This window comes from Vicia villosa, unplaced genomic scaffold (assembly GCF_029867415.1).
Source record: "Vicia villosa cultivar HV-30 ecotype Madison, WI unplaced genomic scaffold, Vvil1.0 ctg.000756F_1_1, whole genome shotgun sequence".
NCBI classification, from domain to species: Eukaryota; Viridiplantae; Streptophyta; class Magnoliopsida; order Fabales; family Fabaceae; genus Vicia; species Vicia villosa.
Genome location: NW_026705338.1, coordinates 123,022 through 195,110, shown reverse-complemented (window position 1 = coordinate 195,110; position 72,089 = coordinate 123,022). Strand labels below are relative to the sequence as shown.

General features: G+C 34.3%; 1 protein-coding gene across 1 annotated transcript; it reads right to left on the bottom strand.

Annotated features, from left to right (window-relative positions):
• Window positions 1-39,890: 39,890 nt before the first annotated feature.
• On the bottom strand, window positions 39,891-41,902 carry LOC131630966 (uncharacterized). Its single transcript, XM_058901708.1, has one exon. The coding sequence runs from the start codon at window positions 41,589-41,591 to the stop codon at window positions 40,233-40,235; it is 1,359 nt and encodes a 452-aa protein (XP_058757691.1). The 5' UTR covers window positions 41,592-41,902; the 3' UTR covers window positions 39,891-40,232.
• Window positions 41,903-72,089: the final 30,187 nt, after the last annotated feature.

The window sequence follows — 72,089 nt, the reverse complement described above, 5'->3', positions numbered from 1 at the left end:
CAGTTATCATTCCTAATCAAGATCTATGGTGTCCATGTCTGCAACAACACAAATCCAGAGCATTTAAGCAAAAAGATCAAGAACAACAACAATGATGATTTGTAAAGCGAATATATAAACGATCCCAAGATCCACAAATATACATACAATAAGAGTAGAAACATACATACAACACCCACCATTGGAATGAAACAAAGGGAAGAGAGAAGATGAACCGGAAAGATCTCACCGGTACAATGAAATCGAGTCAGATCCATGATCAATCCACATGACGTCGCACCCAATGGTGTTTCCTAAGCCTCTAAACTACCAAAAAAGGATCAGAGCTCAACTTGTCAAGAAGAGGTGATAAAAAACCCAAAAAATCTGTTATTAACTATTTATACAAAACTGAGTTTCGCAGTGGGCGCGACGCGCCCTGTTTCAGTGCGACGCGCCCTGTATAAATTTACCAAACCGCCCTAGAGCGCGAAGCGCCCTAATCCGGCGCGACGCGCCCTAACTTCTGCCAGACTATGTTCTTCAAACTCAAAGAGGGCGCGACGCGCCCTACAGCGCGCGAAGCGCCCTGCACCAGAACAGCAGAATTATTTTCTCTTTGCTCTCGCAGCCGTGTCTTCGACACTTTATTCCTCAAGGCTCCAAAAACGCAAGAATACCTACAAAAATACAACAAAACTATCAAACGGTATAAAAGTATATGAAAATACAAGTATTCGTAAAGTAAACGTAATTACACAAAAACGGGGAATTATTCAAACGATATTAACAAAAAGTATTGATAAGTGCCACTATTTACATACACAAAATAACTACAATTTGGCACTTAACAACTCTCCCCAACTAGAATTTGTTTGTCCTCAAACAAGGCCAAACACTCAAATTGCAAAAGTAAAAATCCAAAGAATCAAGAATCAACAAGATTTGGAAAAACGAAACAATTGTACGGTTCAAACAAAAACGCACAAACAAAGTAAACACTTACCACAATCCTACAACGAACATGAAAATGAAACGAATCCTAAGTACAAAAATCATATAAAACATTCTAAAACAAAACAAGCTCAATCACGAATCACGCCTAGCAAAACCTCATCGGTAGATGAAAAACACAGAAAGGTGAGGACTTTGAACACTCATCCAACAATCTTGCAAACAATAGACAAAATTATGCGTTCATCTAAAAATAGTATTGAAAATGCAACGACACGAATCACAAGGGCTTTCAAGGTTGTAATGTGGCTCGGTTAACAAACAAGTGATAAGTCCTAAAGCTAATCGAAACAAAAACTTGCCTAAACCTAAGGGAGTAATTACTTCCACAAAGTTTCAAACAATACAATTTCAATCCAACTTTTCTCTTCATCACAAATTTCACACCAAACACAAAACTTATTAGCACACTCTTATTCAAAACTCTTTTTGTTCTTTTCTTTTTCAAGCTTTTCTCTTTTTTTTCTTTCTTTTTCTTTTCTTTCTTTCTCACTTTTTTTTTCTTTTTCTTTTTCTTTTCTTAACCTCACATCAATCACAACATAAAGAGGCAAACACCTTCTCCCCAACTTGAATTCAACCATAACATACAGTGAATACTCCCTACTTTCTAAGGCAAGGTAAAAATTCAAACCAAAAATCATGGTTGAGGGTTCAAGAAAACAAAGAATCAACATCCATACAAAAATGAGAACCAAACACTCATAGACAAGCATTTAGCAAAAACAACATGGACATTGACAAAAAGGCTCAAAAGGGATACTAATGATCACACACTCACAAGGTGAATTGAATATTTGGCTATGGTAGTTGTGCTCAAAATCAAACAAGTGCCTTGATCACTTTCGTGCATTCACAAAATCAATACAAATGAAAGATTAAACATAATAATATCCAGTTAAAACAAGAAATGTCGGTCACTCACATATATACACAATGAAAAGCCACCTCACATTTATGGTAAAAAGGGGAAAATAATTGTGATTCAAGTCATGAGCAAGTTATGCAAAAAGAATGAGTAATATGAAATTTGTACAACTGAAAAGTCTCAAAAACATGCTATGCTATAGAAAGCGATAAACGAGTACCTTGCAACGTACAAATTCGATCAATCATTACCGCACAACCGGCTTGTTGAATCAATCAAAATCGAAGAATTACCAAATGCGACTCCAAGTAATCGGGCCAAAATTTGAGTCTAAACACAAACAAAAGAATTAAAAATAAATCGATAAAATACTATACTATAAAGCCTTGGTGTAAGTGGGAAAAAGGCGAGCCGAGTGACCCGTTAAAAAGAGGTCACTGGCCAAAAGCAACCCAGCGCGCGACGCGCGCTACACCAGAAAAACCAGACCAGTCTAAAAAGACAGATTTTCCAGTGAGCCACCACTTAACACCTACACAACTCAATTACAGAAAAACAGAAAAATAAAACCGTTGGGGTGCCTCCCAACAAGCGCTCGTTTAACGTCGTTAGCTCGACGCCTTTATTGTTTCGCGAATGGTAAGAAACTTCCTCGCGGTACGCCAATGCTTTCGCCTCAAACGCAACCTAAAGAAAATGACCTGCCCAAACACTTAATCAAAACTATACGAAACTTAAAACATAAAACCATCGCAATGCGATTAATCTCAACCAATCCCCGGCAACGGCGCCATTTTGTTGGAGCGGTAGAGCGGCAAGCAACAAAAGATTTGGAAGTATTCATCCGGGAATTATCGTGTCCACAGAGATTGGTGAGAAGAACTTCCGTTCGACTATCTCGCGTTCTAAGTTTCATGATTTGGGTGCGGAAAGGTAAATGCGGGAAAAGTAAATAAAAGCAGATAAACAATCTCAATAGCCTAAGAGAAATAGTTATGGAATTGCATTTCGTTCTACCCGTCGAATACTTAAATATGAAGATCTATCGCTCGACACTCACAATACGCATCAACATCACCGGGCATCACTCGAGGTGCCACATCGGTGTCCATGTCTGCAACACCGACGAAAGCTCAACCGTACTATTCACATCAGCGATTTCTCCACCGACACGAACAACACGGAGGCATTAGACTCGATACCCACTAAGATTGTTAGTCCTGAATCCATGTCTGCAACCCAGAAACTAACAGTTATCATTCCTAATCAAGATCTATGGTGTCCATGTCTGCAACAACACAAATCCAGAGCATTTAAGCAAAAAGATCAAGAACAACAACAATGATGATTTGTAAAGCGAATATATAAACGATCCCAAGATCCACAAATATACATACAATAAGAGTAGAAACATACATACAACACCCACCATTGGAATGAAACAAAGGGAAGAGAGAAGATGAACCGGAAAGATCTCACTGGTACAATGAAATCGAGTCAGATCCATGATCAATCCACATGACGTCGCACCCAATGGTGTTTCCTAAGCCTCTAAACTACCAAAAAAGGATCAGAGCTCAACTTGTCAAGAAGAGGTGATAAAAAACCCAAAAAATCTGTTATTAACTATTTATACAAAACTGAGTTTCGCAGTGGGCGCGACGCGCCCTGTTTCAGTGCGACGCGCCCTGTATAAATTTACCAAACCGCCCTAGAGCGCGAAGCGCCCTAATCCGGCGCGACGCGCCCTAACTTCTGCCAGACTATGTTCTTCAAACTCAAAGAGGGCGCGACGCGCCCTACAGCGCGCGAAGCGCCCTGCACCAGAACAGCAGAATTATTTTCTCTTTGCTCTCGCAGCCGTGTCTTCGACACTTTATTCCTCAAGGCTCCAAAAACGCAAGAATACCTACAAAAATACAACAAAACTATCAAACGGTATAAAAGTATATGAAAATACAAGTATTCGTAAAGTAAACGTAATTACACAAAAACGGGGAATTATTCAAACGATATTAACAAAAAGTATTGATAAGTGCCACTATTTACATACACAAAATAACTACAATTTGGCACTTAACAGCCCGCTAAGCGGAGCTGCGAAAACGGAAAGTTACTGCCTAGTCCCGCTGGTGGTCCGCTAAGCGGACCCTGTTTTACAAAACTTTTTCCAAACTTTGAAATGTCATTACTTTTGATCCGTAACTCCTTTTTAGGTGTCGTTTGAAGCATATTGAAGCTTAAATAATTGTCTATATGATAGAGTAGAGTTAGTTGACAATTGTTTAATTTAATTATGATGTTAATTGGGAATAACATGTAATTATATGTGTATGTTATGGATGAATTGTGCATGATCAATATTCATGGATGTATTATGTGATATGATAACAGTGAATTATGCGATTGGTTGCTAAAGGCTAGTTGATGTGGAATAGTTTAAATTTGATGTTAATATATGGATAACATGTGATTACTTATGTGTGCATTATGAATTAATGACTTGTGGTTAATATTCATAGATGTGTTAAGTGATGTGATATCCATGATATGTTGGAATGAATATATATATATATATATATATATATATATATATATATATATATATGTATTATTTGAATGTATCTTATTGGTAATGATCATTTAAATGTGTATGTATGGAGATGTGGATTGAATAAAGGATAATGCTAGACTTGAATACATGTGATTGGTTGATGTATGTTAGGTGATGCATTGTTTGGAAGTGAAGTCATGTTGTGTAGTGTTGTGCGAAGTTGTAAAGATGTGATTGTGTAGTTTAAGAGATAGAGAGATCGTCTTAAATGCATGAGTCTTGTTTTATTGCACACGTACACAAGCATGAGTCTTTGAAAGTGGCAATGTGGGTAATCTCGCGAAGGTTATTTACTTGTCCCAAACCTAACGAGTATGGGGTTTGAAAGCTTAACGAGTATGGGGCTTTGAGGTGGTTATCTAGTCTAGAGAGAATGACAATCGACATGACCGGAAATAATAATGGAGGGATCCACATGCATATCACATTGAGTCGCACGTGTCAGTGTGAAATGTTATTGTTGGTGTGATTTATGTGATATGAATTGTGTGGATTGATGTTGATGGATATGCATATATGTGGATTTGGTGATTCATTTGATATGAATGGTTGCTGTGTTATGAATGTGATATATGTGATTTGGAACATATGTGATGTAGATGTGAATTTATATGTACTAATGATATATGTATATATGTGGATATGTGAATCATGTTTGATCGCTTAGAATTGAATGAGCTATGTTATATGACATGAATATGCGAATTGTGATTAATTGCATATGATGCATGTTTATGGGAAGAGTGATGAATTCTTGAAATGTATTCTTATTGTATTTTACATTTCATATTATTATGTTTTCTATAAGAAGTTGAATTCTCACTCTTCTGTTTGAATGTTATCCTTTGTTGGTAACATGCAGGTTTCGTGGATAGAGATGCTTCGAAGGAGGCTTAGCTTAGAGATTTAGATCTCTTGTAAGGTGTTGTGACTAAGTAGTCACTTGTGCTCTGGTCATATGTAACACATGGGATTAGGATTTATATTTTTATAACTCGTTGTTATGAGATATTTGTTTACTCATATTGTATTTCGTATTTGAATACGTTATTTTGTTGATGAATAGCCTTGAGTCGAAATATTGAGACATGGCGGATGATGTATGGGAATCATCCTATTTTACCATTTATTTGATGAGATGATTATTTCGCTGTGTTTTCGCATGTTGCTTTAAATCTCATGTTATTCGGAAATGACCATTGCATGTTGTTTATTTTGAAACATGTGTAACGCCCTCGTGAAATGCATGCTTCTTTATTCTGATCTATGCAAATGTATGCCTTATTTGTTTAGTATAGAATTGAGGGTGTTACAGAGAGGATCTCAACCCTATTACACCTCACATCACCATAACCACACTGTCCCATCTTCAGAAAACAGTAAGAATAAGTACATTTAGACAAGACAAGTTATGATTATTAGTTTTATTCACGTGACATAGGGTTTTTGTAGAGTCTTTTTTTTTTGTTGTTTCTTGTACACGACACTAATGCTTCATTCATATCATAAGGCATAGTAGTTGAGTAGTAGGTTTCTTTATTTGAGTTGTAATTCAACATTCATCATTGTGTTTAATAATGTTGATTAATTGATGTTAGTGATTGAGAGAAAGTAAGAGGGGGAGTCCTAAACAGAAAGATACTAGGATAAAATTAAGAAGAGGGGCATTACTCACGGGGCTTGTTCATCTAAGAAACTTTGTATTAATTTTATAAAAAGGTGTATTTCCTTTATTGGGTTGTGTGCTCCCAGATGTAAGTGTGATTTGCACTGGATTGGGTTACCAATTCTCTTGTGTTATTTATTGGTTTGTCTTTAATTTGGTGTTGATGTCATACTGTGTGAAACATGGTTTAACAAATTGGATAAGTTGTCACAGACATCTGGTCCAACATTTGTCCCTTGAGAAACAAAATTTTAATTGGCATCAAGTAGACACCCTGTTCTATTTGGGTGAGCTCTAGGGAATTTTTTTTATTCAAATGGACAATACTAAGGATAGAGGAGGGTCTGTGAATAGACCGCCTATTTTTGGATGATACCAATTATGATCTTGATGATGTGAGTCTCAACTTTTGCTTGGTGTCATACCCCAAAATTTGCCCATACTATTTCTCTTGTTCAAATTCAAGTCAAGGCACAAAGCTCAAAGACATCCCTCCTAAACAAAGGCTCAAGAAACTAGGGTTTTGTTGTTCTGAGAAAAGTCAATGGATCAAAAGACTCCAAGGCACCTCATATGGTTTATGATATTCCAAACTACCTCCATTACAAAATACATGTCTCAATACAAAAGATTGGTCACTCAATTGCTCAGAAAGTCAACAGTCGACTAGTTTGACCTAAAAGTCAACTTTGGTCAAAATACAGTCAAAACTCCTGATTTTTTGTCAACATCCTCATATTGAAGTATCATTCACCATTTGATCAAGAATTGATCATGGTTCATCAAGGAAAGATCAAAAATCAACAATTCAAAAAGTTTCTAAATTAGGGTTTTTATAGGAGAAAGTCAACCAAACTTTGACCAGCCATAACTCCCACATGGAACATCAGAAATTTCCCATCCAAATCTCATTTTGAAAGAAATTGAATTCTCTACAAATTTGTCTCTCATATGCCAAGTCTAAAAATGCTTCATTTGAGAGATATGGACCAAAACATTATAGGTTCTTTTCAAAAGTCAACCAAAAAGTCATTTTCTTCAAAAGGACACACAAGGAGCATGGAAAATTATTTTGACATGAGACCAAAAACACTGGTTAGAGGACTCTTCAAGGTTTCCAAAAAATATTAGAACACCTCCATATGATAAAAATTGAGCGAGTTATGAGTAGCACAAGTTGATTGATTTCGTGAAAATTCATGAGGACCAAATTAAGCAAACTTGGAAATTTGGGCTATTGGGCTTAAAGTTTAATGTCCAAACATGTATGGGCCTTCTAAGTTGACTCACACTTCATCATAATTTTATTCTCCTATCTATTAATCTATTTTTGATTTTTATGCATAAAATTCAAAAATAAATTAGATAAAATATGAAGTAAATCAATTAAAATGCATGGGCTTGATTCAAGTTGCATTGGAGGCCCAAAGCAAGCAGCAAGTCGTGAGAAGCTTTGTCTCTAAGTGAATCTTGGTCAAAAGAATCAACAAGTTTCAAATCTCTTCCAAATCAAATCTTTGATTGATTTCAATCACAAGGATTCAAACAAATTTGGTTCATCTTGGTAACCTAAAACCATCTCTATAAATAACTAATCCTAATCAGAAAATTGGGGGGGGGGGAGCTTAAAAAAAATGTGGAACAAGCTGCATAGCTAACCATATTCCAGGCTAATTCAAGCCCTTTCAAATATCAAATCAACTTAATCGATCCTCTCTGAAGCGAAACTGATCATGACCAACGTCCAACGCTTCTATTAACCAGGGTTAACTTGCGCCCTAATTAGGGTTTGCGAAGATCATACCTACACTGAAATTTTCTCTTTGTTGTGCAGTTTTTTCAGGTTTATCATCAGGGTTCGTCCGCCTACGCGTCATATCAGATCAAAAGCTAAGTCCTGATTCTATACTTATTTAAATATTTGTTATTTTGCCTCTTTTATTTAAAAATTAGGGTTTACCTTCAAATGATAATGAACTCCGCCTACACTCACCCTTCTGTCTCTTTTTCCTTTTCCAATTTTCAGGGTTAGCCAGCCGGTCAAAGCTCGATTAGTCGGTAACCCTAAAACTTAATTCATTTTTATTTCTTTTTAAATTATTACTTATGTCAGACCAATTGCTTTATTGGGGGTTTAAATTTATTGTTTCTTTTTCCCCATCCCCATGGTTTATCATGTAACTGCTCCTGGTTTGTATTGCTTGGCCTTGAAGGCACTTAAACTGTTATATTGTTCATATTATTGTGTGGTTAGTAATTTAGGGAGTGGTAACCCTGAATTGAATTAGAATCACTTAAATACAAGATAAATTATTTTGAATTAATCACGTGATTGTTGCACCCACGCACCTTTTATGGTACCCCTTTTGTTGCCTGTTGCCTTGTGTTTTAATGCAGAATAGCCAAGTCCCTCGAATACGAGGATACCTCAGCCATGTTGCCTCGACTAATGCAAAGATCATAAGTCCCTAATGATGCTACCTTCGATACACTAAATATAATCTCGTCCCTCGGAAGTTGCCTACGAAGGGCTGAGGTATCCTCTGGTTGCCTAAACGAAAAATGGCTATTCTGATCCTTCTCTTAGACTACTTGCCCCTCTATGGCTAGGGACAGTCTTTGGCGAACGATGATTCGACGACCCTTCAACATCCAAACGAAAGACTTCCTGCCCTCTTATGGCGTGGATAGATCCTTTCACCCTGAAAGGCTAAAGAACATTTTTCATCTAACCAGGTAATTGCTCCTAATTGCCTTGCTCTAAAAAAATCTTTTTCTACACTTTTTTCATAAACCTTCAATATGGCTACGCTCATTTACGAGCTAAAGTCTGTATTCTCTTCTTCTACATTTCTTTCAAAAAGAGCAAAGCAATTAAGAGCCCATGGAAAACCATGGATGCAAAGGGTGCCTTACACCTTCCCTTTGCATAATTACCCACCGAACTCAGTTTTTATTTAAAAGGTTTCTCCTGTTCTTTTAGCCTTTCTGATTATTTGGATAAAATAAAAGTCGGTGGCGACTCTTGCTTAACCGCGACATTTCGGATAAAAGTCAGTTCACCGTATTACAGAACTGGCGACTCTGCTGGGGATTCTTTCGATTAAAAAAGAGGGGTTACCTTAAAGCTTAGGATCACTTAATGTTTGTTTTGCTTGCTTTATTTTTCAAGGTTGTTTTGGGAATTAAATGAAGGACGAATCCTACACCCGGATTCAAGAATACCACAAGTAAGCTTCAACATACCAAACTCAAATCTCGAAATTATTCCAACAATTCCAATTCTTGAATCATCAACATAAACATATGCAATTATTTCCTACTCAATGCATTGGCTACAACGTTCGCTTTTCCCGGATGGTAATTCAAACCAAAATCATAGTCCTTCAAGAATTACAACCATATTATTTTCCTCATTATCAACTCGTTCTGATCAAACAACTACTTCAAACTCTTGTGTTCACTATATACCTCAAATCTCGATCCAAACAAGTAGTGCCTTCAAAGTTTCAAAACAAAAATCTCGACTCTAAATCTTGCGTCAGATAATTCCTGTCATGAATCTTAAGTTGCCTTGAAGCATAAGCTACCACTTGCCCTTTTTGCTTCAACACAAAGCCTCACAGAACCTTCCTTCTTCTTTAACCAACAGAACATGTGCACCCCACGACGACACACTCGGACGAATAAACCTTTTCTCAAGCAAACCCTTAAGTTGACTCTTTAACTCTTTCAACTCTGAAGCTGACATCTGATATGGATCCATCGACACAGGACTGGTTCCAGGAACTAAATCAATCCAAATTTGAACTTTTCTTTCCGGCGGTAAATCACTTACATCTTTAAGAAACACTTATGCAAATGCGCAAGCTATCGGTAATTCACCAATCGCTCTTTTCTCATGAACATCCAAAGTTGCCAACAACATAAACAACATCGCACCATCTTCCGCAGACTCATTCACTTCCAATATTATCAAGCTGGCAAGATAAGTCTATCAAATCCAATACGATCCCGTCTACTATCAACAAGAGATTAAGGGTGATCAGTTCCTCAATTTGTCAATAGATAGCCGACAACCATAATGGTAGAGTAAACCATTGTTACTCAACTGCAATAGAATCCTTTACGTCACCAAAAGCACCATACTTCAATAACTCCCAAAATCATCTAAACATGCTAACACACACCTTGTGATAACATTAGAACAGAATTCCTTTACACCATTATCAACACTTTTTATTATTGGAATCATACTCGTCCCTTCGCATTTCTAACTCCGACTTGAACGTTCCAACAACCTCGACAACTTTTCCAATCTCTTGCCAAGAATCCCTTGACAAGGTCTACCGCAATCTGTCGCTTAATCATTATTCTTATGTCAACATCCTACGCAACGGTTACTTAAACTGATAACTTCACAGTCCACCAATAATGCTGAATATGGCAACTTCCTAAATTCCACCTTATAACAATTATCCTTATTCCAAGACGTTCCGACTTGTTAAACAACCAAAATCTTAAATCCATGTTACCTTCGAATTCGGAAACCAACAAACTTCTACATTGCTTGCTCTGTCTTCTTAAGCAATATATTGCATCAATAACTTACAACTGAAACATATCCGAGAAGCACAACTTCTCCCCTACTTCGCTCAAACTAACCCTGCAACAAAACGAACAAGTACCAACAGTGTTTCACACACATGTCGCGTACTAAGGAATAAAACACTAACAACATTCAACTGTCACACAACTCAACTGACTCGACAACTTGGACGGACGAACTGACCTGCTCTGATACCACTAATGTAACACCCCAAATTCTACCCGAAAATATCATGCGAGAAATAAGAGTATTTTAAAAACTATCAACAAGCATTTGGGATATCACATTTACTTCATATAACAACTCATAAATAGATACATAGCACTTTAATCTCAGAGAAGCACAAAACAACTTATAACAACTCTTAGACAAACCAACTTCATTTTAATATGCAGCGGAATCATAACATTCGACTTTATAAACAAATCATCTTATTTAATCGGAAACAACTTCAAATATCATAGTAATTATCATTATCCAATTTGGAACTCAACAACTAAAACATGAACAACATAGAAACAACAATATAGACAATCCCCGAGTGCTACGCATCAGAGAGACACACCAACCGGACACGATGAAGCTACAAACTTCCACAGCTATACTTGAGTACCTGCCCATTTCCCATGGTAGGGGAAACATCAGCAGAAGGGGTGAGATATCAAACAATATAAAGGAAAGTATGATAATAGATATAGCAAGATATCATACACAATTCACCACTTCTCAATATAAGCAATTTGCATCACGACAACAACATGGATCATATATTCCAACTTATACACATATATTGTAACGCCCGTATAATTTTAATATTAATTTAATCAAGAATATTGAATTAATAATTAGAATTATTAAGAATTTTGTGAAAATAATAAATAAATAATGGTTTGTGGCATTTGGGCCATGTGAGAAATGGTAAAAGGGGGGGTGTGAGATAAGAAGGCCCTTTACTAATATTATTATTATTTTTCATAAAATAATTGGAATTGGGAAGAAAGAAAGAACGTGAAAGAACAGAAATCTGAGGAACGAGGAACGTGAAGGAGAACGGTAGAGGGAGAGACCAAGAATCAAGAATTTGTCTAAGGTAAGGGGGGACTTATCTGATTATCATCTATTATCGGGTTAGGGGTTGATAATACTGAATAGATGTGGAATTCGGGTCGATTGAGTCATATGATAGGTTTAGGGGTTGAGTCAATTATTTGATCTCTATGTTTGAATCCGTGATGTCTGCGTTGTTATGGTCTCAATTGATGTGTAATTGGTGTATTATGAGACGTATTTTGTGTTGTTTGTGCATCCTATTTCTCTAGGTTCGTACTGGTATGAATTGGGTGTGTTTGGAATGCATAGAATGTTGTTTTCTGCAGGTTAGGGTTTCTCAAATTACCGGTTCGCGCCGCGTGCACAGGGTGGCGCCGCGAACAGGTGTGCAGAATGTTAGGAAGTTGTGATTACGCTCAGGTCGCGCCGCGTACGTGTGTTCGCGCCGCGAAGGCGTAAGTTTTTCTCGCTTCGCGCCGCGTGTGGATGTTTGCGCCGCGAACAGCTTGGCAGAGAGCCAATGAATTTTGGGGCGCTCAGTTCGCGCCGCGAACTGGTGATGGCGCCGCGTGCTGTTGGTGTTTTTTTTTGGGATATTTTTAAAAGTTCAAAGAGGCATAACTTTTTAACCGTTGGTCCATTTGATGCGCCGTTTCGGGCTAAATGAACCTTATAGAATAATCTATATGATGATGAATGATTGGTTTTAGAATGATGAGAATACATGTGTGCTATTCCTTATTGACTGTGATGATTGGTGCAAAATACATGTATATTTTCTATGTGATGATGATAGAATAGTGATTGAATGATGTTAATATATATGAACATACTTGATGATGATGATGATATTGGTGATGATGATGATGATGGTATAAGTATGTTATATATGTTGCATTCATTCATATTCATTGATGATACTGTATCCATAAGGGGTGTTGGATCAGTGAAGGGCATGATTCCCATTGTGTGGAATCTGTGCTGGCAGGGCCATATCTGGATGATGTTGGATCGGTCATGGGTTAGTCCCATTGGACGATGTTGGTACCACGTGCATAGAGTCAGTTCATTCATATGCATAATTTATAACATGATTGGATGTATTCCAGTGTTGTAAATGTTGAATGATGTGTTGATTGTTGGTTAACTTGTTTTGAATATCTGATTATGAAACAATAGGGTGAATGATGCAACTGTGACGTGTTATTGCGTTATAACCTTATAACATTTGTTAATTATGATGAGACTCACCCTTACATGTTGTCATTTTCAGATTGAGGATAGCGGCTGTTTGACTCGGTGAGGATTAGCTCATGAGTCAGTGTTTTAGTTAGTGTCAGGTGTCATGCTCTGGTAGTTGTAACACTGGGAACGTTTGTTTTGGAGTTTTGATTGTAACTCTATATTTAAATTGTTTTGGTTGAAGTCTGATACATTAGCGACATAATGTTGACTTGATGACGTATTTCCGCTGTGTAAAACATGGATTTGATTAATGAGTTATGATTTCAGGTGTTTTCAGTAAATGCATGACTTATTCTGACGTGTGTTTTTCATTATTTATGAATTGTGATGCCTCTCTACATGTTACTCTGATTTTATAATTGTTTATTTGCCGCGGGTTATTAGAGGGGTGTTACAATAGTGGTATCAGAGCATAGTCGGTCGTTATGACCAGAGTCTTAGTGTCAGTTTTGCTTTCCTGTGTATGCGACTAGTAAGAGTTAACTGTCGATACTTCTGTTCTGATTAAATTGGTTGTGATTTAAGCAGAACAATGGCTGGAAGAGGAGGAAGAAACAATGATGCTATCGCTGAGGCTCTGGGCATGATTGCTGGTGTGCTGGGAGGAAATGCCAATGGAGCTGCGATTGGTGCTGACAGGCAGCTGAACAGTTTTCAGAGGAACAATCCTCCATTATTCAAGGGCACGCATGATCCTGAAGGTGCTCAGAAGTGGCTTAAGGAGATCGAGAGAATCTTCAGAGTCATCGATTGTGCTGAGGATCTGAAGGTGAGATATGGTACTCACATGTTGTCTGAAGAGACGGATGACTGGCGGTTGACAACCAAAGCTGAACTGGATGCCGGTGGTATAACGGTTACTTGGGCTATATTCAAAAGGGAATTTCTGAGGAGGTATTTTCCTGAGGATGTCAGGGGCAGAAAGGAAGTGGAATTTCTGGAGTTGGTTCAAGGTAACATGACTGTACCAGAGTATGCTGCCAAGTTTGTGGAATTGGCAAAGTACTATGTGCACTACAACAACGACGAAGCCAGTGAATTCTCAAAATGTGTCAAGTTTGAGAATGGTCTTCGTGATGAGATCAAGCAGGGTATTAGGTACCAGAGGATTCGGAGGTTCGTTGACTTAGTGGATTGTAGCAGGATTTTTGAGGAAGATAGCATCAAGCTGAAGTCATCTCACTCTCGCGAGTTAGTTGACAGAAAGGGTAAGAAGCCTATGGACAAAGGTAAACCATATGGTAGAGGTAAACCTGTTGATTGGAAGAAACCCAGTGGGGGAGATTCCAGTGCTCGCATCAGATGCTATAACTGTGGAGAGATTGGGCATCATAGGAACGAGTGCAAGCTTGATCAGAAGAAGTGTTACAAGTGTGACCAAGTGGGCCATATTGCTGCTGACTGCAAGAAGAGGGATGTAACTTGCTACAACTGTGGTGAAGAGGGTCACATCAGTCCTAATTTTCCCAAGCCAAAGAAGAACCAATCGGGAGGAAAGGTTTTTGCTTTGACCGGGTCAGAGACTACTCCAGAGGACAGATTGATCAAAGGTACGTGTTTCATTCATGGCACACCTTTAGTTGCGATTATTGATACTGGAGCAACTCATTCTTTTATTTCTTTGGACTGTGCTACGAGGTTAAATCTTGAGATATCTGACATAAATGGAAGTATGGTTATTGACACTCCTGCGTCGGGTTCAGTAACTACTTCGTCTGCATGCTTGAATTGTCCGGTTGACATTTTTGGCAGAGAATTCGGGATGGACTTAGTGTGCCTTCCATTGAAATAACTTGATGTAATCCTGGGAATGAACTGGTTGGAATTCAACCGTGTTCATATCAACTGTTTTGCGAAGACGGTAATTTTTCCTGAAGAGGTTAGTACTGATAATCTGGAGATGACAGCTAGACAGGTGAATGAGGCTATCGGAGATGGTGCAACAGTATTTATGTTGTTCGCATTGATGAATGTGAAAGAAAAAGTGGGGAGTAGCGAATTACCAGTGGTGTGTGAATTTCCAGAAGTTTTTCCAGAAGATGTGAATGAATTACCGCCGGAAAGAGAAGTGGAGTTTTCTATTGATTTAATTCCGGGAACTAGTCCAGTGTCGATGGCACCGTATCGTATGTCGCCGTCTGAGTTGGCTGAGCTGAAGAAGCAGTTAGAAGAATTGCTGGAGAAGAAATTCATTCGTCCTAGTGTTTCTCCTTGGGGTGCGCCTGTGTTACTAGTAAAGAAGAAAGAGGGTTCGATGAGGCTGTGTGTAGATTACAGACAATTGAACAAGGTTACTATCAAGAATTGGTATTCATTACTGAGGATTGATGATTTGATGGATCAGTTGGTTGGAGCGCGGGTACTTAGTAAAATTGATCTGAGGTCTGGGTATCATCAGATACATGTGAAAGATGATGACATTCAGAAGACTGCTTTTAGAACAAGGTATGGACATTATGAGTATTCTGTAATGCCATTTGGAGTTACTTATGCACCTGGTGTTTTTATGGAGTATATGAACAGGATATTTCATCCTTATCTCGACAAGTTTGTGGTGGTATTTATAGACGATATCCTGATATATTCTAAGAATGAGGAAGAACATGCTGAACACCTCAGAACTGTGTTAGAGCTGTTGAAAGAGAATCAACTTTTTGCCAAACTGTCGAAGTGTGAATTCTGGTTAGAGGAAGTTAGTTTTCCGGGACATGTGATTTCTAAGAATGGTATTGCTGTTGATCCTACAAAGATAGAAGCTGTGTCTCAGTGGGAAGCTCCGAAGTCAGTGTCAGAGATTCGTAGTTTTCTTGGTCTTGCAGGTTACTACAGAAAGTTTATTGAAGGATTTGCAAAGTTAGCATTGCCGTTAACTAAACTAACCAGGAAGGGACAAGCTTTTATTTGGGATGCAAAATGTGAAGAGGGATTCCAAGAGCTGAAGAGGAGGTTGACTAGTGCTCCTATCTTGATTTTTCCGAATCCGACAGAATCATTTGTGGTTTATTGTGATGCATCGCTAATGGGCTTAGGTGGTGTATTGATGCAAAATCAACAAGTAGTCGCTTATGCGTCGAGACAACTTAAAGTGCATGAGAGGAATTATCCGACTCATGATTTGGAGCTGGCAGCTGTAGTCTTTGTTTTAAAGTTGTGGCGACACTATTTGTATGGTTCGAGATTTAAGGTATTCAGTGATCATAAGAGTCTGAAGTATCTCTTTGACCAGAAAGAGTTGAATATGAGGCAGAGAAGATGGTTAGAATTTCTGAAAGATTATGATTTTGGTTTGAATTACCATCCGGGTAAAGCAAACGTTGTGGCTGATGCATTGAGTAGGAAAACCTTGCACATGTATATGCTAATGGTGAAGGAATTGGATTTGATTGAACAATTCAGAGACTTGAGTTTGGTATGCAAAGGTACTCCTACTAGTGTTAAATTGGGTATGTTGAAGCTGACTAGTGGCATTCTTGAAGAGATCAGAGAGGGTCAGAAAGATGATGTTGAGTTGATAGATAAGTTGACTCTGATTAACCAAGGCAAGAGTGGTGAATTCAGAATTGATGAGAATGGTATACTGAGGTTTGGTGACCGAGTTTGTGTCCCTGATATTGCTGAACTCCGAAAACGTATTTTAGAAGAAGGACACCGTAGTGGATTAAGTATTCATCCTGGTGCTACCAAAATGTATCATGACTTGAAAAAGTTGTTTTGGTGGCCGGGAATGAAGAGGGAAATTGCTGAGTTTGTGTACTCTCGTTTGATTTGTCAGAAGTCAAAGTTTGAGCATCAGAAACTATCTGGGTTAATGCAACTGATGTTTATTCCTGAGTGGAAGTGGGATAGCATATCAATGGATTTTGTGTCGGGTTTGCCGAGAACTGTCAAGAATTGTGAAGCTATCTGGGTCGTAGTAGATAGGTTGACGAAGTCTGCACATTTTATACCGGTGAGAATGGATTATTCGATGGAGAAGCTGGCTCAATTATATATTGAGAAGATAGTTAGCCTTCATGGTATTCCTTCAAGTATCGTGTCAGACAGAGATCCGAGATTTACGTCTAAGTTCTGGGAAGGTTTGCAAAAGGGTTTGGGTACTAAGCTGAGATTGAGTTCTGCTTATCATCCGCAGACTGATGGACAGACGGAGAGGACAATTCAGTCGTTAGAAGATTTGTTACGTGCTTGCGTGTTGGAAAAAGGAGGTACTTGGGATAGTTATCTGCCTTTGATTGAATTTACCTACAATAACAGTTATCATTCGAGTATCTGTATGGCTCCGTTTGAGGCTTTGTATGGTAGGAGGTGTAGAACTCCATTGTGTTGGTACGAAGCTGGTGAGAGTGCTGTGATTGGACCAGAAATTGTACAACAGACTACGGAGAAGATTAAGATGATTCAAGAGAAGATGAAAGCTTCTCAGAGTCGTCAGAAAAGTTATCATGACAAGAGGAGGAAAACACTTGAGTTTCAAGAGGGAGACCATGTGTTTATGAGAGTTACTCCTATGACAGGTATTGGGCGGGCATTGAAGTCAAAGAAGCTGACTCCGTGTTTTATTGGACCATTCCAAATTTCTGAAAGAGTGGGAGAAGTGGCATATCGTGTTGCTTTACCGCCGATGCTTGCAAACTTGCATGATGTATTTCATGTGTCTCAATTGAGGAAATACATTTCGGATCCGTCCCACGTGATCCAAGTGGATGATGTACAGGTGAAAGACAACTTAACGGTTGAAACGTTACCTGTGAGGATTGAAGATAGAAGACTGAAGCAATTGCGGGGCAAGGAAATAGCTTTAGTAAAAGTAGCCTGGGGAGGACCAGCTGATGGAAATGTTACCTGGGAGCTAGAGAGCCAGATGAAGGATTCGTATCCAGAGCTCTTTGCCTGAGGTATGTTTTCGAGGACGAAAACTCTTTTAGTGGGGGAGAGTTGTAACGCCCGTATAATTTTAATATTAATTTAATCAAGAATATTGAATTAATAATTAGAATTATTAAGAATTTTGTGAAAATAATAAATAAATAATGGTTTGTGGCATTTGGGCCATGTGAGAAATAGTAAAAGGGGGGGTTTGAGATAAGAAGGCCCTTTACTAATATTATTATTATTTTTCATAAAATAATTGGAATTGGGAAGAAAGAAAGAACGTGAAAGAACAGAAATCTGAGGAACGAGGAACGTGAAGGAGAACGGTAGAGGGAGAGACCAAGAATCAAGAATTTGTCTAAGGTAAGGGGGGACTTATCTGATTATCATCTATTATCGGGTTAGGGGTTGATAATACTGAATAGATGTGGAATTCGGGTCGATTGAGTCATATGATAGGTTTAGGGGTTGAGTCAATTATATGATGTTTGATCTCTATGTTTGAATCCGTGATGTCTGCGTTGTTATGGTCTCAATTGATGTGTAATTGGTGTATTATGAGACGTATTTTGTGTTGTTTGTGCATCCTATTTCTCTAGGTTCGTACTGGTATGAATTGGGTGTGTTTGGAATGCATAGAATGTTGTTTTCTGCAGGTTGGAGTTTCTGAAATTACCGGTTCGTGCCGCGTGCACAGGGTGGCGCCGCGAACAGGTGGGCAAAATGTTAGGAAGTTGTGATTACGCTCAGGTCGCGCCGCGTACGTGTGTTCGCGCCGCGAAGGCGTAAGTTTTTCTCGCTTCGCGCCGCGTATGGATGTTTGCGCCGCGAACAGCTTGGCAGAGAGCCAATGAATTTTGGGGTGCTCAGTTCGCGCCGCGAACTGGTGATGGCGCCGCGTGCTGTTGGTGTTTTTTTTGGGATATTTTTAAAAGTTCAAAGAGGCATAACATTTTAACCGTTGGTCCATTTGATGCGCCGTTTCGGGCTAAATGAACCTTATAGAATAATCTATATGATGATGAATGATTGGTTTTAGAATGATGAGAATACATGTGTGCTATTCCTTATTGACTGTGATGATTGGTGCAAAATACATGTATATTTTCTATGTGATGATGATAGAATAGTGATTGAATGATGTTAATATATATGAACATACTTGATGATGATGATGATATTGGTGATGATGATGATGATGGTATAAGTATGTTATATATGTTGCATTCATTCATATTCATTGATGATACTGTATCCATAAGGGGTGTTGGATCAGTGAAGGGCATGATTCCCATTGTGTGGAATCTGTGCTGGCAGGGCCGTATCTGGATGATGTTGGATCGGTCATGGGTTAGTCCCATTGGACGATGTTGGTACCACATGCATAGAGTCAGTTCATTCATATGCATAATTTATAACATGATTGGATGTATTCCAGTGTTGTAAATGTTGAATGATGTGTTGATTGTTGGTTAACTTGTTTTGAATATCTGATTATGAAACAATAGGGTGAATGATGCAACTGTGACGTGTTATTGCTTTATAACCTTATAACATTTGTTAATTATGATGAGACTCACCCTTACATGTTGTCATTTTCAGATTGAGGATAGCGGTTGTTTGACTCGGTGAGGATTAGCTCATGAGTCAGTGTTTTAGTTAGCGTCAGGTGTCATGCTCTGGTAGTTGTAACACTGGGAACACTTGTTTTGGAGTTTTGATTGTAACTCTATATTTAAATTGTTTTAGTTGAAGTCTGATACATTAGCGACATAATGTTGACTTGATGAAGTATTTCCCCTGTGTAAAACATGGATTTGATTAATGAGTTATGACTTCAGGTGTTTTCAGTAAATGCATGACTTATTCTGACGTGTGTTTTTCATTATTTATGAATTGTGATGCCTCTCTACATGTTACTCTGATTTAATAATTGTTTATTTGCCGCGGGTTATTAGAGGGGTGTTGTAACACCCCTCTAATAACCCGCGGCAATAGAATCAATATTAATCAGAGTCAACATGCAAGAGGTGTCACAATTCATAAATAAAGAAAAATACACGTTCGGTACATGTCATGCATTCACTGAAAACATCTGTAATTATAACTCAATAAACAAACCATATCTACACAGCGGAATTAAAATCATCAAGTCAACATTCATCATTAATATATCAGACTTTAACAACAAAAACAAATAGAGTTATAATCGAACTCTAAAAACAACGCGTTCCCAGTGTTACATCTACCAGAGCATGACACCGACACAATACTAAAAACCGACTTATGAGCTAATCCTCACCAAGTCGCGCCGCTATCCTCAATCTGAAAATGACAACAAGTAAGGGCGAGTCTCATCACAGTTAACCAATGTTATTGCATCATAAATAATAACATATCATAGTGATATCATTCACCAACTGTTTCATATTCAGACAAATCATCATTCACACATCCACAGATAAACAGACAAGTCATCTTAAAACATACACCATCATGTTATAAACAAATCATGCACATGTATGAAACTGACACTATGCATGTGGTACCAAACATCACCAGTGGACATCATCCACCGACCGATCTATCATCATCCAGATACGGCCCTGCCAGCACAGATTCCACACAATGGGAATCCTGCCCTTCACTGCATCCTCTCATCTTTAGGATACAGCCCTCATACTATGACTATGAATGCATGCAACATATATACAACATACCATCATCATCATCACACAATGAGTAGCCTCGTCTATACTCATATATCATCATTCATCATCATCATCATCATCAACAAGTATGTTCGTATACATATAAATTAGATTGCATCATTCAAATAATCATATAATAATAAATCATACAGATATACCAGCTCGAAGGTTACACGCCATTAACCTTCCAAAGATCACAAAACAGCAAAATCTGTCAATCACGCTGGCCATACGCGTACCATACGCGTACCAACAGGGCCAGGACTTCACAAAATCACTCCCCATACGCGTATCATACGCGTACAGGCAGAAGCACAACTTCAGACAAAACATACACACCATACGCGTATCATACGCGTATGGACAGAACCATATTTCCACACAAAACAACATCATACGCGTATCATACGCGTATCATACGCGTATCAGCAGAAGGCACATTCTGATGCACCATGGGGAGCGTACCATACGCGTACCACACCCCCATACGCGTATCATACGCGTACCATACGTGAATGGACAGCAGTTCACAGAAACCTGCAACTCACCATTCATCTTCCTCGCGATTTCACCTGCACAGTCTGCGATTTGGGTCTAAAAACCAGAAAATTCATCTCATAACAGCATACGAATTCACCCAGAAACTACAGTATATGATCCAATAATCAATTTCGTTCATCATACTCTAGATCTACTCAGTTATTAGGGATTTATCAGTCCAAAATTTCAATCCAAAAGATGAACACAACACAGAACATGGAAACCATTGATCAAAACAATACTACCAATCTATACTATTACCTATAACACGATAATAGAGATTAAATGGAGAGTCTCCCCTTACCTTAGACAATTGTTCTTGATCCTTGATCTCTCCCTCTACAGTTCTCCTTCACGTTCTTCGTTCCAAACCTCTGTTCTTTCACGTTCTTTCTTACTTCCCAAATCCAATTGTTTTATGAAAAATAATAATAATTTAGTAAAAAGTATTACAAAATCACTCCCCCTTCTTTTACTATTCCCTCGTATGGCCCAAATGCCATAAACCATTATTTTCCTTATTTTCCACAAAATTCTTAATAATTCTAATTATTAATTCAATGTTCCAATTAAATTAATATTAAAATTATACGGGTGTTACAACTCTCCCCCACTAAAAGAGTTTTCGTCCTCGAAAACATACCTCAGGTAAAAAGTTCTGGATAAGAGTCCTTCATCTGACTCTCTAGCTCCCAGGTAACATTGCCTTCAGCTGGTCCTCCCCAAGCTACTCTGACCAAGGCTATTTCCTTGCCTCGCAATTGCTTCAGTCTTCTATCTTCAATCCTCACAGGTAAAGTCTCAACCGTCAAGTTATCTTTCACCTGTACATCATCTACTTGGATCACATGGGACAGATTCGAAATGTATTTCCTCAACTGAGACACATGAAATACATCATGTAAATTTGCAAGCATCGGCGGTAAAGCGATACGATAAGCCACTTCTCCCACTCTTTCAGAAATTTGGAATGGTCCAATAAAACGCGGAGTCAACTTCTTTGACTTCAATGCTCGACCAATTCCCGTCATAGGAGTAACTCTCATAAACACATGATCTCCCTCTTGAAACTCAAGTGTTTTCCTCCTTTTGTCATGATAACTCTTTTGACGACTCTGAGAAGCTTTCATCTTCTCCTGAATCATTTTAATCTTCTCCGTAGTCTGTTGTACAATTTCTGGACCAATCACAGCACTCTCACCAGATTCGTACCAACACAACGGCGTCCTACACCTCCTACCATACAAAGCCTCAAACGGAGCCATACCGATACTCGAATGATAACTGTTGTTGTAGGTAAACTCAATCAAAGGCAGATAACTATCCCAAGTACCTCCTTTTTCCAACACACAAGCCCGCAACAAATCCTCTAATGACTGAATTGTCCTCTCAGTCTGTCCATCAGTCTGCGGATGATAAGCAGAACTCAATCTTAGCTTAGTACCCAAAGCTTTCTGCAAACCTTCCTAGAACTTAGACGTAAACCGCGGATCTCTGTCTGACACGATACTTGAAGGAATACCATGCAGACTCACTATCTTCTCAATATACAATTGAGCCAGCTTCTCCATCGGATAATCCATTCTCACTGGTATAAAATGTGCAGACTTCGTCAACCTGTCTACCACGACCCAGATAGCTTCACAATTTCTGACAGTTCTCGGCAAACTCGACACAAAATCCATTGAGATGCTATCCCACTTCCACTCAGGAATAAACATCGGTTGCATCAACCCAGACGGTTTCTGATGCTCAATCTTTGACTTCTGGCAAGTCAAACAAGAATACACAAACTCAGCAATTTCCTTCTTCATTCCCGGCCACCAAAACAACTTCCTCAAATCATGGTACATCTTGGTAGCACCAGGATGAATGCTCAATCCACTACGGTGTCCTTCTTCCAAAATACGCTTTCGGAGTTCATCAATATCGGGAACACAAACTCGGTCACCAAACCTCAGTATACCATTCTCGTCGACTCTGAATTCACTACTCTTGCCTTGATTAACCAAAGTCAACTTATCAATCAATTCCACATCAACTTTCTGACCTTCTCTGATTTCTTCAAGAATACCACTAGTCAGCTTCAGCATACCCAATTTGACACTAACAGGAGTACCTTCACACACTAAGCTCAAGTCTCTGAATTGTTCAATCAAATCCAATTCCTTCACCATTAGCATAGACATATGCAAGGTCTTCCTACTCAAAGCATCAGCAACCACGTTTGCCTTACCCGGATGGTAATTCAAACCAAAATCATAATCCTTCATAAATTCTAACCACCTCCTCTGCCTCATGTTCAACTCTTTCTGGTCAAAGAGATACTTCAGGCTCTTATGATCACTGAACACCTCAAATCTCGAACCATACAAATAGTGTCGCCACAACTTCAACACAAAAACCACAGCTGCTAACTCCAAATCATGAGTCGGATAATTCCTTTCATGCACTTTGAGTTGTCTCAACGCATAAGCGACCACTTGTTGATTCTGCATCAATACACCACCTAAACCCATTAGTGACGCATCACAATAAACCACAAATGATTCTGTTGGATTCGGCAAAATCAAGATAGGAGCACTAGTCAACCTCCTCTTCAGCTCTTGGAATCCTTCCTCACACTTTGCATCCCAAATAAAAGCCTGTCCCTTCCTGGTTAGTTTAGTTAACGGCAATGCTAACTTTGAAAACCCTTCAATGAATTTTCTGTAGTAACCTGCGAGACCAAGAAAACTACGAATCTCTGACACTGACTTCGGAGCTTCCCACTGAGACACAGCTTCTATCTTTGTAGGATCAACAGCAATACCATTCTTAGAAATCACATGTCCAAGAAAACTGACTTCTTCCAACCAGAATTCACACTTCGACAGTTTGGCAAAAAGTTGCTTCTCTTTCAACAGCTCCAACACAGTTCTGAGATGTTTCGCATGTTCTTTCTCACTTTTAGAATATATCAGGATATCATCTATAAATACCACCACAAACTTATCGAGATACGGATGAAAAATCCTGTTCATGTATTCCATAAAAACACCAGGTGCATTAGTAACTCCAAACGGCATTACAGAATACTCATAATGTCCATACCTCGTTCTAAAGGCAGTCTTCTGAATATCGTCGTCTTTCACACGAATCTGATGATACCCAGACCTCAGATCAATTTTACTAAATACACATGCCCCAACCAACTGATCCATCAAATCATCAATCCTCGGCAATGGATACCGATTCTTGATAGTAACCTTGTTCAATTGTCTGTAATCTACACACAACCTCATTGAACCCTCTTTCTTCTTTACCAACAACACAGGCGCACCCCACGACGAAACACTAGGACGAATAAATTTCTTCTCAAGCAATTCCTCTAACTGCTTCTTCAGTTCAGCCAATTCAGACGGCGACATACGATACGGCGCCATCGACACTGGACTAGTTCCCGGAACCAAATCAATAGAAAACTCCACTTCTCTTTCCGGTGGTAATTCATTCACTTCTTCTGGAAAAACTTCTGGGAACTCACACACAACAGGCAATTCGCTACTCGCCACTTTCTCCTTCACATTCATCAATGCAAACAACATAAACACTGTTGCACCATCTCCGATAGCCTCATTCACCTGTCTAGCTGTCATTTCCAGACCATCTGAACTAACCTCTTCAGGAAAAATTACCGTCTTCGCAAAACAGTTGATATGAACACGGTTGAATTCCAACCAGTTCATTCCCAGGATTACATCGAGTTGTTTCAACGGAAGGCACACTAAGTCCATCCCGAATTGTCTACCAAAAATATCAACCGGACAATTCAAGCATGCAGACGAAGTAGTTACTGAACCCGACGCAGGAATGTCAATAACCATACTTCCATTTATGTCAGATATCTCAAGATTTAACCTCATAGCGCAATCCAAAGAAATAAAAGAGTGAGTTGCTCCAGTATCAATAATTGCAACCAAAGGTGTGTTATGAATGAAACATGTACCTTTAATCAACCTGTCCTCTGGAGTAGTCTCTGACCCGGTCAAAACAAAAACCTTTCCTCCCGATTGGTTCTTCTTTGGCTTAGGACAATTAGGACTGATGTGACCCTCTTCACCGCAGTTGTAACAAGTCACAACCCTCTTCTTGCAGTCAGCAGCAATATGACCCACTTGGTCACACTTGTTGAAGGATAGAAAAACACTTAGAAAGGGGGGGATTGAATAAGTGTGACTTTAAATCTTGGACGATAAAAATAAATGCACAAATATTTTTATCCTGGTTCGCTGTTAACGAAGCTACTCCAGTCCACCCCCGCAGAGATGATTTACCTCAACTGAGGATTTAATCCACTAATCGCACGGATTACAATGGTTTTCCACTTAGCCGCAACTAAGTCTTCCAGAGTCTTCTGATCACAACCTGATCACTCCAGGAACAACTGCTTAGTTCACTCCTAAGACTTTTTCTAGAGTCTACTGATCAACACGATCACTCTAGGCTTAGTTCACTCCTAAGACTTTCTGCTCAGCCAACTGCTAAGACTTCCTCTAGAGTATTCTGATCAACCTGATCACTCTAGTTACAAACTGCTCAGCCAACTGCCAAGACTTCCTAGAGTATACTGATCAACCGATCACTCTAGTTCCTTACAACTTAATGTAATCAATTCAAGAGTTTACAAATGCTTCTTAAAAGCGATAATCACAACTGTGATATTTCTCTTACAGTTTAAGCTTAATCTCACTAAAATATTACAACAGCAATGTAGTGAGCTTTGATGAAGATGAAGATTCTGAGTTTAGATTTGAACAGCGTTTCAGCAAGTTTGATATAAGTTGATTTTGTGCAGAATCGTTGACCTTGCTTCTCATCAGAACTTCATATTTATAGGCGTTGAGAAGATGACCGTTGAATGCATTTAATGCTTTGCGTGTTCCGTACAGCTTTGCATTTAATGTTATACGCTTTTGTCAACTACCTCGAGCCTTGTTCACGATGTGTCTACTGACGTAGCCTTTAGTAGCTTTAACGTTCCTTTTGTCAGTCAGCGTAGTCTGCCACGTGTACTTCCTTCTGATCTGATGTTTGTGAATACGACGTTTGAATATCATCAGAGTCAAACAGCTTGGTGCACAGCATCTTCTGATCTTCTGACCTTGAAGTGCTTCTGAGCGTGATACCATCTTCTGATTTTCAGTGCTTCTGATCTCATGTTCTTCTGATGCTTCCATAGACCCATGTTCTGATTCTGCTTCGACCATCTTCTGATGTCTTGCCAGACCATGTTCTGATGTTGCATGCTGAACCATTTGAGACACAACTTCTGAGCGCTGAATTATGCGTACTCTTTATATATTTCCTGAAAGGGAAATTGCATTGGATTAGAGTACCATATTATCTTAAGCAAAATTCATATTATTGTTATCATCAAAACTAAGATAATTGATAAGAACAAATCTTGTTCTAACAATCTCCCCCTTTTTGATGATGACAAAAACATATATAAATGATATGAATTTGCGATCAGAAAGAGTAGACGGCAAAAGACAAATTACACAGCTATAGCATAAGCATATGAATATGTCTCCCCCTGAGATTAACAATCTCCCCCTGAGATAAATAATCTCCCCCTGAAATAAATACTCGAAGAACTTTGATAAAAGACTTCCCTGATTATTTCGGTAGAGACGATCATATAAGCTTCTGCCTTCAGAGAATTCATAGCTTCTGACTTCTGCTTCCATTGGACAGCTTCAGAACTTGAATTTCTGGATCTTTTAGAACATTCACATCTTCTGATTTCTGCTTCCCTCGGATAGCTTCAGAACTTTGAATGTCTACCAACATCACTTCATGCTAGATTTGTATCAGAACATTGTTGAATGTACCAGAGCATCATCTGAGCATCTCTACATCCTGAAATGTTACAGAACAAAAACTAAACGACAAAAGTCAGCATGAACGAGTTAGAACATAAAATGTATATTCAAATACATGATATGTATCAGAGCCAAATGTATCAGAGCATTTAGGCTAAAAACATGTATCAGAGCAAATAATGTATCAGAGCCATAACATTATAAGTATCAGGGCAAATAGAATTTTGTCATAACAGGATAGACAATGATATTCAAATTCTATTATCAGTGCTTCTGATTCATTCTTCTTTCTTGCTTCTGATCTCTGAAGCTTGACAGCACTCAGCTTGCTTCAGTTTCCATGGTTTTGCTTCTAGTGTTTGCTTTGAAGATTCACTTCACTTCTCTGTACCTGCAAAACACTTAAACCATAGAACTTGCAGTTCTTGTTAGTGAATGTGTGGGAGCCTTTACCCAGCAACTGATAGATTTAATCAAATCATTTATCATTTATCTTTCTCCCCCTTTTTGTCATAACATCAAAAAGAATATATAAAAAAAAATTCAGATGTATAAAACGACAAAAGAAAACATTTACTGGAATGTAAAACACAAAGAAACTTTTTCATTGATCAGCAAAAGAGGATTACAAGAAGAATGCAGGAAAACAGATGCAACAAGGAAAGGAAACTACAAAGACCAAAAGACTAAGATCCTAGCCTACGCAAAATCCGCGCCAGAACATCATGAATCCCGTCAGTGCTTGTAGCTTGCCTTGTCATGAAGGAACGAAACTCAGCATTGGCTGCTTCTTGCGCGTCCAAACGAGAAGCCAGCATAGCTTGATTCAGATGAAGAGTTTCCAAGGTCTCCATCAGAGCTGAGGTTTCACCAGAAGAAGAAGCACCAGTATTTCTGCCCAGAGGGACAGCAATCTCAGCAGGGTGATCTTCTGGAAGATCTTCAGCTTGTGCATCTCCCATTTCCTCATCTGAGTCTGACTCAGAAGGAGCCTTGGCATATTCTGGTTCAGGCAGCTCAGAAGTTCCATCTTCCAATGCTTGAAGAATAGCTGCTAGGTTTGTTGGAGGAGTAGGACCAGCAACATCAGCACGATAAACCACTACTGGAAAGACCATGTGAGGTGCTTTTTCAGAAGGGTTCATTCTGAACCAGTTGAACAGCCACTGAAAATCTCCAGTCAGCACAGGAAACCAGAGCACAGAAGATCGGGGTTTCCATACCACGATATCTCTGCAGAGATTTTCTTCTTCCAACTCATCTGCAGGTATCTTCTCTTCAAGAACACTTCTGTTCCTGATGAGACAGTGGTGGCTGCTCTCACCAACTTCCAACCGGAGACCACGAACACCAGGAGCTTCAGACATAATCCTTCTCTGAGTGTCTGTAGCCTTCTCCAGAAAATCCTGACGAAAGGTATTCCAGAGGTTGTTTGTAGCATACTCATCCAGATGATTAAGGTGAGCAGCACCAAGAATCTCCAACCAGCCATTTACATCAGCATGTAAAAGCTCCAGATATGTTTGAGTGGTAGGGGTTGGAGGGTTGACGGTGAACCTTGCGTCGGGAAGAACAACACTATAGGGATTGGGTGTTCTGGTGGGAAAAGGATATGAGAGGGATGAAGAAATATCTGATGGAAGGGTTAAAGGAGAGGAGATATCAGATGGTGAAGAAGGTGGTTCCGAGAGGATGAATGAGGAGGAAGAGGTGGTGGAGGTCTTTGAAGAGGGAGGTGATTGACGGGAACCGTCAAAGGGTTGATACACTTTGAGAGGGTCATAGGAGATCCTAACTCTTTTAGATTTGGTTTCTGGTTCAGCAGATGCTTTTCTCTTTTGTTTCTTATCATTGTCTTGATTTCCAGAGCTTGACGATGGATTCATGATGAATTTTCAGATATTGGAAACTGCTAGGGTTTATGATATGAAAATAGAGAGATGAAAAAGAAACCAAATGCAGAGAGAGAGAAATATGAGAGGGAAAAGAAACGTTTGAAGAGTATATAAAAAAAACTGAAAGAGAGTAAATGATGAAAAGCATTTAATGTTACGTGACATGAGGAGAGATAATAATGACAAAAGACGTGATTTGCACAGTTACCTAAGTAGACGTCCCCTCAACTGCACGCACGCTAGTCCAGGAATAGTGAACACGTGTTTACCATCTGGATAGCCAGTTACAGCTGTTTTGCTTTAAAGAGAGATTCTGAATCAACTTAGACACTGAAACGTTAGTAATAACTGAATCACAATTTCTAATTGATTTCTATCAGAACTTCTTAACAAAAATTTCATATCAAAGGATACTCATACGTAAGAATTTCTCATCTTCTCATTCTGAGCTTGTTTCTGAAGACCCAATTTGTACCAATTATATTGAATCCATCTGGTCTAGGAACAAGATCCCAAACATCATTCCTTGTAAACTGATTTAGTTCTTCTTGCATAGCAATTATCCAGTCTGGATCTTCTAGAGCATGATCAGCAGAAGTTGGCTCGATCAAAGATACAAGACCTAATTGACAGTCTGCATTGTTTCTAAGGAATGCTCTTGTTCTGATTGGATCATCCTTCTTTCCAAGAATGACATCTTCTGAATGACCAGAGATGAGTCTGGATGATCTTCTGACAGATGGTTCTTCAGAAATACTTAGATCCTCCAGAGAAGCTGATACTTGATCTTCAGATTCTTTGCTTCTGAGAAGCTCTGCTTCTGATGCGTTGCTTCTTGGCTCAACAACTTCTGATATGTCAATATCACAACCTGCAAAATTATCAACTTGCTTTGGTTTTTCAGAACCAAGCTTATCATCAAACCTGATATTGATTGATTCTTCTACAACCAATGTTTCAGTATTGTATACTCTGTAGCCTTTTGAGCGTTCAGAATATCCAAGAAGGAAACACTTTTGAGCTTTGGAATCAAACTTACCAAGATGATCTTTAGTGTTCAGAATAAAGCACACACATCCAAAAGGATGGAAATATGAAATGTTGGGCTTTTTATTCTTCCACAATTCATAGGGAGTCTTATTAAGAATAGGTCTGATAGAGATTCTATTCTGAATATAACATGCAGTGTTTATTGCTTCTGCCCAGAAATGCTTAGCCATATTGGTTTCATTGATCATGGTTCTGGCCATTTCTTGAAGAGTCCTATTCTTTCGTTCTACAACCCCATTTTGCTGTGGAGTTCTAGGACAAGAGAAATCATGGGCAATACCATTTTCTTTGAAGAATTCTTCAAAGGGTCTGTTCTCAAATTCACCACCATGATCACTTCTGACCTTTATGATTTTACACTCTTTTTCAGATTGAATCTGAATGCAGAAATCAAAGAACACTGAATGAGTCTCATCCTTGTGTTTCAAGAATTTTACCCATGTCCAGCGACTATAATCATCTACGATGACTAATCCATATTTCTTTCCTCTGACAGATGCTGTTTTGACTGGTCCAAACAGATCAATGTGCAAGAGTTCTAATGGCCTTGAGGTAGAAACAACATTCTTAGACTTGAATGCAGGTTTGGAGAACTTGCCCTTCTGACATGCTTCACAAAGAGCATCTGATTGGAATTTCAGATTAGGGAGTCCTCTGACAAGATTCAGTTTGTTAATCTGAGAGATCTTTCTCAAACTAGCATGACCTAATCTTCTGTGCCAGACCCACTGCTCTTCAGAAACAGACATAAGACAAGTCACCTTCTGACTCATAAGATCTTGCAGATCTGTCTTATAAATGTTGTTCTTCCTCTTGCCTGTAAATAGGATTGAGCCATCCTTCTGATTTACAGCCTTGCAAGACTTTTGATTGAAGATTATATCATAACCATTGTCACTTAATTGACTGATAGATAAGAGGTTATGAGTTAATCCTTCTACAAGAAGTACATTAGAAATGGAAGGAGAGTTACCAGACTTTATAGTTCCAGAGCCAATTATCTTGCCCTTCTGATCTCCTCCGAACTTGACTTCTCCTCCAGACTTAAGCACCAGGTCTTGGAACATAGACCTTCTTCCTGTCATGTGTCGCGAGCATCCAGAGTCCAGGTACCATGACATGTTGTGCTTTGTCCTTCTTGCAGCCAAGGATATCTGCAATAGGAATAATCTTATCCTTAGGTACCCACATCTTTTTGGGTCCTTTCTTGTTAGATTTTCTCAAGTTCTGATTGAACTTGGGTTTAACATTGTAAGCAATAGGAGGAACAGCATGATAATTCTTAATGTGAGTTTCATGATATTTCCTAGGTTGTGTCACATGCTTCTTAGTGTGTGTTATGTGAAAACTTTGTGCATGTGAGGTGTGCCTAATATCATGAGAGTGGCCATACTTGAACTGATCATACAATGACTTGTATGTAATTTTCATTTCATCAACAGGTTCAAGTTTGTATGGGGTTTCACCCTCATAACCAATGCCAACTCTTTTGTTTCCAGACACAGCATATATCATAGAAGCTAGCTGACTTCTGCCAATACTTCTAGATAAGAACTTTCTGAAACTTAAATCATATTCTTTCAGAATATGGTTCAGACTAGGAGTGGATTTTTCTGAATCAGAAGGAGATCCAACATTATTGGATAATTTTAAAAGTTTTTCTTTTAATTCAGAATTCTCCAACTCAAGCTTCTTTGTTTCAAATTCAAATTGCTTTTTCAGCTTTTCGTATTTGAGACTAATCTGAGACTTGAGTTCCAGAAGTTCAGTTAGACCGGAAACTAACTCATCTCTAGTAAGTTCAGAAAATACCTCTTCAGAATCTGATTCTGATGTAGATTCTGATCCGTCATCTTCTGTCGCCATCAGCGCACAGTTGGCCTGCTCATCTTCTGAATCATCTTCTGACTCATCCCAGGTTGCCATAAGACCTTTCTTCTTATGAAACTTTTTCTTGGGACTTTCCTTTTGAAGATTTGGACATTCATTCTTGTAGTGTCCAGGCTCATTGCATTCATAGCACATGACCTTCTTCTTGTCAAATCTTCTTTCATCAGAAGATTCTCCACGTTCAAATTTCCTTGAACTTCTGAAGCCTCTGAACTTCCTTTGCTTGGTCTTCCAGAGTTGATTTAGCCTTCTGGAAATCATGGACAGTTCATCTTCTTCTTCAGATTCTGATTCTTCAGGATCTTCTTCTCTGGCCTGAAAAGCGTTAGTGCATTTCTTGATATTTGATTTTAATGCAATAGACTTACCTTTCTTTTGAGGCTCATTTGCGTCCAGCTCTATTTCATGACTTCTCAAGGCGCTGATAAGCTCTTCCAGAGAAACTTCATTCAGATTCTTTGCAATCTTGAATGCAGTCACCATAGGACCCCATCTTCTGGGTAAGCTTCTGATGATCTTCTTCACATGATCAGCCTTGGTGTATCCTTTGTCAAGAACTCTCAATCCAGCAGTAAGAGTTTGAAATCTCGAAAACATCTTTTCAATGTCTTCATCATCCTCCATCTTGAAGGCTTCATACTTCTGGATTAAGGCAAGAGCTTTTGTCTCCTTGACTTGAGCATTTCCTTCATGAGTCATTTTCAAGGACTCATATATGTCATAGGCCGTTTCCCTGTTAGATATCTTCTCATACTCAGCATGAGAGATAGCATTCAGCAAAACAGTTCTACATTTATGATGATTCCTGAAAAGCTTCTTTTGATCATCATTCATTTCTTGCCTTGACAGCTTTACGCCCCTGGCATTTACAGGATGTTTGTAACCATCCATCAGAAGATCCCATAGATCACCATCTAGACCCAGAAAGTAACTTTCCAGTTTATCTTTCCAGTATTCAAAGTTTTCACCATCAAATACCGGCGGTCTAGTATAACCATTGTTACCGTTGTATTGCTCAGCAGAGCCAGATGTAGATGCAGGTGTAGGTATAGTCCTTTCACTTTCATCAACCATCTTTTAAATGAAGCGTTTTTCTCTTCCTGAATCTTTTCTAAACACGGTTAAGTGCTTGCACCTTAGAACCGGCGCTCTGATACCAATTGAAGGATAGAAAAACACTTAGAAAGGGGGGGATTGAATAAGTGTGACTTTAAATCTTGGACGATAAAAATAAATGCACAAATATTTTTATCCTGGTTCGCTGTTAACGAAGCTACTCCAGTCCACCCCCGCAGAGATGATTTACCTCAACTGAGGATTTAATCCACTAATCGCACGGATTACAATGGTTTTCCACTTAGCCGCAACTAAGTCTTCCAGAGTCTTCTGATCACAACCTGATCACTCCAGGAACAACTGCTTAGTTCACTCCTAAGACTTTTTCTAGAGTCTACTGATCAACACGATCACTCTAGGCTTAGTTCACTCCTAAGACTTTCTGCTCAGCCAACTGCTAAGACTTCCTCTAGAGTATTCTGATCAACCTGATCACTCTAGTTACAAACTGCTCAGCCAACTGCCAAGACTTCCTAGAGTATACTGATCAACCGATCACTCTAGTTCCTTACAACTTAATGTAATCAATTCAAGAGTTTACAAATGCTTCTTAAAAGCGATAATCACAACTGTGATATTTCTCTTACAGTTTAAGCTTAATCTCACTAAAATATTACAACAGCAATGTAGTGAGCTTTGATGAAGATGAAGATTCTGAGTTTAGATTTGAACAGCGTTTCAGCAAGTTTGATATAAGTTGATTTTGTGCAGAATCGTTGACCTTGCTTCTCATCAGAACTTCATATTTATAGGCGTTGAGAAGATGACCGTTGAATGCATTTAATGCTTTGCGTGTTCCGTACAGCTTTGCATTTAATGTTATACGCTTTTGTCAACTACCTCGAGCCTTGTTCACGCTGTGTCTACTGACGTAGCCTTTAGTAGCTTTAACGTTCCTTTTGTCAGTCAGCGTAGTCTGCCACGTGTACTTCCTTCTGATCTGATGTTTGTGAATACGACGTTTGAATATCATCAGAGTCAAACAGCTTGGTGCACAGCATCTTCTGATCTTCTGACCTTGAAGTGCTTCTGAGCGTGATACCATCTTCTGATTTTCAGTGCTTCTGATCTCATGTTCTTCTGATGCTTCCATAGACCCATGTTCTGATTCTGCTTCGACCATCTTCTGATGTCTTGCCAGACCATGTTCTGATGTTGCATGCTGAACCATTTGAGACACAACTTCTGAGCGCTGAATTATGCGTACTCTTTATATATTTCCTGAAAGGGAAATTGCATTGGATTAGAGTACCATATTATCTTAAGCAAAATTCATATTATTGTTATCATCAAAACTAAGATAATTGATAAGAACAAATCTTGTTCTAACACTTGTAACACTTCTTCTAATCAAGCTTGCACTTATTCCTACGATGTCCCATCTCACCACAATTGTAACATCTGATACGAGCACTGGAATCTCCCCCACTGGGTTTCTTCCAATCAGCAGGTTTACCTCTACCATATGGCTTACCTCTATCCATATGTTTCTTCCCTTTTCTGTCAACCAACTCGCGAGAGTGAGATGACCTCAGCTTGATGTTATCTTCCTCAAAAATCCTGCTACAATCTACCAGATCAACAAACCTCCGGATTCTCTGGTACCTGATACCCTGCTTGATCTCATCACAAAGACCATTCTCAAATTTGACACATTTCGAGAACTCACTGGCTTCATCATCATTATAGTGCACATAGTACCTTGCCAGTTCCACAAACTTGGCCGCATACTCTGGTACCGACATATTGCCTTGAACCAGTGCCAAAAATTCAACTTCCTTTCTGCCTCTGACATCTTCAGGAAAATACCTCCTCAGGAATCCCCTTCTAAATACAGTCCAAGTAATTGCTGTACCACCAGCATCCAGCTCAGTTCTGGTTGACATCCACCAGTCATCAGCCTCCTCAGATAACATATGAGTACCATACCTCACCTTGAGATCCTCAGCACAGTCAATGACTCTGAAAAATCCTCTCGATCTCCTTAAGCCATTTCTGAGCACCTTCAGGATTATGCGTGCCCTTGAACAATGGAGGATTGTTCCTCTGAAAACTGTTCAGTTGTCTGTCAGCACCAATCGCAGCTCCATTGGCATTCCCTCCCAGCACACCAGCAATCATGCCCAGAGCCTCAGCGATAGCATCATCGTTTCTTCCTCCTCTTCCGGCCATTGTTCTGCTTAACACAAACAATCCAGTCAGAACAAAAGTATCGACAAATAACTCGTATTAGTCGCATACACGGAAAGACTGACACTAAGACTCTGGTCACAACGACCGACTATGCTCTGATACCACTATTGTAACACCCCTCTAATAACCCGCGGCAATAGAATCAATATTAATCAGAGTCAACATGCAAGAGGTGTCACAATTCATAAATAAAGAAAAATACACGTTCGGTACATGTCATGCATTCACTGAAAACATCTGTAATTATAACTCAATAATCAAACCATGTCTACACAGCGGAATTAAAATCATCAAGTCAACATTCATCATTAATATATCAGACTTTAACAACAAAAACAAATAGAGTTATAATCGAACTCTAAAAACAATGCGTTCCCAGTGTTACATCTACCAGAGCATGACACCGACACAATACTAAAAACCGACTTATGAGCTAATCCTCACCAAGTCGCGCCGCTATCCTCAATCTGAAAATGACAACAAGTAAGGGTGAGTCTCATCACAGTTAACCAATGTTATTGCATCATAAATAATAACATATCATAGTGATATCATTCACCAACTGTTTCATATTCAGACAAATCATCATTCACACATCCACAGATAAACAGACAAGTCATCTTAAAACATACACCATCATGTTATAAACAAATCATGCACATGTATGAAACTGACACTATGCATGTGGTACCAAACATCACCAGTGGACATCATCCACCGACCGATCTATCATCATCCAGATACGGCCCTGCCAGCACAGATTCCACACAATGGGAATCCTGCCCTTCACTGCATCCTCTCATCTTTAGGATACAGCCCTCATACTATGACTATGAATGCATGCAACATATATACAACATACCATCATCATCATCACACAATGAGTAGCCTCGTCTATACTCATATATCATCATTCATCATCATCATCATCATCAACAAGTATGTTCGTATACATATAAATTAGATTGCATCATTCAAATAATCATATAATAATAAATCATACAGATATACCAGCTCGAAGGTTACACGCCATTAACCTTCCAAAGATCACAAAACAGCAAAATCTGTCAATCACGCTGGCCATACGCGTACCATACGCGTACCAACAGGGCCAGGACTTCACAAAATCACTCCCCATACGCGTATCATACGCGTACAGGCAGAAGCACAACTTCAGACAAAACATACACACCATACGCGTATCATACGCGTATGGACAGAACCATATTTCCACACAAAACAACATCATACGCGTATCATACGCGTATCATACGCGTATCAGCAGAAGGCACATTCTGATGCACCATGGGGAGCGTACCATACGCGTACCACACCCCCATACGCGTATCATACGCGTACCATACGTGAATGGACAGCAGTTCACAGAAACCTGCAACTCACCATTCATCTTCCTCGCGATTTCACCTGCACAGTCTGCGATTTGGGTCTAAAAACCAGAAAATTCATCTCATAACAGCATACGAATTCACCCAGAAACTACAGTATATGATCCAATAATCAATTTCGTTCATCATACTCTAGATCTACTCAGTTATTAGGGATTTATCAGTCCAAAATTTCAATCCAAAAGATGAACACAACACAGAACATGGAAACCATTGATCAAAACAATACTACCAATCTATACTATTACCTATAACACGATAATAGAGATTAAATGGAGAGTCTCCCCTTACCTTAGACAATTGTTCTTGATCCTTGATCTCTCCCTCTACAGTTCTCCTTCACGTTCTTCGTTCCAAACCTCTGTTCTTTCACGTTCTTTCTTACTTCCCAAATCCAATTGTTTTATGAAAAATAATAATAATTTAGTAAAAAGGATTACAAAATCACTCCCCCTTCTTTTACTATTCCCTCGTATGGCCCAAATGCCATAAACCATTATTTTCCTTATTTTTCACAAAATTCTTAATAATTCTAATTATTAATTCAATGTTCCAATTAAATTAATATTAAAATTATACGGGTGTTACAGGTGTTACATATATCATTAATACATATATATTCACAGTCTCATCATATATGTTTCATTCACGTACGTCATATCTACAACACATCAATAATCAATATCAAATGAATTCAACTTCACAAACTATGCATCCACTCATCATAACAATGAATCGAATGCAACTCGGTATACAAACTCGAATGCGACTCAAACTATGCATATGCATGTGGTACCAATCGGAGCTTCAACCCCCGTCACCAATTGCCATTTGGCCCGTCATGTTTGCCATAGTTTTTAGGCCGTCATGTTTGCCATAATTTTCAGGCCGTCACAGAGTATGCATATGGAATTTAACTCGACAAACAAGACAACACAACATACTCATCAAAATCACATATCGTCACGAGGCATAAGCCTATATCACAATCACATTATCATTTATTCGAGGTAATTCACGTCACTATAATATTTCATCTTCACTTAGTCACAAAATCATCCTCACAAATATATACAACATCACGTATTCACAAAATCGTCACAAATATACAATTCGCATATCATCAAGATCATTACAATTATCATCATGTTTCGGCACATCGGCACAATTACTCAATTTCACATATTAACACAGTCATCATAATTATCATCATAATCTACTAAACTAACGACAATTAGCTAGGATTCATACCATAAGGTTAATCACATAACAATGCACAATAATAATCATATTGGCAATCACAACATTACTCGCAACAAAGACATCCAAACCGAAATCACAATTTTTGGTCAATTCTCAAAATAATCTCAATATGCCAATATGTCAAGTAAATCAAATCGACTTTTAATCATCAACTAAATCAAGTAGAAATAATGTGAATTATCAAAACAACATCTTTGGCATAACAATATATTATTCTCAACTTGAATATTCAACCAAAACACAATTACGGTCAATTTCTTAAAATACCATAATTTACCGATAAACCGAATAATTGGTCCAAGTCCAAGTATATTCCAATCACATAGGCTTATTGGAATTAATTCAACTAATAATTTAATTATCCAATTAATAATCAAACTATATTAATTTCAATTCAACTATTATATTTCTATTCCATTATTTTCCAATTCTACAACCAAAACTCATTATTTCACTATCAATGGTTTACCCACAACAAACACAACATTCTAATACACATAGATTATCAATTGCACACAATTTATCACATTTATATCATCACATTCCAACAAATCATCAAATACCCAAAATTGCAACATAGAAGAACATGGATATCAAAGTATAGAATCAAACCCACCATAACATACTATCATACAACCCTTTAGCATGAAAGAACCCCACCCTTACCTTGGCAAATATGGACTCTTTCACCATAACTCTAAGCTTTTCTCCAAAATAAATCCTTCAAACATAATTTAGAGACACACCTAAAAACCAGTTCGGAAATCAGCTTATCAGACGAACTTAAAACCCTCAAAACCAAAATCGCTCCGGTCAGAACTTACCTCTATGAGTCAGGAACGTTGTGACAAAACCACGCGACGATCCAACGGTTGGATTGAGAGATTCATCCGTTTTTCTAAGGTGACTCAATGCTGAAACTTGCTGCGAAAATGAGGTTTCTTCTAGCTTTTCTCTTCCACCATTGTTCTCTTCCCTTTTGCCTCTTTTCTCTTCTTCCTATCCTTTCCCCCAAATAAAAATAGTAACCTCTAAAACCATAACCTTCTCTTACTATCTCACTTATGGCAATTGGGCTTACCCCACCAATTCATCCATTATGTTTTTATCACTTAGGCCCATTTAGTTATATCTCTCTAATTACTCAATTAAGCCAAATAACACAAACACACACTCATAATTAAATACTTAAATAATTATTATATCACATAATAACTAAATAAATAAAGAATTATTAAAAATGCCAAACAATATAATTACTAAAATAATAGCGAATAAAATGGGGGTGTTACAAAACTCAGTTTTTATTTAAAAGGTTTTTCCTGTTCTTTTAGTCTTTCTGATTATTTGTATAAAATAAAAGTCGGTGGCGACTCTTGCTTAACCGCGACATTTCAGATAAAAGTCATTTCACCGTATTACACTTGGGAATCAAATAACCCTCATTGAATAGGGAAAACCAAAATCAAAGAAAACTCTTGATCCCATGCCAAATTATTGATTAAAGATACATGATGTGCAAAATGATCTAGTGGAAGTATGCAGATGAAATGAAAAGTCTAAACCAAAAAATTTGATAAAAGGTAAGACAAATTTAAGGTATGACAATTACCATTCAACATGTATTTCATAATTATAGCACCAATGCATTAGTATTTGAGATGACTATATTTATAGAAGAGTGATATGAGACAATTAACACACGCGGATGATAAAAGCATAAAAGTCATGAGATTGGGGAAAACAAGGTAAACTTTACTCCACTAATGCAAGAGTTCATAGGTCTTATTGTTGTATATGAGATTGGAGTATAATTTATTGAACACACAACCAATCAAATTAGTCTAGTTTTACATAAGATATCCTTTATCTATCAACTTTACTTTTATTTAAGTAATCCTTATATTAGTAGTAAAAAAAAAACTACTTTATATTTAAAACTTGTAAAGAAATCCATAATTGAGAGACATCCTTTCTTTATATGCATCATATTTGAATTTGAAGCACAAAAAGAAAACCTCAACTTATCCATCTCACCAACATACACATTTCAAGTCATTTTTATTTAATTTTCACATGATTCAAAAGACTTGTCTCTTTCCTTCCATTCAATTACATTGCTTGATTGAGCCACTACAAATTTGGAATCAATATATGAACAACACAAGTTATCCATACTCATCTCACCAACATCACATGAGACAGAACACAATCCTTAACTTGATCTTATGTTATGTCTATACCATAAATTAGAATCATGTAATCACAACCTTAATAACTTGGAAAGAAAACATTCACCTTAATTACATCCGATTCAAATTGAAAAAAAAAAAAAAAACCATAATAATAGTTCTACATAAGGGTCTTCTTCTTCAGGTTGAAGATTATCTTGAAGAATTTCTTACAACTCTTGTACTTCTCTTTATAGACTCAATTCTCTGAAGCCTTATTTGTTCTCTAAATTTCGCTATGAATTCATCAGCTTTTTTATCCACATCAGGTCCTTCTTCACCAACAGAATAAGAGCAAGAAGTTTCCTCTGTTTTTGAACAACTTTCTTCACTCTGTTTTCGTTCTACAATATCTTCATCTTCTTCACTCTCCGTTTCTTCTTCCTCTGTTTCCATAATCACCCTTTTCTCTGTAGAATATTCCTTTTGTTCTTCATCTTCATCTTCTTTTTCATTCATTCCTTCTTCTATAGAATTTTTCATTGCTATGTTTCTTCCATTTTTCTCACCATATCTTGATTTCATGAAGATTGGTTTCTGATACATTGGTGGCGGTGGAGGTGGTGGCGGAGGAGGAAAACAAGACTTATAATTAAAACTCTTTTTCTTTATCGAATCTTCCGCGTCCTTCGCAATTGATTCCGAAGGAGTGAATTTCATCGAAGAAGCTTCCACCATTGAAGCCTTCGAAGCTTTTTCAATAGCTTCTTGTTTAGGTTCCATCATTCTCGCTGATGCTGATCTCGATCTCCACGGAATAGGAGAAGCAAGCACAACGTTCTCTATCTCTTTTTCTTTCATCTTATCTTCAACAACACCTTCAAATTCTGCATAGTTTCTTACTCTGTTAAACGAATTGCTCGAAAATCTTTTCAACCCTGTTTTCGACAACCCATCACCAGATTGAGATTGGAAAACAGAATCATCATCAGATAAACGAGATTTCAAGCTTCGAACAGGCAAAAGCAGAGGCTTTTCGATTTTTTCGATACTGTCACCACTCTGTTCATCTTCAAAAACAGAGTCTTTTACCTGTGGAGCAACAACAACCATGGGTTTGTTTCTGAAGTGTTGATTCTGATTACTCCATGTTTGTAGCTTCATAATTTCATCAGACTCTGCAGATTGATTCTGATGATCAGTTTCGTCTTCGAAAAACGACGAAACTTGTAGAAACCGAGAAACCATTGTTTGTGCAGAGTCGAATTTTGAGTTATTGTTGTTGTTGTCTTTGTCGTGTTCTTGGTTTCTACGGCTGAACAAACCGTAGGAGATAGCGATACCAACGAAAAGAAGATGAAGGAGTTCCCAGTTTCTTGTGAGGAGATTCTGGTTGATGAAATCAGGAGCTTGAGAAGGAAAAAGTGGAAGAATAACGAAGAATATGAGAACTATGGTGGCTTTGTAGACAAAATTGTAAGAAAATTTGTTTGGGTCTTGTTGGTTTTGTTTAACATTATCGGTTGTTTTTTGAGGTTTTTGAGGTTTGGTGGTTTGTATTGAATCTGACATTGGAAGATGAAGGGTTTGAGGGAGGAGAGGTGGAAGAGTTAGAGGTTGAGGAAAGGAAGAAAGAGGAAAGAAGGTGTGGATTTATAGGAAGAAAAAGTGGTGTGTAAGTTTGAAGATTTTGCATTTGTTTTTGATGAAAATTAAAACCGGTGTCAAAAGATGAAAATGTGAAGCATAGTATTGCCTTTATTCCATTGGAACTTTCTCTTTCCTTCTCACCACTTGCTTTCGGTTCTAAATGAAAATGCTTTGTCTAGAATTTAGGTCATTTGTAGATGAATAGCTTCCACCTTTGGTTAAGTGGAATTTGAATGTTAAATTCACTAGATTATACAAGTGTTTTTGGGTTTTTAATATGTTCTTCTACAAAAGTTATTTATATTGGGTTTCTCAAACATTAAATATAAGCATAAGCATATCTTTTAGTTAGATGAAGCTTTTAGTTGTTGTATTTAAGAAGCTTAAACACCAAAATATGAAGAGTATAATTAACATTAAATGACAAATTAGTACACAAATGATAGATTGTGATGCTACAACCCTTATTTGCTAAAGCACCATTGTGTTTTAGCACCTTTGGTTTTCCGGTTTTAAATAAGTACTCTCATGTTTTTGTTTCTTCTACTTTGATTTCATCGTAGGAATGTTTCACACCCTAATCCATGGAATTTTTACTGTACTGCCATATATCATACATCTGAAATTAAAATATTAAAATGTCCGTTTTGAAAAAAATTGTCTAGAATGCCGCACTTGTTGATGTTGTTTGCCCATCCATTGGGCTAGTGTATGCTGACTTATTTTCCCTTCATGTGTTTGCTGATCCATTGGCCGAGGGACTTCATGTGCTGATTCGAGCCATTAAAATAATAACAAAAAAATGAAAAAAAAAAATTAAAATATTAAGGCGCTCGATCAATGGATGGGAGAGTACATTAAGGAAAAAAAAACATCATACACTCGGCAATTGGATGGGCGAGCAGCTTCAACAAGTGTGGCATCCTGACAAATTTTTTTCAAATTCTAACATTTTTGTATTGTAATTTCAAATGTGTGGCAGGACAATAAAAATTCCCTAATCGACGCCACAATCAGGTGCTAGCCTCAAGGGCAGCAACTATATAGAGTGATTTGCCACTTCTTCATATCTATATTATCCAAACAAAAACAATTACGGAGTTAAAAATTTTTGTTGTTAGTAAATCAAATCCTAAATTGATTAGAAGTTAGTTAAGATGGTGGTTAAATTGTTATAACTAACACTGTTATTTATTAACTAATAGATAAGTTAGTTAGTTAGTTTTGTGACATTGCATAAAATATTTAGCTCATTTTTTATGATTACTAAGCCTGCATTGTACTATTTTTATTTCTTTTTAATTCATCTCTTATTTCTTTTCCCTTTCATTTTTGGAAGAGCAAGAAAGCTCTTGCTCTAACATATTTGGCATCACGAAGCTCGATTCTTGATTATGTAGAATACAAAAATTCATAAAAAAATTATTCATCATCAACCAAGTAAAAGTGTTTGGTGGTGATGGTCTTCCAAACACATTTTTAATTCTTGATGGCGAGAATTGGAAGAGATAATACAAACAAATGAGAGCTTTGTTTGGCTATCAAGACACACTTGAAGTGGTGGCCAATAGAATTCAAGAGCTTTATGCAAATGCAATGGAGGCATAAAAGAATGCTAATCAGGAAGATAAAAAGAAGAATTACAAGGCTATGTACTCGATACATGCAACAATAGATGCTGCCAATTTTGACAAATTTGCTCATGTTGAAATTGCAAAGGGGACATGAGATATTTTGATCAAATACTAAGAAAGAGGTGACAAAGTGAAGCTGCAATCATTGAGAAGGCAGTATGTATTACTATAAATGGACAAGAATGAAATAATTGAAGCCTATGCACCAAAGATTCAAGGCTTGGTTCATACAATGAAAAGTTGTGATGAAGAGGTGAGTGAAAAAAGGTTAATCGAAAATGTGATGAGCACACTCACTCCTCATTTTGATTATGTGATAGTTGATATAAAAAAATATGCCACTTTAGCAACTATGAAGATGAAGGATCTCATATGATCACTAGAAGCACGTGAGTTAGCTATGGCATCTAAGGTTTGGTCACCTTAAATTTATATCCCTTAATAAATTAATCAATTAAGGTATGATGCTAGGTTTGCCAAGTTTCACAATGTTTTATAAGATGTGTGATGGTTGGTTGGTTGGTAAGAAACTTAAGCTCAATTTACTAATGAGGCCATCCATTGTGCTAGCAGTTGTCAACTCAGATGTGTGTCAACCTTTTGAGGATCCTTGTTGCCTTCATAAAAAATATAAATGTTTGATTTCTATTGGAAGATCATTGTCGCCCTCAGAGTCAATATAAATGTTGGACTTCCATTGGAAGATCCATGTTGCCTTCAACTGCAATATAAATGTTAGACTTCCATTGGAATATAGTTTTTCCCTCAGAGACAATATAAATGTTTTACTTGCATTGGAAGATCCTTCTGCCATCTAAGGCAATATAAATGTTGGACTTCTGTTGGAAGATCCTTGTAGCCCTCATAGATAATATAAATTTTGGACTTCCATTGAAAGATTCTTGCCTCCCTCAGAGGTAATATAAATGTTTGACTTCCATTGAAAGATCCTTGTCGTCTTTATAGGCAAAATAAATGTTAGACTTCCATGGAAAAATCCCTGCTGACTAAGGAGCAATACATCAACCTAAAAGTCTCGCGTGAGGGACTCAACGTAAAGTCTTTTATGAGGGATTCAACTTAAATTCTCGCTTGAGGGATTCAACTTAAATTCTCCTCTGAGTAACTCAACTTAAAGTCTCGACTGAGAGACTCAACTTAAAGTATTGCCTAAGGGGCTCAACTTAAAGTCTCTCCTGATTGACTTAACTTAAAGCCTAGTCTGAGGGACTCAAGTTATAATATCGCCTTATGGACTCAACTTTAAGTCTCTCCTCAGGGATTCAACTTATAGTCTCGCCTTAGGGACTCAAATTAAAGTCTCACTTAAGGGACTCAACATAAAGTCTCGCTTGAGGAACTCAACCTAAAGTCTCGCCTAGGGGACTCCATGTAGAGTTTTGTAGGGGGTATGAAACTAAATCACTTTGTCCTTTATAAAATACCGATCTTGAAGGATTATGTAATGATATACTTGCAAGGGATATACAAGAGGTGACACAAGATTCACCAAAGACAAGTGGATAACACCCATCACTCCAAAACATGTCCAATAGTCACTCATTTGTTGGAATGTGCACCTATTTATTAAAAGGTGTGCTCGTTTATCATAAGGTGCACACATCGTATGAAAAATGTCTCCTTTTTATTGAGTTACTCGCCCACTTACAAAAAAAAGGGGAATAACATGTCTATACTCCGGAACAACATGAGAGGCATTCAAACAAGAGGGCCACATTATATAAAATAATAAAGGAAATAATCACACACTTTGCATGCTCTTGGGAGATGGAAGTGTTGTTACTTCTTTTTTGGAGTCTAAGATCTAGATCCAAGATATTCCTATAAATACCTCAACCATGAGGTTGACATTCAATTCACTCATAAAACACGATATACAAAGCATCTCACTTCCCCTACATGAGCTTGCTCTAAAACCTTAATCCTAAAAACTTCTAGTAGTCCTACACAACTAGGTTTTTTGCTCATTATATGTTTAGCAAGTACACGAAATTTCAACACCTTAATAGGATTGATGCTACACAAAAAAATATGTTGATCGGCTAATCAAATGGTTTAAGATAAAAGCATGCACCCCTACATCAACACATATTGAAGAAAATTTTAAACTAGAGAAAGGAGACAAAGAATAAAAGGTGGACTCCACAAATTTCTAGTAGATTGTTGGTTCTTTGAGATATTTATGCAACTGGTCAAACACTTGTTGTTTGGGTTAAATATACGGTACCCCTGCAATGTTAGCAAGATTCGGTTTTCCCTCTGTAAAAAAATTAGATTCTCCCTTGAAATGTTAAGATTCTATGACTTTTGCCCCCATAGCGTACAAGTTACCCCCCTATAATGTGAGCGAGTGTTGTTTTACCCCCTAGATTGAGTGTTCCAATTTTACATTTAGGAGGCAAAACAAAATAATCTTTACATTACAAGGGGGAATCCAAAAAAATATATTACAAAGGGGTAATGTGAAACTCGCCTACATTGTCGGGGGTATCATATATTTAACTATTGATTTTTTGATGGTTTGGTGAGCAGATTTATGTATGATCCCGGGAAAACACATATCATTGCGACAAGAAGAGTATTGAGGTATTTGAGAGGCATAATGGACTATAGAACTTTGTTTTTTACATCTGCAAAGAACTATGAAGCAGAGATCATTTGATACTCAGATGCAAACTAGTGTGTTGATAAAAGTTTATATGAAAAGCACCCCAAGATACTAATTTAAGTTTCTTAATTCACCAATTTTTTTGTGCTCAAGAAAATAACAAGTTGTGGCTCTTTCATCATGCGAATCAAAGTAAATAACTCGATCATATGTTGCATATTAAACCTATGAATGTAACTAGTTCTATTGGATTTGAAAATTGAAGTCAATAAGTCAATTAAAAAAGAAATTGATAACAAGTCAACCATAAATTTAGTAAAGAACCCAATTTTGTTTGGTTGGAGCAAATATATTGAGGTAAGGTTCTACTTGTTGAGAGATAAATTTAATCAAGAAAAGCTAGAGGTTTCAAACTACTCTACCTTTACACTTGTTGCATATGTGTTAGTCAAAAGGTTGAAGAGAGACAAATTTCTGGTTTTAAGAAATGCATTAGATGTATTCTTTGTGGAATAAGTGATTATAGAATTGAATTCAGAGAAAATGTTGTTAGTAAATTCAATCCTAGATTGATTAGAAGTCAGTTAAGATGGTGGTTAGATAGTTATAACTAAGTTTATCATTAGTTAACTAATTAAGAAGTAAGTTAATTAATAGTGTGACATTGTATAAATGATACAACTCATTTTGTATGATCATTAAGTATAATTGAATGCAATTCACTACTTTTATTCCTCTCAATTTATCTCATATTTCTTTGTTTCCTTTATTTTTTACTCTAACAATTTTAAATTGTGGAAGCAATAGATTTAAACACCAATGAAAAAGTCCAAACACAATAGGAATTGAACATATGTGGAAACACTTTAACTCCTCTTAAAAGAATGAATGTGAAGGTCATGTAGTTGTTAAGGCGGGTGTTGTATTTGGAATGAGGAATGAAATGAAATAACTTATGCTAATGGTTTCTTTTGGTTTAGATGAAAAAACTGATGATTTTATTTTAAAGAAAAATGTTAACTTCCCTCCTTATGTATGATAAGTTAACAAACCGAATATGAATTTCTATTTTTTTTTTTTAAATTGTGCATTGATTTTTTTAAAAGTTAAAAACGTTTTTAAACATAAATTTTTCAATTAACCGAGACATCTTTTAAAAAAATATTGAGTTTATTTATTCTGATCGGTAATCATGAGTGGAAGTATTTATATTCGGTCAAAAACTTATTTAAAAGTCAAAGACTCATCCAAATAAGTGAGAGAGACATCACATATTCATTCAAAACTTTAAAGTAATGGGTATATGGATCTTCTCACTTGTAAAGTGTTCAATCTCTATTTTTCTAAATTATGTGAGACTTACACAACTCACACTTGTTTCTCAACAATTTCCTCCTCAAGTGTGACTTCATCCACTATGTTCCCCTTCAAGCGGAGGCTCTTTCACCACATACTTGAATCGCGGTTGATAAACACTCTTACCACATTACAGACACTTCAACAGGACACGTCGTCTGACCACCTCCATGTCGGAAAGACTTTCTATACAAGGAGTCGATTCCTTACTCAAACCACCGACTCTAATATCACTAATGAGTCATATGAAGGAAAACATCTACGTTGGATCAAAGACTTATTTAAAAGTCAAAGACTCATCCAAACAAGTGAGAGAGACATCACATATTTATCCAAAACCTTAAGACTCTAAATGTTCAACATCACTCCACTTTTCTATTCAATATAGGACTTACACAATTCAAATTTGTTTGTCAATAGATTTGAGGTCAAAGAAATGACTATTGCATTATGATAATCACACAAGACTTTTAAAGGAAAGAGTGGAAGGTTCTGCTCAATAGGTCCATGACACCAAGTCAGTAGAGTTTTGAGGAACATATGCAAAAATGGTCCATATACATGCATCTATAATAGTTGCAAAACTCATATGGATAATAGAGAATGAACTAAAAGGGACAAGTTGGGAATAAAAAATAATGTAAGGTACAAGTAGTTAGCGTTGGATTTAGTCATATGATTCTACTTTTGGACTGTATATGATGTGTTTCATCCCATTTACATGACAAAAATAAAAAGCAAAATTCCAACATGTGTTAGGGAATGTTTTTCTTACCTTTAATAATTTTCTAACATTTCATATCTTGATTTTGGCTAGCTTCTGTAATCAGATTCTCTTAAATGTTACGCAGTGAGTGAACAAATGTGGATGCTAAAGATTGTTTCTTAACACCATTGTTTAATTTGGAAAAGGTGATGGAATGGAATAATCTCATAATCGATCTCAGTTAGTGATTTGTCTAATCATGCACACATTGAATATTTGATGAGTCATTGCAAGTTTGGATTTATTTTTGAGAAGAATGAAAAGTGATTTTGAAGATTTTTGAGCCTAAAATGCCAACTTTGTTAGTTCATTCACCTAGAATTGTCTAAACATTTTTTCAGTGCTACCATCACTTGTCATTTCCTTTTAATTATTTTGAGAAAATTTTCTTTTTGTGAACTAGGATAACTAAGGGTGTGACAGATCAATAGAATATTGCAGATTATATTTTTTATTATTTATAATATTTTTATTGGGATGCTACTATTAATAGACATTGGGTTAAATATGCTCCATCCTTTACAGCTAAAGACCAAGAACTAATTTTGTGCTAACTTTTTTGTCTCTAGAGAATGAATGAACAAAGACACAACACTAGTTGGAGAAAAAGTAGCAACTAAAATGGATGATGTTGCTTAATTATAAAGGATGCATATAGTTGATAGACAGTAGGTTTGAACTAACAAATTTTCACTTTTCTGTATTAAAAAAAGAAAAACAATGTTCAGTATAAAATTAATATTTTTTAATGCGAAGATGGAACAATTTTAATTATTCTAAAATTGCACATTAAATGTCGCATTATTCTAGTTAAGCTAATAAATATATGTGCAGAAATGTGAATAGGAAATCTGTGACATCTATCTGAGTCATTTGTAAAAAGATGAAATCTACACGTTATAAAATTACTACTATTACAAATAATATATTTTATAATAATAATTTCACTCCGCTTCATAAAAAAAACTGAGATACATATACACGCCATGATTTTTTCTTTAAAAAACAATCTATTCTGTCAGTTTTACAAAAATAATTGAGGGCTACACTCATTCAAATACATAGTTTTTGTTTTTATTTTTTTAAAAATGACGTTTTCTTTTTATTTTAGTTTTTATTTGAATATTAAATTATTTATTCTTTCGGTTTGTCTAATAGCCGAGGGTTAAACTACACAAATTTAATTATAAAAGTATACGTTCACTAAGTTTTACTCTAATTCATATGTATAACCATACTCTTAAATAACATGTTTTGAGATGAATTACAAGACAATTTTTTTTTTTCCGATTATGTGTTGTTGCTCTTCTAACATCTAACTTTAACAAATCAATTTTCTGTTCTTGCAATCTATTTTACATAATGAATGTTGTTTTTCTTGTTGTTGTTGGTGTTTCAACCTCTTGCCAATGAAAGGTAAAAAAAATATTATATTTTGAAATAACTACACAATATTGTCCATCAAAGAAAACATTATATAATTTATTGTTTTTTCTATCGACAATATTGAAAAATTTATTTCTAATCATACTGCTTTATTTTGAATACAGTTAATTGTTTGATTATTGCAATTAGGGGGTGGGAATAGGCTGGATCGAGTTAGGCTTTGCCAAACCTGAGTCTGACCTGCTAAAAATGTTAAAGCCTAAGTCTGTCATGTGGCCTATCATAGGCTTATTTTTGGACCTGAGTCTGACTTTTTTAAAGGTCTGATTAGCATGTCAGCCTACTTAAAAGCATATTTTATTTGAACATATGTAAATAAGAAATTCAATTAATGTTTTTATAGACTAAAAAACTAAAATATCAATGGTAAAGTTTGTTTGTATTGACTTATCTGATCTTACCTATTAACATAAGTATTGTAAGACTATTTGTTTAGGAAAACTTATGAAAATAACTTATGACAAAGTTCATAAGGTGTTTTCAGCCTATTATAATAAATTCTTCAAGATAATTGAGTTTTATTTTTGTTATCTGAGTGTTATTTTTGTATATTAATTAAAAGTACAAAACACAATATAACTATAATAATAAAATTAGTCATATTTATTTATATAGGTCGCGGCCTGTTAGGCTTAAAAGGTTTTTTTTTTTGTCTGAGGCCTAGCCTTTTTAATTAAATAGACTTATAAAAAAGTCTAGGATTTTTTTACTTAAAAAAAATCTGGCCTATCCTAGGCTAGTGTAAGTTATGCTGTAGAACCCCTTTAGTTAGTCTGACCTATTCTCACCCCTAATTGCAATACACGAAGAATCAATTAATGATAAAAATTGAAAAAAGAAACAATACATATTTTTTTTCTTTTTTTTTCTATTCAATATTTTTTTGCAATAAATGTAATCTACTACCTCAGTTGATTTTGGAACCGAGGGTAAAAGTTTCCATTTTAGTTTATTTTTTATTTAAAAAGAAATAATATCTACCCTAAGTTTTAGGTCGAGGAAAAAGTAATTCAGTCTTGTCTCAATATATCTTTGTTGTTCATTTATAAAATAATAACGCTCAAGATATTGCCAACATATCAATTCACAAGAAATATTCTACATCAAATTAAAACGCGAACACCACCACTAGGACGCTATGTTGTGAAATTCAAATATTGATAATGAAAGAATTTGTCCTGAAATAATTTTGGTTTAAGTTTGATTTTCTTACATAATCTCTAATCATATAACTTAAAAGTTATTTTATTTGTCTAATCCTTATTTATTTTATATCAAAAACAATACATGCAATATCTAATATTTATTCTTTTCCAAGATTTAAAAAAACGAGGTTCTAACATTTGATTTTCATCCTAAATTGATAGTGATAATGATGAATCGAATTTAAAATTTATCAAACTTATAAATTGAAATAAGAACAATATAAAATATATATTTTTGAATATATATATATATATATATATATATATATATATATATATATATATATATATCCTCGATTATGCTAATAATCGAGAGGTAAAGCAGCGTTTAAAAAAAGGAATATGCAGTTGTTAAGGATCAGATTTATTATAAATTTAATTTTTTTCGATGGAACAATAACTAAGGGGTAAAATAGATCTTTTATAACGTCATCAGATCTCCCGTTTTTAAAACCGAGATAACATCTCATATTCAATCGAGATTAAACATGTTTTTTTTAATAGTGTATATGTTATTTTATTTATTGTTGTATATGATGAGTAGGTGACGCTGGGTAGAAGTGTACATTAGGAAGACTCGTGGGCAATGAATCTGATTCCTATCTTCCTTTGAATATTTTGTAAGAATATGAGTTTGAGTTATGATGCCCTTTACTGCAGCATTAAGAAAACTCAAAATATAGAATATTTATGTGAAAATGTGAAATGTTACACTAGCTATCTCACATTAATTTTGATGGTCTGAAATGATATAGCAGCTATCTCACAAACTTGGACTCAATCCCTATTTATTTCAATTTTTTCAACTTTAAATCATAAACATTGTATTAATTTATTGACAAAATAATAAAAGTGTACATATTAAAATAATATCTTAAAAAAAAGTAAAATATCTCTATATAAAAAATTAACTGGTGGTTGAAGGATCATTTAATTATAAATTATTAAATATTAATTATTATCTTTTGAAATATAATCTATTAAGTAAATTAATTGAATTAAAATTTTTTATTTTTTAAATATAAGAGGTGCGAAAATTGCTTGCTTATTGTCCTAAAAAATTAGTAAAAAAAACTAATAGTATGTCGAAAACTCTTTGTCTTCAATAGTACGTACTTCTCGCCTTAATTAAACTTAATTTGCCATTTGGCAATTTAACTAGGTGCAGTTTTAGTATATTTTATATATTGGAAAAAGAATTGTATTTTAATTGATTGTGTTTCGAAAAAATAGTTGATATTTGAGGATTTATACTTCAATATGATCTACCATTCACTATGAATTGATATTTTGTTAGACTTGAGGTGACAACTAAAATTTGAACTCTCATAGTGAGAGTTGTATACAAGAGTTTCTTGTAGCTATTACCATTTTATAATATATCAAAATAAAATATAATAAAAATAAAATGGTTATGATTAAAAGTATAGAGAGATAGTTGTAAATAAGAATTAAGAGATCTAAATTCACTATGTCATTGTAATTTTGATTTTGGTGATTGATAAATAATTTAACAAGTATATTAAATTTATTGTTAAATAATAATATTTATAATAAATTCGTCTTCACAATAATTGTTTAATTGCAACACGACAATATTATGTTACATAAAAAGACTTTAGGTCACTACAAAAAATCACGTCTGTAGCGACGTGGATATCATGCCACAACATGTAAAACCACGTCAGAACCTAAAATTAGCGACATGAAAGCATACGTCGCCTGGGAGTGCGTGGGAACTTTATTGTGTTGTGTATATCACGTCACAACTTTGTGACATGGAAGGCACGTCGCTAATTCTGCACAATTACCAAACCAACATCTGCAACTGGGACAGACAATGTCTGCAAAAAGCAGGATGGCACAGTACACGAAGAAAAGTTGTGGCGTGTTTTCCATGTCACTGATTTATGACATGTAAATCACGTCGCTAATTTTGAAATTATTTTTTAAAGTTGCGACGTGATTTACAAGTCACAAATCAGTGACATGGAAAACACGCCACAAATATTAAAATGTTTTTAAAAAAAAATATGATTTTTATTATTATAAAAAAAATTTTATTATGAATATTATTTGTTGGAAATTAATAAATATTAATAAAAATATTTATTTAATTAAATTAATAATAATAATAATAATAATAAACTAAATACAAAAATATATTAAACTACTAAAATAAATTATATTTATAATATAATATCCAAAATACTACTATATAATAATAAATAAAATTTTGTTATCTCACACAATTTTAATTTAAAATAAAAATAAAATTCATCCTAAAAAATCATCACCGGGATCGGGATAATTATCAAGGTTGAAATCATCATCATTCTCTTGCTCAGTGTCAGCTGCTCCCACGTTTCCTCTAGACGGTTGACCACCACTTTGTTGAGACTGCATAAATAACCGCATTTGTTGTTGCATCTCTGCTTGCATCTCTGCTTGCATCTTCGCCATTGCCTCTATTTGCCGTTGTTGCCCCTCCACTTGTGCTTTTAGCGCCGCCTCACGTTCATCCATTTGGGCCTTTAGCTCCGCCTCACGTTGCGCTAACTCGCGTCTCGCCTCAGTTAGAGCCAACTGTCTTATTGTTTCCATTACTTGCGGTGTCAATTGTGTTGGACGTGACGATCCTTCCCCATCTCTAACTCTTTGAAATAAATTTCGATCACCACTTCTCAAGCTTCCCGCCAAATTTCCCGCACCAAAAAAACATCCATTAGGCCCTTTTCCGTCAACGACTTCACTCCAAATATAAAAATCAACATCTGGATGAAGCGGCTCTCCTTCTCTAGGAGTATATTTGGGATTAGCGACCAAAAAATCCACAAGCTTTGTTTGATAATTCTCCTACACATAAAATAGAATAAAAATTATGTATATATAACTTAAATTAAATTATATTAAATAATAAATTGAAAATTAGTTGCCACGTGAGTTACATGACACAACATCAAAGTTGCCACATGAAAATCACGCCGAACTTTTTAGTTGCCACGTGAAAATAACATCACAAAATTGCCATTAAATATAAAAAAAATAATAAAAATTGAATAACTTACCAAAGCTTTTCGAGTACGCTCGTCAACCAAATCACCCGATTTTTTTGTCCTAGTTTCTTTAACCAACTCGATCATGAGTGGTTGTCTCCCCAACCTTTTAGCCTAAAAAATAAAATTAACTTTAATTAAAAAACAAATAATTAATCAAAACATAACTTTAAAAAGTGGAAATAATTACCATGCGTCGTGAATGTTCGTAAGTGCTTATACTTCCAACTGCATTAAGGTGACCTCCTTTTTCAGATGCCCTCATTTTTTTAGCATTCTCAGATTTAGCTTTAAATTCCTTTGAATTCCAATATGCAATAAGTTTCTCAAGAACTTCTTGGCCCAACCATCCGGGACGACTACCATCACGTTCCCAACGCTTTCTAACATTTCGCAACGTGTCAGAAAGTCTTTTTGATGTTCTGCTTAAATAATTTTTTTTAACAAGTTTCTCGCTCATTGGATCCCACGTACACTTTTCCTGAATACATTAAAATAAACTGTTAGAAAACTATAGTAAAAAAATTTTTAAAAACAATGACTCGAAAAAATATATTAATTGTACCTTAAAGCAATTAAACCAAGCATCTTTATTTGTAACATCTCCAAAAGTCGTCCAAGCTTCTTTATACATTTGCTGAATCACATAGTACACACACCTGGCAGCAGTCCGACTCGGCCCAAACCTAAACAACAATTATGTTAATTAGCATGCATTAAATATAAATTTATATTAAAAAAAGGAAATGTAAACTTAATAAAAATTTAATATATAAGATACTTGCGAATTTCCAGCGAGCCAAATATAATATCTACTGTCAATGATATGAATCTCACTCGGATCATCCTCCCCCTGAACATCATCACCATCAGACTGAACATCATCTTCATCCTGCACAGTATCATCCCCACCTGGCTCCACATGATCATCCTCGCGTGCAGGTATATGAGTGGGATGCGGGGTGTGGGATCCCCTAGTCTGCTGGAAGCGTGGGGGCCCCTGTGTCTGCTAGAAGGATAAGGGCACTTGTGTGGGATATGGAGTGTGGGATCCTCCAGTCTGCTGGAATCCTGGGGGCACCTGTGTGTTAGGTGGAAAGCTAGCAGATCCTCCAGTCTGCTAGAATCCTGGGGGCACCTGTGTGTTAGGTGGAAAACTATATCCTCCAGTCTGCTGGTATGATGAAAAACTAGGTCCTGCAGTCTGCTGAAACGGATAACTAAAGTCCATAGGTGGGCGAATAAAAGATGATGACCCAGACATAGGCCTCCCCTGAGAGGAGAGTAATGACGTAAGAGGTTGGATACTGGCCATGGACATGTAACCTGCTAACTGACTCTGTGGGGGGGGGGGGGCACACTGCTGTCTGAGGAGACTGGCATACTACTGCTCTTGGGCGTCGGGTCTTCTGACCCTTACCCTTATCAGATCGGGATGACATTTTACCTATTTATTGAGAATAAACAATTAATAAAATATATACATTCACACAAATATATTCAAACATGTTTTCATTAACACATTCAATAGATGGTTCATTAAGTAAAATTACATAAAACACATTCTCTTATAAATACATTTATTATTCTAAATCTACAGGCTCTTCATACATATCATTATCATCATTTGATGTGATACTATCCTCAGACCCAACGCCTTCGTGCTCTTCATTCACATTATCTTCAACCAACAATACAGAAGCATCAACTTCATACCCCTCATTTGTTATATCGGACAAATTGGTAATTTGCTCAACTGCAATGACATCATTAATTGGTCCAACTTCATCAACTTGGTAAGCAAGATCTTCCACTAGATCGTCAGTTTCAATATGGCCTATTGGTTTTGTTTTTATAACAACACACAACCCTCGCTTACGTGGCACAAATGAAGGATAAGGAACATAATAAACTTGCCTAACAAGATGTGACATTATGAAAGGGTCGTACTCTTTGTACCTTCGCTCCATTTGAATCTCAACAGTACCATATGTCTTGTCTATTTTTGTGCCTCTAGTTGGATCATACCATTCACAGTAAAACAAGACAACTTTATTCTCCGAGTCCAAGTAATTGTATACTAACTCGTGGATATGTTTAACAAAGCCATAGAAATCATCTTCACCCCCATCTGTAACTCCTTTTACGAATACACCACTATTTTTTGTTTTTTTCCCTTCAGTCCAAGTCTCAGTGTGAAATTTATATCCGTTCACGAAGTATGTGTGCCATTCGTTTGCGCTTAGAATAGGGCCTTCACACAAATTTCTCAAATGGAGTATTTCTGGTGTCGGTGTAACAATGCATGACAATTTATCCTTGAACCAAGATGGAAATTGTGCATGAATGACACTGGATGTTGGTTGTACACCGGTGCTTTGAAAATAGATGTTGTTAAATTCCCTATAAAAAAACACACTATAAGTTTCAAGGTAATAATATTTATACACTATAGATAAAATAATAGTTGGGTATACTTACTCAAGATACGGTTTAACTTCGACGCAGTTGATCAACACATGAACATGTGCGGATTGCATTTCTTGTTGGGTCAACCAATGAACACCTTTCTTTCCAGATGGACGACCTGGAAGCCCAAAGACTGATAAGGTGAATTGGCTTCTTTCGTTAACATTTACGGGATTCCTTATGATTCTTGGGGTTAACATCAAGTTGTTGAAATAGTGACTGCAAAAATGTGATGTCTCCCGATGCAAGTAATGTGAACATATGGATCCTTCAACTCTAGCTTTATTTTTCACGGATCTCTTAGAATCACCCATAAACCTTTCAAATGGATACATCCACCTATAATGAGCAGGTCCTCCAAGATAAGCTTCGTATGCAAGATGCACAGGTAGATGTTCCATGGAGTCAAAAAATCCAGGAGGAAATATTTGTTCCAACTTACAGAGAATGATTGGAATATTTTGGTCCAACTTAATGATATCATCCACTCTTAAAGTTGAGGCACAAATATCTCTAAAAAATTGACTGATTTCAGTCAGTGGATTAAGCACATGTTTTGGTAGAGAACCAAACGCAATTGGCATCAATTGTTCCATAAATATGTGGCAATCATGACTTTTCATGCCATGCAACTTCCCAGTGTTAGCGTCGGCACACCTTGCTAAGTTTGAAGAATATCCGTCGGGCATTCTCAATTCTTTTAACCATCTACAAACTGCTTTATCGCACAATAATTTTTCTCTCACAAATATAATTATTTAATTCTAAAATAATTATTAATTTTGAACACTTAAATTAAGTCAGATTTCAAAATTAGAAACATTAATCATTCAAAACTTAGATTAATTCATATTCATAAATATACAAAAAGCATTATATAACTAAAGAATACTAGAATTGCAAATAATAAAATAGTATTCAACTAATTACATGGTTCAAACAAATCAAAATAAATTCATCCCAGAAGGTCTAATCTAAGAAAACTTAGCCACTCATGATAAAATTATTCATAGCAACAAGTTTAAAAGAACGATACATAAATTTGGAGATGAAAAACCCTCAATCTTTACTCTTAAAATTCTTGCGGTCGTCAAATTGCTCTAGAAAATCTTCAACCCTTAAAAATTCTGCATTTTTTTTATAATGGACAAAAAACGCATTCAACTCGGACCATGATACAAAGCAATCGTGCTGGAATTTTTCTATTAGCTAATTCTTTTTGTTAGCTTTCATTTGTCTTTGGTCCAATCTAAATCAAAGTTACAAAATTTTAGATATGATCAAATTATTGAACACACGTCAAATATGTAAAATGTGCTGAAAATTTACAACTTTCTTCTATCTCAAATATTATCAAAAATTCATCTTCAAACCTTATCATTTTATTTAAAATACTATTAAATTTTTTTAAAACAACTAATAAAACTATATGATGAGTGAATGGAATCACTGAAATAGCTATAATAAAATATATGTTCTCTTCGGTGATAATATAAGCTACAATTACGATTTTTATTAGCTTTGATGTTTTTTTAAATACAAAAGTTGTATTAATTAAAAGTTTTCAAGCTTTGTTTGCGAGTTTGGAGGGGAGTAGAGGGAAGGGGAAGACTTCTGAAAACGTTTTTTTTTATAAAAAATATAGAAAAATATTTGATATTTTTGAAAAAATGACTTTGAATAGAATGATAAAATAATGTTTATCGTTACTATATTTTTAATTTTAAAATACTATAACAACATAAAAAATATTTGGAAAATTTATGTAAGCCTTCCAAAACTACCCAAAACCCTCCTTCAATATAAATTTCAAGTTCCCATAAATAATTTAACAAGTATATTAAATTTATCGTTAAATAATAATATTTATAATAAATTCGTCTTCATAATAATTGTTTAATTGCAACACGACAATACTATGTTACAGAAAGAGACTTTAGGTGGATTTGAAATCAAAAGAGACTTTATCGCACAATAATTTTTCTCTCACAAATATAATTATTTAATTCTAAAGTAATTATTAAATTTGAACACTTAAATTAAGTCAGATTTCAAAATTAGAAACATTAATCATTCAAAACTTAGATTAATTCATATTCGTAAATATACAAAAAGCATTATATAACTAAAGAATACTAGAATTGCAAATAATAAAATAGTATTCAACTAATTACATGGTTCAAACAAATCAAAATAAATTCATCCCAGAAGGTCTAATCTAAGAAAACTTAGCCATTCATGATAAAATTATTCATAGCAACAAGTTTAAAAGAACGATACATAAATTTGGAGATGAAAAACCCTCAATCTTTACTCTTAAAATTCTTGCGGTCGTCAAATTGCTCTAGAAAATCTTCAACCCTTAAAAATTCAACATTTTTTTTATAATGGACAAAAAACGCATTCAACTCGGACCATGATACAAAGCAATCGTGCTGGAATTTTTCTATTGGCTAATTCTTTTTGTTAGCTTTCATTTGTCTTTGGTCCAATCTAAATCAAAGTTACAAAATTTTAGATATGATCAAATTATTGAACACACGTCAATGATGTAAAATGTGCTGAAAATTTACAACTTCTTTCTATCTCAAATATTATCAAAAATTCATTTTCAAACCTTATCATTTTATTTAAAATACTATTAAATTTTTTTAAAACAACTAATAAAACTATATGATAAGTGAATGGAATCACTGAAATAGCTATAATAAAATATATGTTCTCTTCGGTGATAATATAAGCTACAATTACGATTTTTATTAGCTTTGATGTTTTTTTAAATACAAAAGTTGTATTAATTAAAAGTTTTCAAGCTTTGTTTGCGAGTTTGGAGGGGAGTAGGGGGGAGGGGAAGACTTCTGAAAACGTTTTTTTTTTTTTTTTAAATATAGAAAAATATTTGATATTTTTGAAAAAATGACTTTGAATAGAATGATAAAATAATGTTTATCGTTACTATATTTTTAATTTTAGAATACTATAACAACATAAAAAATATTTGGAAAATTTATGTAAGCCTTCCAAAACTACCCAAAACCCTCCTTCAATATAAATTTCAAGTTCCCATAAATAATTTAACAAGTATATTAAATTTATCGTTAAATAATAATATTTATAATAAATTCGTCTTCATAATAATTGTTTAATTGCAACACGACAATACTATGTTACAGAAAGAGACTTTAGGTGGATTTGAAATCAAAAGAGACTTTATCGCACAATAATTTTTCTCTCACAAATATAATTATTTAATTCTAAAGTAATTATTAATTTTGAACACTTAAATTAAGTCAGATTTCAAAATTAGAAACATTAATCATTCAAAACTTAGATTAATTCATATTCGTAAATATACAAAAAGCATTATATAACTAAAGAATACTAGAATTGCAAATAATAAAATAGTATTCAACTAATTACATGGTTCAAACAAATCAAAATAAATTCATCCCAGAAGGTCTAATCTAAGAAAACTTAGCCACTCATGATAAAATTATTCATAGCAACAAGTTTAAAAGAACGATACATGAATTTGGAGATGAAAAACCCTCAATCTTTACTCTTAAAATTCTTGCGGTCGTCAAATTGCTCTAGAAAATCTTCAACCCTTAAAAATTCAACATTTTTTTTATAATGGACAAAAAACGCATTCAACTCGGACCATGATACAAAGCAATCGTGCTGGAATTTTTCTATTGGCTAATTCTTTTTGTTAGCTTTCATTTGTCTTTGGTCCAATCTAAATCAAAGTTACAAAATTTTAGATATGATCAAATTATTGAACACACGTCAATGATGTAAAATGTGCTGAAAATTTACAACTTCTTTCTATCTCAAATATTATCAAAAATTCATTTTCAAACCTTATCATTTTATTTAAAATACTATTAAATTTTTTTAAAACAAATAATAAAACTATATGATAAGTGAATGGAATCACTGAAATAGCTATAATAAAATATATGTTCTCTTCGGTGATAATATAAGCTACAATTACGATTTTTATTAGCTTTGATGTTTTTTTAAATACAAAAGTTGTATTAATTAAAAGTTTTCAAGCTTTGTTTGCGAGTTTGGAGGGGAGTAGGGGGGAGGGGAAGACTTCTGAAAACGTTTTTTTTTTTTTTTAAATATAGAAAAATATTTGATATTTTTGAAAAAATGACTTTGAATAGAATGATAAAATAATGTTTATCGTTACTATATTTTTAATTTTAGAATACTATAACAACATAAAAAATATTTGGAAAATTTATGTAAGCCTTCCAAAACTACCCAAAACCCTCCTTCAATATAAATTTCAAGTTCCCATAAATAATTTAACAAGTATATTAAATTTATCGTTAAATAATAATATTTATAATAAATTCGTCTTCATAATAATTGTTTAATTGCAACACGACAATACTATGTTACAGAAAGAGACTTTAGGTGGATTTGAAATCAAAAGAGACTTTATCGCACAATAATTTTTCTCTCACAAATATAATTATTTAATTCTAAAGTAATTATTAATTTTGAACACTTAAATTAAGTCAGATTTCAAAATTAGAAACATTAATCATTCAAAACTTAGATTAATTCATATTCGTAAATATACAAAAAGCATTATATAACTAAAGAATACTAGAATTGCAAATAATAAAATAGTATTCAACTAATTACATGGTTCAAACAAATCAAAATAAATTCATCCCAGAAGGTCTAATCTAAGAAAACTTAGCCACTCATGATATAATTATTCATAGCAACAAGTTTAAAAGAACGATACATGAATTTGGAGATGAAAAACCCTCAATCTTTACTCTTAAAATTCTTGCGGTCGTCAAATTGCTCTAGAAAATCTTCAACCCTTAAAAATTCAACATTTTTTTTATAATGGACAAAAAACGCATTCAACTCGGACCATGATACAAAGCAATCGTGCTGGAATTTTTCTATTGGCTAATTCTTTTTGTTAGCTTTCATTTGTCTTTGGTCCAATCTAAATCAAAGTTACAAAATTTTAGATATGATCAAATTATTGAACACACGTCAATGATGTAAAATGTGCTGAAAATTTACAACTTCTTTCTATCTCAAATATTATCAAAAATTCATTTTCAAACCTTATCATTTTATTTAAAATACTATTAAATTTTTTTAAAACAACTAATAAAACTATATGATAAGTGAATGGAATCACTGAAATAGCTATAATAAAATATATGTTCTCTTCGGTGATAATATAAGCTACAATTACGATTTTTATTAGCTTTGATGTTTTTTTAAATACAAAAGTTGTATTAATTAAAAGTTTTCAAGCTTTGTTTGCGAGTTTGGAGGGGAGTAGGGGGGAGGGGAAGACTTCTGAAAACGTTTTTTTTTTTTTTTAAATATAGAAAAATATTTGATATTTTTGAAAAAATGACTTTGAATAGAATGATAAAATAATGTTTATCGTTACTATATTTTTAATTTTAGAATACTATAACAACATAAAAAATATTTGGAAAATTTATGTAAGCCTTCCAAAACTACCCAAAACCCTCCTTCAATATAAATTTCAAGTTCCCATAAATAATTTAACAAGTATATTAAATTTATCGTTAAATAATAATATTTATAATAAATTCGTCTTCATAATAATTGTTTAATTGCAACACGACAATACTATGTTACAGAAAGAGACTTTAGGTGGATTTGAAATCAAAAGAGACTTTATCGCACAATAATTTTTCTCTCACAAATATAATTATTTAATTCTAAAGTAATTATTAATTTTGAACACTTAAATTAAGTCAGATTTCAAAATTAGAAACATTAATCATTCAAAACTTAGATTAATTCATATTCGTAAATATACAAAAAGCATTATATAACTAAAGAATACTAGAATTGCAAATAATAAAATAGTATTCAACTAATTACATGGTTCAAACAAATCAAAATAAATTCATCCCAGAAGGTCTAATCTAAGAAAACTTAGCCACTCATGATAAAATTATTCATAGCAACAAGTTTAAAAGAACGATACATGAATTTGGAGATGAAAAACCCTCAATCTTTACTCTTAAAATTCTTGCGGTCGTCAAATTGCTCTAGAAAATCTTCAACCCTTAAAAATTCAACATTTTTTTTATAATGGACAAAAAACGCATTCAACTCGGACCATGATACAAAGCAATCGTGCTGGAATTTTTCTATTGGCTAATTCTTTTTGTTAGCTTTCATTTGTCTTTGGTCCAATCTAAATCAAAGTTACAAAATTTTAGATATGATCAAATTATTGAACACACGTCAATGATGTAAAATGTGCTGAAAATTTACAACTTCTTTCTATCTCAAATATTATCAAAAATTCATTTTCAAACCTTATCATTTTATTTAAAATACTATTAAATTTTTTTAAAACAACTAATAAAACTATATGATAAGTGAATGGAATCACTGAAATAGCTATAATAAAATATATGTTCTCTTCGGTGATAATATAAGCTACAATTACGATTTTTATTAGCTTTGATGTTTTTTTAAATACAAAAGTTGTATTAATTAAAAGTTTTCAAGCTTTGTTTGCGAGTTTGGAGGGGAGTAGGGGGGAGGGGAAGACTTCTGAAAACGTTTTTTTTTTTTTTTTAAATATAGAAAAATATTTGATATTTTTGAAAAAATGACTTTGAATAGAATGATAAAATAATGTTTATCGTTACTATATTTTTAATTTTAGAATACTATAACAACATAAAAAATATTTGGAAAATTTATGTAAGCCTTCCAAAACTACCCAAAACCCTCCTTCAATATAAATTTCAAGTTCCCATAAATAATTTAACAAGTATATTAAATTTATCGTTAAATAATAATATTTATAATAAATTCGTCTTCATAATAATTGTTTAATTGCAACACGACAATACTATGTTACAGAAAGAGACTTTAGGTGGATTTGAAATCAAAAGAGACTTTATCGCACAATAATTTTTCTCTCACAAATATAATTATTTAATTCTAAAGTAATTATTAATTTTGAACACTTAAATTAAGTCAGATTTCAAAATTAGAAACATTAATCATTCAAAACTTAGATTAATTCATATTCGTAAATATACAAAAAGCATTATATAACTAAAGAATACTAGAATTGCAAATAATAAAATAGTATTCAACTAATTACATGGTTCAAACAAATCAAAATAAATTCATCCCAGAAGGTCTAATCTAAGAAAACTTAGCCACTCATGATAAAATTATTCATAGCAACAAGTTTAAAAGAACGATACATAAATTTGGAGATGAAAAACCCTCAATCTTTACTCTTAAAATTCTTGCGGTCGTCAAATTGCTCTAGAAAATCTTCAACCCTTAAAAATTCAACATTTTTTTTATAATGGACAAAAAACGCATTCAACTCGGACCATGATACAAAGCAATCGTGCTGGAATTTTTCTATTGGCTAATTCTTTTTGTTAGCTTTCATTTGTCTTTGGTCCAATCTAAATCAAAGTTACAAAATTTTAGATATGATCAAATTATTGAACACACGTCAATGATGTAAAATGTGCTGAAAATTTACAACTTCTTTCTATCTCAAATATTATCAAAAATTCATTTTCAAACCTTATCATTTTATTTAAAATACTATTAAATTTTTTTAAAACAACTAATAAAACTATATGATAAGTGAATGGAATCACTGAAATAGCTATAATAAAATATATGTTCTCTTCGGTGATAATATAAGCTACAATTACGATTTTTATTAGCTTTGATGTTTTTTTAAATACAAAAGTTGTATTAATTAAAAGTTTTCAAGCTTTGTTTGCGAGTTTGGAGGGGAGTAGGGGGGAGGGGAAGACTTCTGAAAACGTTTTTTTTTTTTTTTTAAATATAGAAAAATATTTGATATTTTTGAAAAAATGACTTTGAATAGAATGATAAAATAATGTTTATCGTTACTATATTTTTAATTTTAGAATACTATAACAACATAAAAAATATTTGGAAAATTTATGTAAGCCTTCCAAAACTACCCAAAACCCTCCTTCAATATAAATTTCAAGTTCCCATAAATAATTTAACAAGTATATTAAATTTATCGTTAAATAATAATATTTATAATAAATTCGTCTTCATAATAATTGTTTAATTGCAACACGACAATACTATGTTACAGAAAGAGACTTTAGGTGGATTTGAAATCAAAAGAGACTTTATCGCACAATAATTTTTCTCTCACAAATATAATTATTTAATTCTAAAGTAATTATTAATTTTGAACACTTAAATTAAGTCAGATTTCAAAATTAGAAACATTAATCATTCAAAACTTAGATTAATTCATATTCGTAAATATACAAAAAGCATTATATAACTAAAGAATACTAGAATTGCAAATAATAAAATAGTATTCAACTAATTACATGGTTCAAACAAATCAAAATAAATTCATCCCAGAAGGTCTAATCTAAGAAAACTTAGCCACTCATGATAAAATTATTCATAGCAACAAGTTTAAAAGAACGATACATGAATTTGGAGATGAAAAACCCTCAATCTTTACTCTTAAAATTCTTGCGGTCGTCAAATTGCTCTAGAAAATCTTCAACCCTTAAAAATTCAACATTTTTTTTATAATGGACAAAAAACGCATTCAACTCGGACCATGATACAAAGCAATCGTGCTGGAATTTTTCTATTGGCTAATTCTTTTTGTTAGCTTTCATTTGTCTTTGGTCCAATCTAAATCAAAGTTACAAAATTTTAGATATGATCAAATTATTGAACACACGTCAATGATGTAAAATGTGCTGAAAATTTACAACTTCTTTCTATCTCAAATATTATCAAAAATTCATTTTCAAACCTTATCATTTTATTTAAAATACTATTAAATTTTTTTAAAACAACTAATAAAACTATATGATAAGTGAATGGAATCACTGAAATAGCTATAATAAAATATATGTTCTCTTCGGTGATAACATAAGCTACAATTACGATTTTTATTAGCTTTGATGTTTTTTTAAATACAAAAGTTGTATTAATTAAAAGTTTTCAAGCTTTGTTTGCGAGTTTGGAGGGGAGTAGGGGGGAGGGGAAGACTTCTGAAAACGTTTTTTTTTTTTTTTTAAATATAGAAAAATATTTGATATTTTTGAAAAAATGACTTTGAATAGAATGATAAAATAATGTTTATCGTTACTATATTTTTAATTTTAGAATACTATAACAACATAAAAAATATTTGGAAAATTTATGTAAGCCTTCCAAAACTACCCAAAACCCTCCTTCAATATAAATTTCAAGTTCCCATAAATAATTTAACAAGTATATTAAATTTATCGTTAAATAATAATATTTATAATAAATTCGTCTTCATAATAATTGTTTAATTGCAACACGACAATACTATGTTACAGAAAGAGACTTTAGGTGGATTTGAAATCAAAAGAGACTTTATCGCACAATAATTTTTCTCTCACAAATATAATTATTTAATTCTAAAGTAATTATTAATTTTGAACACTTAAATTAAGTCAGATTTCAAAATTAGAAACATTAATCATTCAAAACTTAGATTAATTCATATTCGTAAATATACAAAAAGCATTATATAACTAAAGAATACTAGAATTGCAAATAATAAAATAGTATTCAACTAATTACATGGTTCAAACAAATCAAAATAAATTCATCCCAGAAGGTCTAATCTAAGAAAACTTAGCCACTCATGATAAAATTATTCATAGCAACAAGTTTAAAAGAACGATACATAAATTTGGAGATGAAAAACCCTCAATCTTTACTCTTAAAATTCTTGCGGTCGTCAAATTGCTCTAGAAAATCTTCAACCCTTTAAAATTCAACATTTTTTTTATAATGGACAAAAAACGCATTCAACTCGGACCATGATACAAAGCAATCGTGCTGGAATTTTTCTATTGGCTAATTCTTTTTGTTAGCTTTCATTTGTCTTTGGTCCAATCTAAATCAAAGTTACAAAATTTTAGATATGATCAAATTATTGAACACACGTCAATGATGTAAAATGTGCTGAAAATTTACAACTTCTTTCTATCTCAAATATTATCAAAAATTCATTTTCAAACCTTATCATTTTATTTAAAATACTATTAAATTTTTTTAAAACAACTAATAAAACTATATGATAAGTGAATGGAATCACTGAAATAGCTATAATAAAATATATGTTCTCTTCGGTGATAATATAAGCTACAATTACGATTTTTATTAGCTTTGATGTTTTTTTAAATACAAAAGTTGTATTAATTAAAAGTTTTCAAGCTTTGTTTGCGAGTTTGGAGGGGAGTAGGGGGGAGGGGAAGACTTCTGAAAACGTTTTTTTTTTTTTTTTTAAATATAGAAAAATATTTGATATTTTTGAAAAAATGACTTTGAATAGAATGATAAAATAATGTTTATCGTTACTATATTTTTAATTTTAGAATACTATAACAACATAAAAAATATTTGGAAAATTTATGTAAGCCTTCCAAAACTACCCAAAACCCTCCTTCAATATAAATTTCAAGTTCCCATAAATAATTTAACAAGTATATTAAATTTATCGTTAAATAATAATATTTATAATAAATTCGTCTTCATAATAATTGTTTAATTGCAACACGACAATACTATGTTACAGAAAGAGACTTTAGGTGGATTTGAAATCAAAAGAGACTTTATCGCACAATAATTTTTCTCTCACAAATATAATTATTTAATTCTAAAGTAATTATTAATTTTGAACACTTAAATTAAGTCAGATTTCAAAATTAGAAACATTAATCATTCAAAACTTAGATTAATTCATATTCGTAAATATACAAAAAGCATTATATAACTAAAGAATACTAGAATTGCAAATAATAAAATAGTATTCAACTAATTACATGGTTCAAACAAATCAAAATAAATTCATCCCAGAAGGTCTAATCTAAGAAAACTTAGCCACTCATGATAAAATTATTCATAGCAACAAGTTTAAAAGAACGATACATGAATTTGGAGATGAAAAACCCTCAATCTTTACTCTTAAAATTCTTGCGGTCGTCAAATTGCTCTAGAAAATCTTCAACCCTTAAAAATTCAACATTTTTTTATAATGGACAAAAAACGCATTCAACTCGGACCATGATACAAAGCAATCGTGCTGGAATTTTTCTATTGGCTAATTCTTTTTGTTAGCTTTCATTTGTCTTTGGTCCAATCTAAATCAAAGTTACAAAATTTTAGATATGATCAAATTATTGAACACACGTCAATGATGTAAAATGTGCTGAAAATTTACAACTTCTTTCTATCTCAAATATTATCAAAAATTCATTTTCAAACCTTATCATTTTATTTAAAATACTATTAAATTTTTTTAAAACAACTAATAAAACTATATGATAAGTGAATGGAATCACTGAAATAGCTATAATAAAATATATGTTCTCTTCGGTGATAATATAAGCTACAATTACGATTTTTATTAGCTTTGATGTTTTTTTAAATACAAAAGTTGTATTAATTAAAAGTTTTCAAGCTTTGTTTGCGAGTTTGGAGGGGAGTAGGGGGGAGGGGAAGACTTCTGAAAACGTTTTTTTTTTTTAAATATAGAAAAATATTTGATATTTTTGAAAAAATGACTTTGAATAGAATGATAAAATAATGTTTATCGTTACTATATTTTTAATTTTAGAATACTATAACAACATAAAAAATATTTGGAAAATTTATGTAAGCCTTCCAAAACTACCCAAAACCCTCCTTCAATATAAATTTCAAGTTCCCATAAATAATTTAACAAGTATATTAAATTTATCGTTAAATAATAATATTTATAATAAATTCGTCTTCATAATAATTGTTTAATTGCAACACGACAATACTATGTTACAGAAAGAGACTTTAGGTGGATTTGAAATCAAAAGAGACTTTATCGCACAATAATTTTTCTCTCACAAATATAATTATTTAATTCTAAAGTAATTATTAATTTTGAACACTTAAATTAAGTCAGATTTCAAAATTAGAAACATTAATCATTCAAAACTTAGATTAATTCATATTCGTAAATATACAAAAATCATTATATAACTAAAGAATACTAGAATTGCAAATAATAAAATAGTATTCAACTAATTACATGGTTCAAACAAATCAAAATAAATTCATCCCAGAAGGTCTAATCTAAGAAAACTTAGCCACTCATGATAAAATTATTCATAGCAACAAGTTTAAAAGAACGATACATAAATTTGGAGATGAAAAACCCTCAATCTTTACTCCTAAAATTCTTGCGGTCGTCAAATTGCTCTAGAAAATCTTCAACCCTTAAAAATTCAACATTTTTTTTATAATGGACAAAAAACGCATTCAACTCGGACCATGATACAAAGCAATCGTGCTGGAATTTTTCTATTAGCTAATTCTTTTTGTTAGCTTTCATTTGTCTTTGGTCCAATCTAAATCAAAGTTACAAAATTTTAGATATGATCAAATTATTGAACACACGTCAATGATGTAAAATGTGCTGAAAATTTACAACTTCCTTCTATCTCAAATATTATCAAAAATTCATTTTCAAACCTTATCATTTTATTTAAAATACTATTAAATTTTTTTAAAACAACTAATAAAACTATATGATAAGTGAATGGAATCACTGAAATAGCTATAATAAAATATATGTTCTCTTCGGTGATAATATAAGCTACAATTACGATTTTTATTAGCTTTGATGTTTTTTTAAATACAAAAGTTGTATTAATTAAAAGTTTTCAAGCTTTGTTTGCGAGTTTGGAGGGGAGTAGGGGGGAGGGGAAGACTTCTGAAAACGTTTTTTTTTTTTAAAATATAGAAAAATATTTGATATTTTTGAAAAAATGACTTTGAATAGAATGATAAAATAATGTTTATCGTTACTATATTTTTAATTTTAGAATACTATAACAACATAAAAAATATTTGGAAAATTTATGTAAGCCTTCCAAAACTACCCAAAACCCTCCTTCAATATAAATTTCAAGTTCCCATAAATAATTTAACAAGTATATTAAATTTATCGTTAAATAATAATATTTATAATAAATTCGTCTTCATAATAATTGTTTAATTGCAACACGACAATACTATGTTACAGAAAGAGACTTTAGGTGGATTTGAAATCAAAAGAGACTTTATCGCACAATAATTTTTCTCTCACAAATATAATTATTTAATTCTAAAGTAATTATTAATTTTGAACACTTAAATTAAGTCAGATTTCAAAATTAGAAACATTAATCATTCAAAACTTAGATTAATTCATATTCGTAAATATACAAAAAGCATTATATAACTAAAGAATACTAGAATTGCAAATAATAAAATAGTATTCAACTAATTACATGGTTCAAACAAATCAAAATAAATTCATCCCAGAAGGTCTAATCTAAGAAAACTTATCCACTCATGATAAAATTATTCATAGCAACAAGTTTAAAAGAACGATACATAAATTTGGAGATGAAAAACCCTCAATCTTTACTCTTAAAATTCTCGCGGTCGTCAAATTGCTCTAGAAAATCTTCAACCCTTAAAAATTTTGCATTTTTTTTATAATGGACAAAAAACGCATTCAACTCGGACCATGATACAAAGCAATCGTGCTGGAATTTTTCTATTAGCTAATTCTTTTTGTTAGCTTTCATTTGTCTTTGGTCCAATCTAAATCAAAGTTACAAAATTTTAGATATGATCAAATTATTGAACACATGTCAATGATGTAAAATGTGCTGAAAATTTACGACTTTCTTCTATCTCAAGTATTATCAAAATTCATCTTCAAACCTTATAATTTTATTTAAAATACTATTAAATTTTTTTAAAACAACTAATAAAACTATATGATGAGTGAATGGAATCACTGAAATAGCTATAATAAAATACATGTTCTCTTCGGTGATAATATAAGCTACAATTACGATTTTTATTAGCTTTGATGTTTTTTTAAAGAAAAAAGTTGTATTAAAAAGTTTTCAAGCTTTGTTTGCGAGTTTGGAGGGGAGTAGAGGGGAGGGTAAGACTTTTGAAAACGTTTTTTTTTTAAATATATAAAAATATTTGATATTTTTGAAAAAAATGACTTTGAATAGAATGATAAAAAATGTTTATCGTTGCTATATTTTTAATTTTAGAATACTATAACAACTTAACAAATATTTGGAAAATTTATGTAAGCATTCCAAAACTACCCAAAACCCTCCTTCAATATGAATTTCAAGTTCCACTAAATTTGGGGGTTTTTGGTGTTATGACTAAAAGTTAATCCTCTAAAACCCTACCAATCAAAACTTTTCTATTTTTTTCACCAAATCCTTCTTGTTTTTCAAAGCTCTCTCTTCTCTTCTCCTCCAAACTCCCAAACAAAGCCTTGGTGCACAAAATGCACAAAAAGTTAAAAAAATACATATGAAATTACAAGAAGAGAGAATTATACACACAACGTATGAAGAAAAACATACAAAAAAACATAATGTTGAAACGCAGGAAAATATTCTAAAGATAGAAATCATTGAAGAAACTTAAAACAAAATAACAATAGAACCATTAGAGCGTGTTTGAATGAAATAATTAAGAGTTTTTAAAAAATTCAAATTTTTTTTAATAAGCAAATGATTTCATTCAAGAGAGTACTAGGGATGCTCGAACCCGATTACAGATACAACATGAAAGCCACCTTTAAGAAGGTGTTAATAAAGGCACTGTGTACCAATTGTAATAACTACGGCAATAAGGAGAAGAGAATCTACCCGAATTGATCCAATTCCACAAAGTGAACTTTATAGACGTAATACAATCTTCAAGATTCGCACTTTTGTCTTAAAAAATAACACCATTCCTTGAAAGCCATGTGGACTATGAGGCTACCATCCAAACAATATAAACCACTTCCCTAACAGCTTTGTTGTTCATCTTAGAAAATCTGTTTGGAAAATCCACAAAATCATTTGCCGAAATCTGCATAGAGCAGCCCAGCCAAGCATAGATAGCATTCCAAATCCTTAAACTAAAGATACAGTCTGTAAAAAGATGGTTCCTAGTTTCAGAAAAATTTCCGCACAACACACATACCTTGTCTGTTTCCGCAAGCTCAATGCCTCTCACTAATAGGTTATCTTTTGTATGAAGCCTATTGAGTATGAACCTCCACCCGGACATAAGAATATTAGACGGTATTCTAATTTTCCATTATTGCGATAACGCTACCTTCATTACTATATTGATCCACTGAACCGTGTCCCTGTTAGCAAAAGCTTTGAAACGCGACTTAACTGTGAAAACCTCATCATTGTCATATGCCCATCTGAACTCGTCTTCTCCCTCTTGTGCAGGCTCTACCTCTGAAAGATGATCTTTAAGCTGCTTCATGATGTGGTAATGTTCATCTCCCAGTTCTCCTATCATCGAGTCGTAGTTCCAACGCCAATTTCCCTCCTCTCTGTTACCCGCTTCAGCTACACTCATGGAATTGTCCACTGCCTTGTCAAATAACTCCGGAAATGCTTCCTTCTAAACAATTTAAATGATTTAATTTAAATCTATTTGTTTTTAAAATTGTGGGTTAAATTTCAAATATGAAAAATAGGGACTATTTTGCAATTTTTGAAAATTTGAAGGGATCGATTTTAAAATTTGAAAATTATTAAGAACTTATTTGTAAATTTTAAAAATTTTAGGGGTGAATTTGAAATTTTATAAAATATGAAGTCCATCTTACAAAATTTGAAAAATTAATAACAAATAATTTAACATTCAAATTATATAGAGTAAAGAAGCAATTTTAAATTCTTTATTTTTTGGTATCATTTGAAATTCCTTAAATTTA

Excerpts from the sequence above, each read along its gene's own strand:
- LOC131630966 (XM_058901708.1), bottom strand. The coding sequence starts at position 41,591 with ATGTCAGATTCAATACAAACCACCAAACCTCAAAAACCTCAAAAAACA.